This window comes from Oncorhynchus gorbuscha, linkage group LG16 (genome assembly GCF_021184085.1).
Source record: "Oncorhynchus gorbuscha isolate QuinsamMale2020 ecotype Even-year linkage group LG16, OgorEven_v1.0, whole genome shotgun sequence".
Taxonomy (NCBI): domain Eukaryota; kingdom Metazoa; phylum Chordata; class Actinopteri; order Salmoniformes; family Salmonidae; genus Oncorhynchus; species Oncorhynchus gorbuscha.
The window spans coordinates 17,692,988-17,761,041 of NC_060188.1; the positions used below are offsets into that span (position 1 = coordinate 17,692,988).

The window sequence follows — 68,054 nt, forward strand, 5'->3', positions numbered from 1 at the left end:
ATCCTTCTTCTTCCTCCAAACACGGCGAGTGGAGTTTAGACCAAAAAGTTACATTTTTGTCTCATCAGACCACATGACCTTCTCCCATTCCTCCTCTGGATCATCCAGATGGTCATTGGCAAACTTCAGACGGGCCTGGACATGTGCTGGCTTGAGCAGGGGGACCTTGCGTGCATTGCAGGATTTTAATCCATGATGGCGTAGTGTGTTACTAATGGTTTTCTTTGAGACTGTGGTCCCAGCACTCTTCAGGTCATTGACCAGGTCCTGCCGTGTAGTTCTGGGCTGATCTCTCACCTTCCTCATGATCATTGATGCCCCACGAGGTGAGATCTTGCATGGAGCCCCAGACCGAGGGTGATTGACCGTCATCTTGAACTTCTTCCATTTTCTAATAATTGCACCAACAGTTGTTGCCTTCTCACCAAGCTGCTTGGCTATTGTCCTGTAGCCCATCCCAGCGTTGTGCAGGTCTACAATTCTTTCCCTGATGTCCTTACACAGCTCTCTGGTCTTGACCATTGTGGAGAGGTTGGAGTCTGTTTGATTGAGTGTATGGACAGATGTCTTTCATACAGGTAACGAGTTCAAACAGGTGCAGTTAATACAGGTAATGAGTGGAAAACAGGAGAGCTTCTTAACGAAAAACTAACAGGTCTGTGAGACACAGAATTCTTACTGGTTGGTAGGTGATCAAATACTTGTGTCATGCAATAAAATGCAAATTAATTACTTAAAAATCATACCTTGTGATTTTCTGGATTTTTGTTTTAGATTCCGTCTCTCACAGTTGAAGTGTACCTATGATCAAAATTACACACCTCTACATGCTTTGTATGTAGGAAAACCTGCAAAATCGGCAGTGTATCAAATACTTGTTCTCCCCACTGTATAGCCCAACCTTGTAACATTTCCTTAATCCACCACAACTGTCTCAATGTGTCGAACTAACACATATCTACTGGATGAGGTGGCCAAATATTCGGAGTCCTCTGTGTTCTCCTGCGTGTACTAAGAACTGTTTGTTCTTAGAATAGAGGATAAGGAGAAACTTTGTTCATACAAGTTTCAGAGTACAGAGGGTAGGAGTAAGAACATGAGATGTGCACAGCTGTGGTGAATTAGGTACAGAGTTATGTGAAAACAGCAACTTTCACAATCAGAGTAACAGGATTGTACACACCTATCATTTATTTAAACCTTAAAGTAATGCTAATGCTAATTTTACCCTTACAATAGCCATGGTTGTCAACTGTACCCCGGAAATCACAAAACATAGATGTGGTGGTAGCTGCAAAGAAATACTTTGATTTACAAGATTTTACTTTAGAAGAGATCCAAGGTGTGTTGAATGATAGACAGTGTCCTGTCCTCCTAGCTGCCGGCCTGGTGTAGGATCAAATGACATTGTATTTGTCACATGCTTCGTAAACAACCGGTGTGGACTAACAGTGAAATGCTTACTTACAGACCCTTCCTAACAATGCAGAGAGAAAGAAAATAGAGAAATAATAGAAAAGTAAAACAAGTAATAAAAGATGCACAATGAATACCAGTACTGAGTCAATGTGTAGGGGTATGAGGTAATTGAGGTAGATATGTGCAGTCGTAGCCAAAACTTTTGAGAATGACACAAATATTAAGTCTGCTGCCTCAGTTTGTATGATGGCAATTTGCATATACTCCAGAATGTTATGAAGAGTGATCAGATGAATTGCAAAGTCCCTCTTTGCCATGAATATGAACTGAATCCCCCAAAAACATTTCCACTGCATTTCAGCCCTGCCACAAAAGGACCAGCTGACATCATGTCAGTGATTCCCTCGTTAACACATTTGTGAGTGCTGACGAGGACAAGGCTGGAGATTACTTTGTTATGCTGATTGAGTTCGAATAACAGACTGGAAGCTTCAAAGGGAGGGTGGTGCTTGGAATCATTGTTCTTCCTCTGTCAACCATGGTTACCTGCAAGGAAACATGTGCCGTCCTCATTGCTTTGCACAAAAAGGGCTTCACAGGCAAGGATATTGCTGCCAGTAAGATTGCACCTAAATCAACCATTTATCAGATCATCAAGAACATTAAGGAGAGCGGTTCAAATGTTGTGAAGGCTTCAGGGCGCCCAAGAAAGTCCAGCAAGCGCCAGGACCGTCTCCTAAAGTTGATTCAGCTACGGGATCGGGGCACCACCAGTACAGAGCTTGCTCAGGTGCATCTGCACGCACAGTGTGGCAAAGACTTTTGGAGGATGGCCTGGTGCTAAGAAGCGCAACAAAGAAGCCACTTCTCTCCAGGAGAAACATCAGGGACAGACTGATATTCTGCTAAAGGTACAGGGATTGGACTGCTGAGGACTGGGGTAAAGTCATTTGATGAATCCCCTTTCCGATTGTTTGGGGCATCCTGAAAAAAGCTTGTCTGGAGAAGACAAGGTGAGCGCTACCATCAGTCCTGTGTCATGCCAACATTAAAGCATCCTGAGACCATTCCTGTTTGGCCCTGTCCGGGGGTGTCCTCGGATGGGGCCACAGTGTCTCCTGACCCCTCCTGTCTCAGCCTCCAGTATTTATGCTGCAGTAGTTTGTGTCGGGGGGCTAGGGTGAGTTTGTTATATCTGGAGTACTTCTCCTGTCCTATTCGGTGTCCTGTGTGAATCTAAGTGTGCGTTCTCTAATTCTCTCCTTGCTGTCCCCAGTCCACCTGACCGTGCTGCTGCTCCAGTTTCAACTGTTCTGCCTTATTATTATTCGACCATGCTGGTCATTTATGAACATTTGAACATCTTGGCCATGTTCTGTTATAATCTCCACCCGGCACAGCCAGAAGAGGACTGGCCACCCCATATAGCCTGGTTCCTCTCTAGGTTTCTTCCTAGGTTTTGTCCTTTCTAGAGAGTTTTTCCTAGCCACCGTGCTTCTACACCTGCATTGCTTGCTGTTTGGGGTTTTAGGCTGGGTTTCTGTACAGCACTTTGAGATATCAGCTGATGTACGAAGGGCTATATAAATACATTTGATTTGATTAATGTGTGGGGTTGCTTCTCAGCTAAGGGAGTGGGCTCACTCACAATTTTGCCTAAGAACACAGCCATGAATAAAGAATGGTACCAACACATCCTCCGTGAGCAACTTCTCCCAACCATCCAGGAACAGTTCAGTGGTGAACAATGCCTTTTTCAGCATGATGGAGCACCTTGCCATAAGGCAAAAGTGATAACTAAGTGGCTCGGGGAACAAAATATCGATATTTTGGGTCCATGGCCAGGAAACTCCCCAGACCTTAATCCCATTGAACAACTTGTGGTCAATCCTCAAGAGGTGGGTGGACAAACAAAAACCCACAAATTCTGACAAACTTCAAGCATTGATTATGCAAGAATGGGCTGCCATCAGTCAGGATGTGCCCCGAAGTTAATTGACAGCATCCCAGGGTAGATTGCAGAGGTCTTGAAAAAGAAGGGTCAACAGTGCAAATATTGACTCTTTGCATCAACTTCATGTAATTGTCAATAAAGGCCTTTGACACTTATGAAATACTTGTAATTATACTTCAGTATTCCATAGTAACATCTGACAAAAATATTTAAAGACACTGAAGCAGCAAACTTTGTCGAAATTAATATTTGTGTCATTCTCAAAACATTTGGCCACGAATGTACATGTTCAGGGTCCTGTTGGTTACAGACATGGTGCATCGGTACATCTTGCCTTGCGGCAGAGAGACCAGTCTATGACTTGGGTGGCGGTAGTCTTTCAACATTTTTAGGGCCTTCCTCTACCACCTTAGTTGTCTGCAAACATAATGATGGTGTTGAAATCTTGAGCGACCACGCAGTCGTGAGTGAACAAGGAGTACAGGACAGGACTAAGCACGCACCCCTGGGGGGCCCCCATGTTGAGGGTCAATGTGTCGGATGTGTTGTTGTCTTCCATCACCACCTGGGGGCATCCCGTCAGAAAGTCTAGGATCCAGTTTCAGAGGGAGGTGTTCAGTCCCAGGGTCCTTAGCTTAGTGATGAGCTTGGCGGGCACAATGTTGCTGAACGCTGAGCTGTAGTCAATGACCAGCATTCTCACGGAGGTGTTCCTTTTGTCCAAGTGGGAAAGGGCAGTGTGGAGTGCAATACAAATTGTGTTATCTGTTTAGGCTGTATGCAAATTGAAGGGGATCCAGGGTGTCTGGGATGATGGTGTTGATGTGAGTCATGACTAGCCTTTTTAAAGCATTCCATGGCTACAGTTGTGAGTGCTACGTAGCGATAGTCATTTAGATAGGTTACCTTGACGGTTGTGGTTACAGGGACTATGGTGGTCTGATTGAAACATATTGGCATTACAGACTCAGTCAGGGACAGGTTGAAAATTCCAGTGAAGACGCTTGCCAGTTGGTTAGCGCATCCTCGGAGTACACGTCATGGTAATCCGTATGGCCCTGCGGCCTGAATATTGACATGTTAAAGGTTTTAGTCACAGAGAGCGTAATCACACAGTCGTCCGGAACAGCTGATGCTCTCATGAATGGTGTTCTTCAGCTTGCAAGCCTCCCCCATACATAATGGGCCTCCCGGGTGGCGCAGTGGTTAACAGTTCTTTTTTGTTTCAGACAATTCTCCAAAAAGTACAATCTTTGTCCTCATGTGCAGTTGCAAACCGTAGTCTGGCTTTTTTATGGCGGGTTTTGGAGCAGTGGCTTCTTCCTTGCTGAGTGGCTTTTCAGGTTATGTCGATATAGGACTTGTTTTTACTGTGGATATAGATACGTTTGTACCTGTTTCCTCCAGCATCTTCACAAGGTCCTTAGATGTTCTGGGATTGATTTGCACTTTTCGCACCAAAGTATGTTAATCTCTAGGAGAAAAAATGCATCTCATTCCTAAGCGAATCCAACATTTTCGATTAACAAATAAGGTTTTATATGTAAGATGGTTAAATAAAGAGCAAAATGATTGGTTATTATTTTATTATTTTTGCGCTGGTCCTATAAGAGCTCTTTGTCACTTCCCACAAGCCACGTTGTTACAAAAACTCACACTCATTCTTATGTTTAATAAATGTATTGTATAGTGTGAGTGTGGCAGGCTTACAATGATGGCAACAACAAAACAAACATTTGAGAGTGCGCTGACCCTGGTGCTATGCTGCTGGAGGTTGAATGTTTGAAGAGGTATGGGACTATACAACGTTTGGGAACCACGGCTCTAAGGCAGTTCAGAAAGCTGACTGAGGACCTTATTACTGATGTTTGTTTTTTATGGCCGTGCCTTTTTTTCGTTTTTTTATTTTGTGTTAATATTTTGATGTCTGTAGTTTCTGTAATTCAGGGCTGCTCATCTGTAAAAGAGACCTTGGTCCCAGTATTCAAACCTTTATTTAACTAGGCAAGTCAGTTAAGAACGAATTCTTATTTACAATGACAACCTACACCAGCCAAACTCGGACAAAGTTGAGCCAATTGTGCACGCCGCCCAATCACAGCCAGTTATGAGACAGCCTGGATATGGACTAGGGTGTCTGTATTGACGCCTCAAGCACTGAGATGCAGTGTATTAGACCGCCGCGCCACTCGGGAGCCCTGAGTATGACTCCCTGATAAAATAAAGGTTAAATGTAATAGTAGTGAGGTTTTAATGGGTGAAGGATTAGTTCGTAGGGCAATTTCCCCTCACCTTTTTATTTCAAGAAGTGTATTGAATTCACACTCCAGAACATTAAACTGACACCGCCCACACAGTAGGTGGCGGCATGCACCTCTAACAAAGGTTTGCGGACCGCCATAATACCATAGAATATTGACATGCTGACGTAAATGATAAGCCGAAATTCAACATGGCCGATAACATGTGAAAGAAAACCACATCTGGACAAATGTAGCCAATATATCAGTAATATACTTAGCTTTGAGAGTCGTTTGAAATGTATTTTATATATATATATAATGTGGTTGATTTGTGTTTTGCACTAGTTTAGCTACTCATGACACAATTGTTTGGTCATTAGCTAGTTGACATTTTTCGAATAGCTAGCTAGATACAACGCTAACGTTAGCTAGCCACCAACAACAAGCCTGCGATTTTTTGCCGTGAGGACCTGTGCTAGCTCGCTGGGAGACGGACAAGTGTGGCTCCGATTAATTTATGGATTTCCACGTGTTTAATTAGACGGCTTCGTATGCTAGCTACTTTGCCTCGAAGTTTGTTGTTTTGTTTGGGGTTCGGGTGGAGTCTCTCACCGATAGCATTTTTTTGTCAAGTAGCTAGCCGGCTTTAGTTTACGTTGACACATAACGACTAGAGAGCACACCACTAGTTGCAGAACGGCCTAAAGGAACTGAGCCCTTCTACATAAAAAAGCTAACATGGATCCGAAGCGTGGATACAGCAGAAGACATCAAAACAGCAGCGATTCGAGCAGTAACAGCCCGGGGTCGCCAGCCAGTCCTGCACCGGGAGTCAGCAAAGCAGCGGCGGCCAATTCATTTGCTAATGATGGAAGCTTTATGGAGATGTTCAAGAAAAAAATGGAGGAAGAAAAAATGAAAAAAGAAATGGACCAAGGATGCGGTGATAACAGTACTGCTGACGGACAGTCGACACAGGAAAAGAAGACTCCAAGTGTGACCAGCTTTGTAAGGGGTTTGGCTGTTGTTAGCTATATATTGTAGCCAATGGCAATGTCTCAATTAACAAATTAAACTTTTTGAAATCCACCACACACAGCTCACGTTAGTGTATAGTTACATCACCATAGAGGGATACATTCACACGTGAAGAGGTGCACTGCAATGTCACCAAGTAACCTGAGATCCACATCAGGTCTAGACATTGGAAAGCATTCATTAGCTACTCGACTTCAGGAATGTTTTCGGTGATAACATAGGCTTTTTCTTTCTTCTCTCGTCTTGTGTAGTCTCCATCATTGGCAGTCCACCTGCAAGGGCTCGTATAACGGTTTCAGTCTTCTATCCCCTAACCCAGGTGGGGAAGCGCAGAGGTGGCTCTAAATTGGCCCTCAAGACTGGCATGGTTGCGAAGAAACAGAAAGTGGACCCTGAGGTTCAAGAAATATTTTTCCTGATAGTTTTGTCATGACATTGTCTTCATGAAATACCACTTGCCTTCTAAACCATTGTGTAATTATGTATTCTGTTTTCCAGATGGAGGGCAAGGGGGATGCCTGGACAAAATACATGGCAGAGGTGAAAAAGTATAAAGCCCACCAGTGTGGCGATGATGACAAAACCAGGCCTCTGGTCAAATAGACTCTGGAGGACCTTTTAGAAAGAAACCAAGTGATTGGGACAGCCATCAAACCTTCTGCATACTGCCAGACTCTCAGCTGTAGAAGCGATCACCTATTTTAATGTTTAATCTTGTTTTTCCTGTTTTCTTTTTGGGTTTAAATGAATGTTAGCTTGTGTGCTGTATGGGGCAATAGCATTTTGACGTAGAGTTAAAGGCTTTTGGGATTGTATTGGAGTACATTACTGGTCCTGCTTGATTATTTAAGGGTTATACTGTCAGGATTGTAGCTCCTGGAATAAGTTGAGTAATTTTTTGAGTTTGAGATGGCATTTGATGTCAGCTTAAGTTGAAATTATAAGCACCGCCCATTGACCTGTGTGTTGTGCCTTGGGTGTGTTGGCTTTGTCTGGACCCAGAACCCTAAAGAACCTCTGGTGGACGCACAGAAAGTTGTGCAGCCTTGTGTTGATTCATTTGACCTTTTGGGCTGCTTTGGATAAGCAACCGTCAGGTAGTGTCTCCGGTTAGATTGTTACCCGTCAAATAAACATTTGATTAATCAGACTCCAGGTAGCATGGTAAAGTGTTTCTTTGCAATGCTGACCATTTGTGGATTATAAGAGCTGATAGATTAACTTTTCACTGTGGATGTTATTGGTTTGTTTTCCATTTTTATAAGTTATGGAGTGTAGCACTTCATGAAAGCGAGTGAAGGCACAAGACATGAGGGAACAGAATTACCCATGCTGATGACCATAGAAAGTCACCAATATACCATTTTGTTATAGTCCTGCATAGATCATGGCTTGTTTTATTGAATTTGGTGGAGTTATGTACAGCAAAAAAATACAGCTCCGGTCCCTAAACAAATTCAACAACGTTCGCATTTAGTAGCATTTCTTACAGGTCTAGATAATTATATTGAGAAAAAAAGCACCAAATAGACACACTAACCCAGGTATCAGAGAGGGAGGGTTGCACACTGACGCTAAAGACTAGTGCATTCACACATACACACCAAGTAGACCTCTCATTCATTCTCCCTCCCTGACCACAGTGATAAAGGTCTGTTCTGTAAACATTGACAAAAACAAACTTGTCATTAAGCCTTAATGTACAATATTTAAACAATTATCAAATTGCTGTTTAAAAAATAAGTAACAGCCGGAAGATTATCGAGAGGGTCCAATTCCCCGTTTCAACCCCATCCTGTGTTTGGGCAGTTTCTGTTAGTCATTCAACGTCGTCCTAGTTCCTGATTTGTCCTGATAGCTGTCATATCATAGTGGATGTCCTCAGTGTTCCAAACAGGCGTGGTCAAAGAGACTTCCTCTTCACATCCCCTCCTTGGGTTTGATTGACATCTGGACAGGAAGAGTAGAGTTCTTGAAATATTGATAGGAAACAAAAACAAATATTTAAACTTAACACAAATGACAACCACCGACATGACGAAAGCGACAGGCATGCACAGAGACTACGGAGGGACAGACAGAGATGTCCCCAAGAAGGGAAAAAAATATTTTAAGTGACAGTGGGCTGAGAGGAAAGAGCGGGGTCACAGGGAAGGGCAGATTTTACCTGAGAAAGCGAGCTGTAAGTGAGGAGGCAGAGCAACCTGAGACCCTGACTGGAGACTCTTTAACAGATCTGAGGAGAGATGGGAGGGAGGAGGAGATGACACAGGAGAGTGTAGGTCAAGGGCATGGTGAGATAGGAAAGGCAGTGTAGACGAAACAAGAATGGGAAGCAAGACAAGAAACAGGTTGAAAGGAAAAGAGATGAGCCAGGTCAAATAGTAAATGGATGTAAGATCACAGGAGATTGATGGAAGAATAACATTTAAAAGAAGAGGCACAGAGAGTAAGGGGAGGAATGAACCAAAGAAACAACATGGGAGAATGTCAGACAATGGAGAAAAACATTGCAGGCTTTCAGACACAGCATGGGGATTTAACACAATGGTCCAACAACATAAAATACACAAAAACAAACTATACACATACCCAGACATCAACATACTAACGCACCATCTCGATCAGCTGTTATACATTCATCTTTTGCTACGTTACAGCCTTATTCTAAAATGGATTAAATCACCCCCTTCCCTATCAATCTACACACAATAACTTATGATAAAACAAAAAAAGGGTTTTGCGAATTTTTTGCAAAAAGAACTGAAACTTCACATTTAAATAAGTATTCAGACCCGTTACTCAGTATTTTGCTGAAGCACCTTTGCCAGCAATTACAGCTTCGAGTCTTCTTGGGTACGACGCTACAATCAGAGGTCCTGAGCACTCTGCAGTAGGTTTTCATTAAGGCTCTCTCTGTATTTTGCACCGTTCATCTTTCCCTTGATCCTGACTAGTCTCCCAGTCCCTGCCACTGAAAAACATCCCCACAGCATGATGCTGCCAAGACCATGATTCCCCATATTGATGGTATTGGCCAGGTGATGAGTGGTGCCTGGTTTCTCCAGATGTGACACTTGACATTCAGGCCAAAGAGTTCTTTAGGTGCCTTTTGGCAAAATCCAAGTGGGCTGTCGTGCCTTTTACTGAGGAGTGGCTTCTGTCTGGGCACTCTACCATAAAGGCCTGATTGGTAGAGTGCTGCAGAGATGGTTGTCCTTCTGGAAGGTTCTCCCATCTCCACAAAGCAACTCTGGAGCTCTGTCAGAGTGACCATCGGGTTCTTGGTCACCTCCCTGACCAAGGCCCTTCTCCCCCGACTGCTCAACAGTTATCAGCTCTAGCAAGAGTCTTAGTGGTTCCAAACTTCTTACATTTAACAATGATGGAGGCCACTGTGTTCTTGGGGACCTTCAATGCTGCAGACATTTTTGGTAGCCTTCCCCAGATCTGTGCCTCAAAACAATCTACAGACGATTCCTTCGACCTCATGGCTTGGTTTTGGCTCTAACATGCGCTGTCAACTGTGGGACCTTATATAGACAGGTTGGTGCCTTTTCAAATCATGTCCAATCAATTGAATTTACCACAGGTGGGCTCCAATCAAGTTGCAGAAACATCTCAAAGATGATCAATGAAAACAGGATGCACCTGAGATCAATTTCCAGTCTTATAGCAAAGGTTCTAAATACTTATGTAAATAAGTGAGTTTATTTTTAATACATTTGCAAACATTTCTAAAAACCTGTTTTCATTATGGGGTATTGTGTGTAGATTAAGGCTGTACTGTAACAAAATGTGGAAAAAGTGAAGGGGTCTGAATACTTTCCGAAAGCACTGTACATTTTAGTTTATTCATGTTTCTGTGGACGGGCTTTGTCACTCACTCTGGGTCAGGGAGAATGCTGAGCTGTTGCTGGTTGAGGAGCCGCTGGCCCCGGTGCTGGAGCCAGCTGTGCCCCCTAATGGGGGCAGGTTTAAGAGTGAAGGAAACTGGAAGGGCAGGGACACAGGAACCAGCCCCCCCAACATCCCAAAGCCCAGTGGGAGAGACGGAGCAGAGCCAAGAAGACTGCTGCTGGCTGAGGACACCTGGAGAACAAAGGCATATAATTAAGCAATAAGGCCAGAGGTGGTGTGGTATATGGCCAAAAATCCACAGCTAAGGGCTGTTCTTATGCACGACGCACTGCGGAGTGCCTGGATAAAGCCCTTAGCCGTGGTATATTGGCAATATACCATAACCCCCTAAGGTGCCTTTATTGCTATTATAAACGGGTTACCAACGTAATTAGAGCAGTAAAAATAAATGTTTTGTCATTCTAGTGGTATATGGTCTGATACACTACGGCTTTCAGCATTCAGGGCTCGAACCACCCAATTTTTAATTAGAAATATAGACCAACAGACAACATATACAAACAGAGATAAAATACATCAATATACAGACAACAGTAGACAAACTCATTTTGAACATTTGCTCCATCATGACCGTGTCCCACCCAGCTACCATCTTATTTCTCACTTACCTGTGGCAACTGAGAAGAGACAGACTGTGTGGATACAGATTTAATAGGCTTAGCCCCCTGAATGGTTCCACCTGCCGGCCTTTGTCGCTGATTGGCCGAGGTTGTGGTAGGGGAGGGACTGGATCCCGAATGCTTGCTGATGGATGAGGTGTTGGTAAGGCTGGTGTTGGCGCTGCTGCTGATGATCTGAGAGGGGGTCTTCTGCCCTCCTGGAGGGGTGTAGCTGCCCTGGACAAGTTTGGCTGGCCCTCCCGGAGCACCTGAGAATGGTGGGCGGAACCCTGCTGGGCTTTTGGAGGAGTACTGGTGCATACTGGAAGCTGCCTGAGGCCTGGGATTGGTGGAGGGTGAGAAGGTGGTGGGCGTTAAGGGGTTGGGGAGGCGAGGGGTGAGTTTGATGATGGGCGAGGTGCTGCTGTGGGAGGACTTGGTGAGAGTGGCCTGCATGGGGGTGATGAAGTTCGACTGCTGCTGAGCTTGGGCTCCTAAGAGAGAGTGGGAGAAGGAGGGAGAAGGGGATGAGAGGGGGGTGTCACCACTGTTGGCTTTAGTATTATTGCTGCCAAAGCCCTTCTGATTGGGGGGCGGCCGCGGCTTAAGCTGGGAGTGAGAGCCGGGAGCATTGGCTTTACTCGGTCCAGTCCCAGCAAGCCTCTGAGTGCTCTGCACTGATTGTCTGTGAGCCTGAGCCAGAGCACCTCCACCCTTCATCGACCCCAACCCCTCGCTCCTCGCTGAGGACAGAGAAGGGGAGACGGTGGGAGGCCGAGAGAGAGAGGAGGGGGAGGAGGAGGTAGAGACGAAGAGAGGTGTGTTGGAGCTGGGTGTGTTGATGGTGCTCTTCTTGTGCTTCTGGAGGAGAGGTGAGGCATGGAGGGAGGACGGGGCAGTCTTGGGCCTATCAGGGGAGGGGGGACTGTCCCCTTGGACCAGGCCCTTGGCTGCATTGCTGAGGAGGGCCAGGGCCTGGGAGATGGAATCCAGGGCGGGGGCGGTCAGCTCTTCATCCAGGGAGTCCAGCAGACAGATGGTCTCAGCGGGGGACTGGGAGGGCCGGCAGGCCACTGGGGCTGCAGGGGAGGGGGTCGCACCAACTGAGGGGGTGGATCTCTGGACCCAACTACCCTCCTGGGTCACCAAACAACATAGGGGATAGAAAGAGCAAACAATTAGTGTGATCTAAAACTATTCAAACAACAAATGGTATTGAAATGACAAGCATGCAAGCAATGCATCAGACTGCAAAGCACTAACTTTGGGTTTAGACTTGGGAGTAGGAACCATCTTTTTCTTGGCTCTGGATAACAGTGAAATCAAAAGGAAAAAGAGTGCATAATGAAGAACACCAGTGTTAACCTTCACTTTAATATAGTGATTTTTAAAATAATCAGAGTATATCAAAGTAATGACTCACGGATTGCCAGTGAGGTGACAATGAACCATGAGGCTCTCTTTGAATAGCATCCTGAGGAGAGGAGAGTGGAGAGATTTTTTTAAAACCTTTATTTAACTAGGCAAGTCAGTCAAATTCAGCCAACCAGGGAACAGTGGGTTAACTGTCTTGTTCAGGGATTTTTACCTTGTCAGTTCATGGATTTGATCCAGCAACCTTTTGGTTACTGGCCCAAAGCTATAACCACTAGGCTACCTGCAGCCCCATGTGGTGTGGTGAAATGCAAACTAGGTTAAATGGTCAAATTGTATTCTTTTATGCAAACATGCATACTGACCTGCCCTGCATCCAGCCCTTGGGCCACAGTGGTTTCACCTCAGTCTCCATGAAGGCCTTGAGATAGTCCTCTGGAGACTGGGAGCTCTGGCCCTCCAGCTCATAGCAGCCCAGCTTCACCCTCACCAAGTTACACAGCAACATCCTACAGACCAACACACGTTCCACCAACTATGCATTAGAATTTCAGCTCCACTGTTGGCAAATTATCTTTTTGGACAACTCTTCTCACTGACTTGAGAGTCATGATTCACTTTTCTGAGTGACACGTTCATTTTAGTCATTCATTTGACTTGCTGCATTTAATTCTACAGCAGAGTTAATACGCACTCCTTCAGTGACTCCGGAGATGTGCTCCGACCAACAACTGTTCGTCATGAGTGCAGGTAAAATAAATCATGCTGCAGGCAGCATAGAAGAAAAAAGACACGTTTAGAACTAATAAATTATTGCATGGTGCAAGAATGAATGCTATGATGGACACAGCTTTGTAGAACCAAAAGATACATGGCTTCTGTTCAACAAACTCAAATCGTCGTGAACTGCGAACGATATTGTGCTTATCACCCTCACGCCACTCAAGCAATGCATTCCGCCAAGAGTCGTTCATAACGCGTTTGCATTTACAAAATAGCCTCCAATACTCTACTCAGCAAATTGGATGCAGTCTATCACAGTTCCATCTGTTTTGTCACCAAAGCCCCATATACTACCCACCACTGCGACCTGTATGCTCTCCTTGGCTGGCCCTTGCTACATATTTTTTATTTTATTTATTTTTATTTTACCTTTATTTAACCAGGCAAGTCAGTTAAGAACAAATTCTTATTTTCAATGACGGCCTAGGAACAGCGGGTTAACTAGTTCAAACCCCCGAGTTAACAACGCTCTAACCACTAGGCTACCCTGTCGCCAAACCCACTGGCTCCAGGTCATCTATAAGTCTTTGCTAGGTAAAGCCCCGCCTTATCTCAGCTTACTGGTCACCATAGCAGCACCCATCCAGCAGGTATATTTCACTGGTCACCCCCAAGGCCAATTCCTACTTTGGCCGCCTTTCGTTACAGTTCTCTGCTGCCAATGACTGTAACGAACTGCAAATATCACTGAAGCCGGAGACTCATATCTCCCTCACTAGCTTTAAGCACCAGCTGCCAGAGCAGCTCACAGATCACTGCACCTGTACATAGCCCATCTGTAATTAGCCCATCCCCCATAATGTTATTTATTTGATCTATTTTGCTCCTTTGCACCCCACAGTATCTCTACTTGCACATTCATCTTCTGCACAACTACCAGTGTTTAATTGCTAAATTGTAATTATTTCGCCACTATGGCCTATTTGTTGCCTTAACTCCCTTAGGGAAGTTCAGGGAAGTCAGGAACCAATACACGCAGTCAGTCAGGAAAGCAAAGGCCAGCTTTTTCAAGCAGAAATTTCTCTAACTCCAAAAGGTTCTGTGACACTGTAAAGTCCATGGAGAACAAGAGCACCTCCTCCCAGCTGCCCACTGCACTGAGGCTAGGTAACACGGTCACCACTGATAAATCCATGATAATCGAAAACTTCAACAAGCATTTCTCGACGGCTGGCCATGCCTTCCTCCTGGCTACTCCAACCTCGGCCAACAGCCCCCCCCCCCCGCAGCTACTCGCCCAAGCCTCCCCAGCTTCTCCTTTACCCAAATCCATATAGCAGATGTTCTGAAAGAGCTGCAAAACCTGGACCCGTACAAATCAGCTGGTCTTGGAAATCTGGACCCTCTATTTCTGAAACTATCCGCCACCATTGTTGCAACCCCTATTTTACCAGCCTGTTCAACCTCTCTTTCATATCGTCTGAGATCCCCAAGGATTGGAAAGCTGCCGCAGTCATCCCCCTCTTCAAAGGGGGAGACACCCTGGACCATAACTGTTACAGACCTATATCCATCCTGCCCTGCCTATCTAAGGTCTTCGAAAGCCTAGTCAACAAACAGATCACTGACCATCTCGAATCCCACCGTACCTTCTCCGCTGTGCAATCAGGTATCCGAGCCGGCCACGGGTGCACCTTAGCTACGCTCAAGGTACTAAACGATATCATAACCGCCATCGATAAGACAGTACTGTGCAGCAGTCTTCATTGACCTGGCCAAGGCTTTCGACTCTGTCAGTCACCATATTCTTATCGGCAGACTCGGTAGCCTCGGTTTTTCTAATGACTGCCTTGCCTGGTTCACCAACTACTTTGCAAACAGAGTTCAGTGTGTCAAATCGGAGGACATGTTGTCCGGTCCTCTGGCAGTCTCTATGGGGGTGCCACAGGGTTCAGTTCTCGGGCCGACTCTTTTCTCTGTATATATCAATGATGTTGCTCTTGCTGCGGGCGATTCCCTGATCCACCTCTACGCAGACGACACCATTCTGTATACTTCTGGCCCTTCCTTGGACACTGTGCTATCTAACCTCCAAACGAGCTTCAATGCCATACAACACTCCTTCTTGTGGCCTCCAACTGCTCTTAAACGCTAGTAAAAACCAAATGCATGCTTTTCAACCGTTCGCTGCCTGCAACCGCACGCCCGACTAGCATCACCACCCTGGATGGTTCCAACCTAGAATATGTGGACATCTATAAGTACCTAGGTGTTTGGCTAGACTGTAAACTCTCCTTACAGACTCATATCAAACATCTCCAATCTAAAATCAAATCTAGAGTCGGCTTTCTATTCCGCAACAAAGCCTCCTTCACTCACGCCGCCAAACTTACCATAGTAAAACTGACCATCCTACCGATCCTAGACTATGTCATCTACAAAATAGCATCCAATACTCTACTCGGCAAACTGGATGCAGTTTATCACAGTGCCATCCGTTTTGTTACTAAAGCACCTTATACCACCCACCACTGCGACCTGTATGCTCTAGTCGGCTGGTCCTCGCTACATATTCGTCGCCAGACCCACTGGCTCCAGGTCATCTACAAGTCCATGCTAGGTAAAGCTCCACCTTATCTCAGTTCACTGGTCACGATGGCAACACCCACCCGTAGCACGCGCTCCAGCAGGTGTATCTCACTGATCATCCCTAAAGCCAACACCTCATTTGGCCACCTTTCCTTCCAGTTCTCTGCTGCCTGTGACTGGAACGAATTGCAAAAATCGCTGAAGTTGGAGACTTATCTCCTTCACCAACTTTAAACATCTGCTATCTTAGCAACTAACCGATCGCTGCAGCTGTACATAGTCCATCAGTAAGTAGCCCACCCAATCTACCTACCTCATCCCCATACTGTTTATTTGATTTACTTTTCTGCTCTTTTGCACACCAGTATCTACCTGCCCATGACCATATGATCATTTATAACTCCAGTGTTAATCTGCAAAATTGTAATTATTCTCCTACCTCCTCATGCCTTTTGCACACAATGTATATAGACTTTTTTTTTCTTTTTTTCTACTGTGTTATTCCATGTGTAACTCTGTGTTGTTGTCTGTTCACACTACTATGCTTTATCTTGGCCAGGTCGCAGTTGTAAATGAGAACTTGTTCTCAACTAGCCTACCTTGTTAAATAATGGTGAATTTTAAAAAAAGAATCTAGCCCGGTTGCGGTCACAACTAGACTTTGTTTCAAATGTACCAAGAAAAAAATCATATTTGTATACCTAGCAAATCAACAAATATACATTGTTTAAAGCACCATTTTACAAGTCTGTCACAAACGACATCTCCAATAAGCCCCTTATGGTGAATGACCTATGAACGAGAGGCTTTTGACTATTTCTAGTTTTTAGTTATCGTTCGCTGGGGTCCTGCATGCTCTGGGCATTACTGACTCAAATGAACAAAATTAGTCGAAAGATTCATTCATTTGACTGAATGAGTCGAAAAAAATCAGAGTCAGTAAAAGGAGTCAAACGTCCCATCACTACACTAAACCAAAACCCCTATATAAACATAATTGTATGACGTTAAATTCACAAATGAGAGCTCACCTGAGCTTCTCATCCCAGACAAACTTCTTGCGAGGTCCCATCACTCTCTTCCCAGGCTTCTCCTCATCCTCCTCTTCTGACCCGTTCTTTTCCCCCTCTTCTGACTGCTGCCTGTAAATACACAACCCAGTGATAATATTGACAAGGAGTGGAAAAATAGACAGCAAGGGACAAAGGGGGAGGTATGAGAAGAAATAAGAGGTGAACAGAATGCAAGAGAAGAAAGGAGAAGGCCTTACTTGGCCACTTTGGCGATGCAGTCCATATTGTATCTGGCAATCTGCTCTGGCATCACGCTGCACACAGCTAACTTCAGCTTCAGTAGTGGAGCACGCAGACGGTCATCCTGGATGACAAAAGATGGAAAAGGTTACAATCACAAACACCAGATGACACTGACACCACACACTCCGTTAACAAACAATCTACAATTAGATAGAAGAGAATAACAGGCATATTATGTGCACACACAAACATAAACATAAAATGTCAAACATTTTAGTGCATACACACACACACCTGGATATTGAGGCTGAGTTTCTTTAGGCGTTTGAGCAGAGCCTCCTTGTTGCAGGGCACAAAAGCCTCGAGATGGGAGTAGACTGAAGAGCGCACTGCTGCCGGCTGCTCCTGGACCTGCAACTCAATACTGACCAACACACAGAAGAAGAGGGTTAGACATTGAGATCAACACTGACTAACACATGCAGAGAGATGGTCAGGGAAGAGGGTTTGTTCTGTTGTAAAGAGCTCAGAGCAGAGACTCACTCCAGTAGGATGTTGTTCATGTCCAGCGTGAAGAACTTTTTCCTGCCCTCTTGATCAAACTGATGAGAAGCCTGTTAGTTGGAGAATAATTCAACTTCAGAGATTCTCTAAAACAAAATATAGTATGCTCAAAAGGACACAAATGTCATGCAAAGCAATCAATTGCCTGCCATTTCACTCCTCTAAGCCTCACCTTGTCCTCTAAGCCTTTATTTTTGACTTCATTACAGTACCTCTCGCTTGCTCTTGGCCTCCTCTCCTCTCCGCCTCCACTCCTCTACCTTTCTCTCCTCTTCCTGATATTCCCCTCTTGCCCATTCCCTTCACCCTCACCGTTCTGTCAGAGAGAGTTGGCACTTGTTTTCCCCTCATCTCCCTCAAAGAACATCCCTGCTCTCTTGTTGCCACAGCAACCTCTACTTCTCACTCCTACTTGTGCCTCTGAGAGAATGCATGTGTTACTCCGGTTTCATTATGGAATGAAATATCAGAATGGTGACTATCACTTTTTTTTAAAGGGGGGACAAAAATCAATGCATTCCATGTAATGTGCTTGAACGTTTTCAACGAGCAGCGAGGGTCTTTAGACCCTACAAATCAAATAAAGAAAGAAACTGACTGAAGACCTAAAATATCTCTAAATATGAAATATAACTGGATTTGATTGAAGATGTCAGTCACTTACCACACGGAGGTCCTCAATACGCTTACTGAGAGGGGCAGGCAGTCCATTAGGCAGAGGAGGAGGGGGCAGGAGACCTCCTTGTGCCCCCTGGACCCTACCCTGGACTCTACCCGGAGCACCGTTCTCCCCCTGCGCAGGACTGGGGGGCTGAGGAGAGTCCAGCAGCCCAAAGTCTAGGTCGCCCATCATGTCCTGCAGCATGTCGTTGTTATTGGCTGAGCCCAGCAGTGACATCATGGCAGGGTCGTCAGCCAGATCGGCCATGCTGATGTTGCTGGGTTTAGGGTGTGCGTCGAGCAGGGCACTGTTGGCATTGTGCTGGCCACGGGGCAGGCCGGGGTTCTTCTTGCGGTTCTCCTCCTTCTCCCGCGTGAAGCGGCGGAGCATGGCAGCCAGATTCAGAGAGTCCTTCATCAACTTCTTCCTTTTCTTCTTCTCTGGCCGGTGGACATTCAGGCCAGACACTCTGGAAGATAACATAGGACCGTTGAGTTGCTACACGGAGCTTGTTACAAGCCATAGACACATAGCATAACTATGAAGCACGGCTCAAGTCAAAGTCAGGCAATAAGTTCATACATCATATGAGCTTATACATCAGTTAACTTCAGAAGTGGCACAACAGATGTAGAACATTGCTCACCCTTGCTTTGGCATCCTGATCTTCCTGGGCTTTTTCTCATCCATGTTACTGCAATCTTGCTTTTTCATTCGCTTCTTTATCACACGCTCCTCACCATCTTTCAACTTCTACAGACAGGAGGAACAAAAACTGAACTTGTCACATGATATAGAAATAGAGTTTAATAATGAATAACATTTGTTCATTTATTGAAAAGGTGTGTGTGTGTGTAACCCACCTTGAAGTCCTCTCCCTCTGACTCAGAGGCTGCTCTGAACTGCAGGGTGCCAGTGTTGATGTAGAACCCTCCCAGCTTAGTGTTGAGGGAGGCTGGCACCAGCTCATCATACTGAGGGGAAGAAAGTAGCTAAGGGATCATCAACAAGGGGCTATGTATTCTCTGTAAAATAATAAACAACATGGAAGGTGTGTTCGACTACGCGCTAGTGGAGTGGGTCTAACCTTCCATGGAGTTGCATTATTTTCTGAGTTTTCCCTTTTATACCATGGCTATAATTTAACAAATTTACAGTTAGAAATTCATTCAACATCCACTGAAGTAGCTAGCAAGTTTTCTTGATATAGTAGCTGCAGTAGTTGCCTTGGTAACCAAACAAACAGCTTGCTATTATAAAAATCTAATTCAACAATGCCAATACTGTTCTCAACTCAACTTTTGCTTTCAAATGCAGCTCAAACATAGAACATGTAAAAATGAACTGTAGCTATTGAATTCTACCGTGCTGATATGCCGTGCATTATAGGGAAATAATGCACGCTCTAGAATGCCCTTCAAGCCAACCAGGAAATACTATTCAACAATGCCATGTCATAACCGGTTACAAACAGCAGAGAAACTAATAAGCAAGTATGGGAGAGAGGAATGCAATGTGCTAATGAAAAATGATCTATGATAGAGGGGCTAGGGGTAAAGTGCAAATATGTTAAAGCATATGTTGATGCTTGTTTACATGAGTCTTAAGTCTGTTCACAAAGGAAGGATTCTGCAGTATATGAGCAGACAGAGGGTACTTACAGCCTCAGAGTTATCAATGAATGGGTCAGTCTCATCATAGCCAAAACCAATGTCGATGAGATCCTGCACCCTGTCCTTCCGCTTCTTTTTCCCTGTATTGGCCTGTGACTAGAGGAAACAAACAACTACAGTTGATTAGGTGAAAATATGCAACGCAAATGAAACTAATTCAATCTATTTGATCTATGTGTAGACCTATTTGTTTCCCCCACAAAGTAAAGGGACCTACATATTTGCTCTCAAATTTCTTGGCGAGCACCTCTACTTCTTTTCTCTCCTTCTCGTTGTCTGCAAAGGGGTCGTTGGGGTCCAGGGCTGGCGTCAGGCCTTTAGGAGGTCCTGGAGCAGGAGGCTTCTTCACCTTCAAGAGACAACCAGGCATGTCAGGAAATAAGAGTAGGTAAAATGGGTTCAACAGTGGATTCTTAGTAGCTTAAAATGTCATCTTAAAAGTTGTACCTCTAAAAGATGGGAACTAGATGTGTCATTACCATATTATATGATTTATATAACGGTAATATAAACATTCATATCAAAATTAGACGAATATTATTGCCTACATGAAGTTGGCATGCTTACATCATATCTAAGAATACTGTAGCTACAGTTGGCCAACATCGCTCTTGTTGACAACAGCACCATAGCCACGAGAGCTTACACTTCAAGCTGCCTACGCGTTCACCGGCCCAGACTGCTGTTATCACTTGTAGCTTGACTGATTTCACGTCTTTACCTGAGTAGATTGAACAAGTTCACTGTAGTTGAATTCAGCAGATCCCCGTTCGCTGGGTTCGGGCAAGGAGAGGTTCAAGCGCACTGTTACACGTTTTGTTTCCGCTGAATCCCCGTCACCGGCTTTCACGATACCGAATGGACTAGCACCAGTACCACCTCCTGGCCTGGTTGCTGCACTTCCACCCCCTCCATCTTCCCCCAAACTGATTTCGGCCTCATCTTCCCGGCGGCGTTTCTTTGAATCCGAAGGCGGTGCATTGTTGTTAAAGGAAGAGATTGTGACAAACGGTACTTTTCTCGGTTCGGCCATTTGATGCTGACCGTCACAGAGCCCCTCCGTAGGAAAACACAAGGGAGGATGAGACTTCACTGAACTAACGTTACTGTAGCTTGCTATCTAAAATTGGGAATGTTCGACAACTAACGTTAGCTAGCTAGATGGTAAACTATGTCAGGTAATAAAATGCCTTAAACCACACAGTGGTATCTTCTGCACCTCCCAGGTTAGCTCAGGGGGCTTTAAATCACGAGGAAGAGTAGTTTTAGTTGTTTCCATTAAATTGTTCGGTAGCTACCGCAAGGAGGCATCTGAAGTAGCCATCTTGACCATTATTATCATTATTCAGTGAGAGTAGTAACTGGGCGTGCGTACGAAAAGAAAGCGGAAACAGAACAGTCAGGGAGCAGTCTTTGACCAATCATAGGGCGAGAACGCCCTTCAAGAACCGCCCACTTTGCATACTAGCGCGAATATGCAGAATCGATTGTTCCCTGACTCTGGCACGCGGGATGTTTTGACGAGGTTCCTTTTGAACACTTCTCCCTGGACTGAACGCACTAACAAACACAGGACTACCATTCATTAGAAAATATGCATTGAAACCAACAAATTCTCCTGTTTTATATTTCTGTATGCATGATAAGCACTGGTCTTTATGTGCTCTAAAACGTGATGTCAAGGCCAGAGATAGTAAAAGCACAGATGTGGTATAAGATTTAAATATTTATTCACATAGGCAAATATGTACAAAATAAATGTGCAAAAAAACGAAACCAATACAATGTACTAACAAAATAACAAACAGGAAAGAGATGAATGTATAATGAACAAACTGGCACTTTTGATGAATTTTTGCATTTGACTGTCAGTTTGCCCAAAGGACCCTTTTCTTCATATAGGCTATGCATTCTTAAGTACGGAATGATAACATCACAGAGAAACCCTGTTGTCCTTGGCCCATTTCTTCAGAATCCTGATGATGTATTCCACTTGAGGATTCCCAGTGTGCCTCAGCAAGGGCAGCACCTCCCTCAAAGCCTCCCTGTAAAATACACACAATTGAACACATTATGGAAACAAACACTCACATTGACAGACTTCAGCAATGCAAAATACAGCCCATCATGTCAAAAAAAAGTGTAGGTCACTGACCTGAGGACAGATTATTTTAACGCTATACAAAGTGGTGACATTCATGATCCTATATCAATCCAGTAGATTGCTAAGGTAGACATGGTACCTACCTGGGTTCTCTGCTGGCCAAAATTAGCTGAAAGATACCCACACAGGCCCCCCTTTTGCCCTCCCAGTACTCAGGGTTGGGGTCCAATCTCTCCAAGACATCAAATGCCTTTGCTGAGTAGTAGAACTGGCCCATCTGCAGATGAGAGAAGAGTTACACATGGTGCAAATCAGTGGTGTAAAAAAAACACTACTTAAGTAGTTTTTGGGGTATTTTTGACAACTTTTACTTTATTACATTCCTAAAGAAAATGATGTACTTTTTACTCCATACATTCTCTGACACCCAAAAGTACTCGTTACATTTTGAATTCATATACTTATCAAGAGAACATCTCTGGTCATGCCTACTGCCTCTGATCTGGCGGACTCAATAAACACATGCTTCATTTGTAAATGATGTCTGAATGTTGGAGTGTCTGGAAATTTAAAAAAACTAGAATAATTGTCCATCTGCTTTGCTTAATATTAGGAATTTGAAATTCTTTATACTAATATACTAGTATTTTTTTTAGCAATTACATTTACTTTTAATACTTAAGTATATTTCAAACCAAATACTTTTAGACATTTAATCAAGTAGTATTTTACTGGGTGACTTTTACTTGAGTCATTTTCTATTAAGGTATCTTTACTTTTACTCAAGTATGACAATTGGGTACTTTTTCCCCCGCTGGTGCAAGCGCTCTCAGAATGAAATAACTTCTGTCCTGATGGGGAAATTAAACATTTAGGAAGTTGAGTGATTTTGGAATTAATAAAGGAGAGTAACCTTGTAGCAATCGTTGGCAATGAGCTGCAGGAGGCTGAAGGACTCTGCTGAGGTCTCCATCTTCATGTAGAGCTCCCAGGCCAGACGGGCCTTCTGGTTCATAATGTCTAAATAGGACAACAGGGTTCATTGACAACAATAGAGCAACCACACAGTGTTATACCAGCAAATGTTTACATCGTTTAATGAGAAGGAGAACATACAGCAGCGTGCCAGCCAGCTCAGGTACACATAGTCACTCTTGTTCTTGTCATTCTGAATCAACAGGAAGATCTGGGAGACAAACAGAAAGCACACACTTTTAACAGACAATAAAACACATACAAAAAGTTAATAAAATGTCATCAAATAATCCCAAAAGGACATGTCAAGGTTTTACTTCCTCTGCCTCCCTGTAGTTGCCAACAGCAGCTTTGGCCTGTGCATAGTTGAAGTTGAAGGCATCATCGTTGTAGAAGTAACTCTGTGAGCAATGAGAGTTCAGAGTATTTAGAATCCATTGAAGAATGATAATTATAGAACATCAATATTCTATGTGGACACAAATATGTGTCGGGGTATTATGCTGTGCTTACCTTGACAGAGTTGAGGTAGATGAGCACATCCTCAAACTGCCTGAGTAGAAAGAAACAAGAAGCCATGCACTGTCTGCCAGGGATGGTGTCTAAGACACAGGGAAATTAATTGTTGATGAAAGCATCAGTGTAAAAACATATTTACCATTGAATTAGTGCAGTACAAAAATGTCATTCTAGTCAGTATTTTAAATATCTGGAGGAGCACTCACCACATTCGCTAGCTGAGCCACCAACCAGCTGGAAAAACTGCTGAGCAATCTTCAGATGATCTCTCTGTAATGGAAAAATTACATGATCATGTCACACAAACAAAATCAGGTGGGTATCAAGGCAGAACTATATACAGTGGGGAGAACAAGTATTTGATACACTGCCGATTTTGCAGGTTTTCCTACTTACAAAGCATGTAGAGGTCTGTAATGTTTTATCATAGGTACACTTCAACTATGAGAGACGGAATCTAAAACAAAAATCCAGAAAAATCACATTGTATGATTTTTAAGTAATTGATTTGCACCTTTGTTTGCAATTACAGAGATCATACGTTTCCTGTAGTCCTTGACCAGGTTTGCACACACTGCAGCAGGGATTTCTCCATACAGACCTTCTCCAGATCCTTCAGGTTTGGGGTCTGTCGCTGGGCAATACGGACTTTCAGCTCCCTCCAAAGATTTTCTATTGGGTTCAGGTCTGGAGACTGGCTAGGCCACTCCAGGACCTTGAGATGCTTCTTACGGAGCCACTCCTCGTTGTCATGCTGGAAGACCCAGCCACGACCCATCTTCAATGCTATTACTGAGGGAAGGAAGTTGTTGGCCAAGATCTTGCGATACATGGCCCCATCCATCCTCCCCTCAATACAGTGCAGTCGTCCTGTCCCCTTTGCAGAAAAGCATCCCCAAAGAATGATGTTTCCACCTCCATGCTTCACGGTTGGGATGAGGTTCTTGGGATTGTACTCATCCTTTTTCCTCCAAACACGGCGAGTGGAGTTTAGACCAAAAAGCTCTATTTTTGTCTCATCTGACCACATGACCTTCTCCCATTCCTCCTCTGGATCATCCAGATTGTCATTGGCAAACTTCAGATGGGCCTGGACATGCGCTGGCTTGAGCAGGGGGACCTTGCGTGCGCTGCAGGATTTTAATCCATGACGGCGTAGTGTGTTACTAATGGTATTCTTTGAGACTGTGGTCCCAGCACTCTTCAGGTCATTGACCAGGTCCTGACGTGTAGTTCTGAGCTGATCCCTCACCTTCCTCATGATCATTGATGCCCCACGAGGTGAGATCTTGCATGGAGCCCCAGACCGAGGGTGATTAACCGTCATCTTGAACTTCTTCCATTTTCTAATAATTGCGCCAACAGTTGTTGACTTTTCACCAAGCTGCTTGCCTATTGTCCTGTAGCCCATCCCAGCTTTGTGCAGGTCTACAATTTTATCCCTGATGTCCTTACACAGCTCACTGCTCTTGGCCATTGCGGAGAGGTTGGAGTCTGTTTGATTGAGTGTGTGGAAAGGTGTCTTTTATACAGGTAACGAGTTCAAACATTTATCATTTATCGCCCTCCAGGTTCCCTCTGAGAGTTCATCAATGAGCTTGATGCCTTGATAAGCTCCTTTCCTGAGACGGCTCACCTCTCACAGTTCTGGGCGACTTGAACCTCCCCACGTCTACCTTTGACTCATTCCTCTCTGCCTCCTTCTTTCCACTCCTCTCCTCTTTTGACCTCACCCTCTCACCTTCCCCCCCTACTCACAAGGCAGGCAATACGCTCAACCTCATCTTTACTAGATGCTGTTCTTCCACTAACCCCATTGCAACTCCCCTCCAAGTCTCCGACCACTACCTTGTATCCTTTTCCCTCTCGCTCTCATCCAACACCTCCCACACTGCCCCTACTCGGATGGTATCGCGCCGTCCCAACCTTCGCTCTCTCTCCCCCGCTACTCTCTCCTCTTCCATCCTATCATCTCTTCCCTCTGCTCAAACCTTCTCCAACCTATCTCCTGATTCTGCCTCCTCAACCCTCCTCTCCTCCCTTTCTGCATCCTTTGACTCTCTATGTCCCCTATCCTCCAGGCCGGCTCGGTCCTCCCCTCCCGCTCCGTGGCTCGACGACTCATTGCGAGCTCACAGAACAGGGCTCCGGGCAGCCGAGCGGAAATGGAGGAAAACTCGCCTCCCTGCGGACCTGGCATCCTTTCACTCCCTCCTCTCTACATTTTCCTCCTCTGTCTCTGCTGCTAAAGCCACTTTCTACCACTCTAAATTCCAAGCATCTGCTTCTAACCCTAGGAAGCTCTTTGCCACCTTCTCCTCCTTCCTGAATCCCCCCCCCCCTCCTCCATCTCTGCAGATGACTTCGTCAACCATTTTGAAAAGAAGGTCGACGACATCCGATCCTCGTTTGCTAAGTCAAACGACACCGCTGGTTCTGCTCACACTGCCCTACCCTGTGCTCTGACCTCTTTCTCCCCTCTCTCCAGATGAAATCTCGCGTCTTGTGACGGCCGGCTGCCCAACAACCTGCCCGCTTGACCCTATCCCCTCCTCTCTTCTCCAGACCATTTCCGGAGACCTTCTCCCTTACCTCACCTCGCTCATCAACTCATCCCTGACCGCTGGCTACGTCCCTTCCATCTTCAAGAGAGCGAGAGTTGCACCCCTTCTGAAAAAACCTACACTCGATCCCTCCGATGTCAACAACTACAGACCAGTATCCCTTCTTTCTTTTCTCTCCAAAACTCTTGAACGTGCCGTCCTTGGCCAGCTCTCCCGCTATCTCTCTCTGAATGACCTTCTTGATCCAAATCAGTCAGGTTTCAAGACTAGTCATTCAACTGAGACTGCTCTTCTCTGTATCACGGAGGCGCTCTGCACTGCTAAAGCTAACTCTCTCTCCTCTGCTCTCATCCTTCTAGACCTATCGGCTGCCTTCGATACTGTGAACCATCAGATCCTCCTCTCCACCCTCTCCGAGTTGGGCATCTCCGGCGCGGCCCACGGTTGGATTGCGTCCTACCTAACAGGTCGCTCCTACCAGGTGGCGTGGCGAGAATCTGTCTCCTCACAACGCGCTCTCACCACTGGTGTCCCCCAGGGCTCTGTTCTAGGCCCTCTCCTATTCTCGTTATACACCAAGTCACTTGGCTCTGTCATAACCTCACATGGTCTCTCCTATCATTGCTATGCAGACGACACACAATTAATCTTCTCCTTTCCCCCTTCTGATGACCAGGTGGCGAATCGCATCTCTGCATGTCTTGCAGACATATCAGTGTGGATGACGGATCACCACCTCAAGCTGAACCTCGGCAAGACGGAGCTGCTCTTCCTCCCGGGGAAGGACTGACCGTTCCATGATCTCGCCATCACGGTTGACAACTCCATTGTGTCCTCCTCCCAGAGCGCTAAGAACCTTGGCGTGATCCTGGACAACACCCTGTCGTTCTCAACTAACATCAAGGCGGTGGCCCGTTCCTGTAGGTTCATGCTCTACAACATCCGCAGAGTACGACCCTGCCTCACACAGGAAGCGGCGCAGGTCCTAATCCAGGCACTTGTCATCTCCCGTCTGGATTACTGCAACTCGCTGTTGGCTGGGCTCCCTGCCTGTGCCATTAAACCCCTACAACTCATGCAGAACGCCGCAGCCCGTCTGGTGTTCAACCTTCCCAAGTTCTCTCACGTCACCCCGCTCCTCCGCTCTCTCCACTGGCTTCCAGTTGAAGCTCGCATCCGCTACAAGCCCATGGTGCTTGCCTACGGAGCTATGAGGGGAACGGCACCTCAGTACCTCCAGGCTCTGATCAGGCCCTACACCCAAACAAGGGCACTGCGTTCATCCACCTCTGGCATGCTCGCCTCCCTACCACTGAGGAAGTACAGTTCCCGCTCAGCCCAGTCAAAACTGTTCGCTGCTCTGGCCCCCCCAATGGTGGAACAAACTCCCTCACGACGCCAGGACAGCGGAGTCAATCACCACCTTCCGGAGACACCTGAAACCCCACCTCTTTAAGGAATACCTAGGATAGGATAAGTAATCCTTCTCACCCCCCCCCCCCCCCCTTTAAGATTTAGATGCACTATTGTAAAGTGACTGTTCCACTGGATGTCATAAGGTGAATGCACCAATTTGTAAGTCGCTCCGAAAAACTAACAGGTCTGTAAGAGCCGGAATTCTTACTGGTTGGTAGGTGATCAAATACTTATGTCTTGCAATAAAATGCAAATGAATTACTTAAAAATCATACAATGTGATTTTCTGGATTTTTGTTTTAGAGTCCGTCTCTCACAGTTGAAGTGTACCTATGATTTTAAAAAATGACAGACCTCTACATGCTTTGTAAGTAGGGAAACCTGCTAAATTGGCAGTGTATCAAATACTTGTTCTCCCCACTGTATATACACTGTACATGAATCTATAGTTATATATTTACACTGAACAAAAATATAAAACCCAACAATTTCAAAGATTTGACTGAGTTACAGTTCATATAAGGAAATCAGTCAATTGAAATAAATGCATTAGGTCCTAATCTATGGAATTCACATGACTGGCAATACAGATATGCATCTGTTGGTCACAGGTACCTTCAAAAAAGGTTGGTTCATGGATCAGAAAACCAGTCATTATCTGGTGTGACCACTATTTGCCTCATGTAGCAAAACACATCTCGTTCGCATAGAGTTGATCAGGCTGTTGATTGTGGCCTGTGGAATGTTATCTCACTCATCTTCAATGGCTGTGTGAAGTTGCTGGATCTTGGTGGGAACTTGAACATGCTGTCCAACACAGGCCACATAAATTCAGAGCATCCCAAACATGCTCAAGGGGTGACATGTCTGGTGACTATGCAGACCATGGAAGAACTGGGACATTTTCAGCTTCCAGGGATTGTGCACAGGTACTTAGGACATGGGGCTGTGCATTATCATGCTGAAACATGAGGTGATGGAGGCCGATGAAAGGTATGCCAATGGGCCTCAGGATCTCGTCATGTTATCTCTGTGCATTCAAATTACCATTGATAAAATGCAATCCCTTACCATAACCCCACCGCCACCATGGGGCACTCTGTTCACAACGTTGACATCAGCAAACCATTCGTCCACATGACGCCATAGACGTGGTCTGCAGTTGTGAGGCCAGTTGGACGTACTGCCAAATTCTCTAAAACAACGTTGGCAGCGGTTTATGATAGAGAAATCAACATTCAATTCTTTGGCAACAACTCGTGGACATTTCTGCAGTCAGCATGCCAATTGCACGCTCCCTCAAAACTTGAGACATGTATGGCATTATATTGTGTGACAAAACTGCACATTTTTAAAGTGGACTTTTTTGTGTGTCCCCAGCACAAGGTGCACCTGTGTCATTGATCATGCTGTTTAAATTAATCAGCTTCTTGATATTCCACACCTGTCAGGTAGATGGATTATCTTGGCAAAAGAGAAATGCTCACTAAAATGTAATCAAATTTGTGCACAGAAAGCTCATGAAACAAGGGAACAACACTTTACATGTTGTGCTTATATTTTTGTTCAGTGTAGTATCTAAATGTATCTCTGGTACTCACCGACCTCATCTCCTGTCCAAGTGCAGCATTCACAACCCCCTTCAAGATGTACTCCTGAAAAAATGTCAGGGAGAGGTTACAGCACATATGCACTTACCATATACCACAATCCATTGAGTTTATGGCTGCACTAACCCTGGCAAAGAGAGGAGGATAGGGAAAGAGGGGGAGATGGCGAGAGAAAGCTGGCTGCACACACACACTTACTGTACGCTGATGTACATTAAGACTAACACTGCCCTGAACCTGAGAAAGAGAGAGAGAGAGAGAGAGAGAGAAAGAGAGAGAGAGAGAGAGAGAGAGAGAGAGAGAGAGAGAGAGAGAGAGAGAGAGAGAGAGAGAGAGAGAGAGAGAGAGAGAGAGAGAGAGAGAGAGAGAGAGAAAGAGAGAGAGAGACAGAGAGAGAGAGAGAGAGAGAGAGAGAGAGAGAGACAGAGAAAGGCGGAGGTTAATACACAAACGCCTATCACAAATGACTACTCTGGAAACGTAGAACTACACCGCAAACTACACTATCCTTGTAGAAGGAGGAAGAAGAAAATGGAGAGCAGGGAAGAGAGGGTAAGATTACTGGTCCCTAAAATAGCTGAGAGGCAGGAGACGATTGATAGGCGGGTTGAAAAAATAAAAAGGGAGGGAGAGAAATCTGGAAATGGTGAATGGAAATAGAGGAATGAACCTGTGGTGTGGTGGGTTCTAAGTCTTTGATGAGCTGGTAGGACTCCTGGACATCATCTGAGAGAGATAGAAAAATACAATTACTATCCATATATTAACAGTAAAAAAAACACACTTAGTTATCAATCAGCTATCATTAGATTGGCTAGTCAGTAATAAAAGTGGCAGCCCACCTTGTCTGAGGTAGTAGATGACCAGATTGAGACGAGCCTCAGTAATGACATCAATCAGTGCAGGCAGCACTTGCAAGGCCCCCTCCCCGCTACGAAACACCACCTGAACACCAGAGGAAGAATCAAAAGTAATTTGCTTGCATGCTGTTACACACGTGAGGTGCAAAACTGCTATGTTCTAGGCTGATAAATCTTGACTCTCACCAGGTTGTGTCGGATTAACTCCTTGGCAAATTCAAAGGAGCTGGAGGAGTTTTCTATCAGGTTTTTCAGCTCTGTCTGAGAGAAGGAAAATGTGATTTTAGTTGTTTAATACTACAATGTACATTGCTGAGTCACTGACTGAAGCCTTACAAACAATAACAAAGCAACATTCAGACAAACAAGGTTACATTTTGAGAATGATTTGCTCAGGACTCTCTTGTCAAGTTGCGTTACCTCTGCTGCTTTTCCATTGTAGAGCCTGAAGTGATTGCAGGCCTTGAGGTTGAGAGCGATGGTGGAGTCTGGGACGCTCTGCAGGTAAACAGCCAGCACCTCCTGGGACACATCGTAGTAGTCCAACTTGTAGTAGCACAGAGCCACATACACATTCAGGGCCAGGAAGTCTCTGTAGCAGACACAGTATGAACAGAGCATGAGCTCCGCCAACTCACAGTAGGTACAATGAATCTCTCTTTCCCACCCTCTCACCTGCACAAGCAGTCACTATCCTCCTCTCCAGTCTCCGTTATCTTCCCTCTGTCTCAACACAGGGAAACTATCACTCTCCCTCCCTCCACTCACTCTCTACCTCCCCCTTTCATAGTCTGTGCCGCTACTCCCATGTGTCAGGATTACATTTGGAGTGTTTCCCGGTGTCTCTGTCACTCTGTGGTGCATTCTGTTGCCTGTCACCTGTTCTGCAGCAGGATGCGTTTGTAGATGTCGATGGCCTCCTGGTAGTGGGAGCGCATGTAGTGGATGGAGGCCAGGCTGAGCTGGTCCTCTGTCACATCCTCCAACTCCTGGTGGAAACCCATCAGCTGCTTCTCATCATTGAACTGAAAAAATAAAATAGACCAGAAATAAGGGTATAATAGAACAAATTCTGTTATATAATTTGTTTGGTACCATAGCACTGAATGAATAAGTTAGCGATAAGGGCGAAAGCTGACCTTGTGAGCCAAGTGGAACAGTAGTCGATTCTGCAGCTGGCATTTAGGGGCTGAAAGAGGTAGAGGAAGCACATATGGTCAGGGAGAAAAGGTCTTTAATTTTCCATATCACCTTTTGTAATAAAGCAACAAAATGTGAGAATGGGGAACAAGGTGGATGAGGTACCCTTGCGTGAAGCCTCCTCTGCTTCTTTGTAAAGCCCCAGGAAGAAGAGAGTACAGGCCAGGTAGACCCACACATCTGGGCGGCAGTCTGGTTTGTCTGTCAGGGCCTTGTATTCCTGAAGAAGGAATAGACACATAGGTATTAGTTCATGTCTCACGCAATCAAAAACAGGAAAATACTTTCACACATCCAAACCAATGTTACTGAATTCAATAAAGGTTTTCAAACCTCCATGGCTCTCTTGTAGTCACCAAGGTGGAAAGCACAGTAGGCCAACCACAGGTCTGCATCCTCCCCTCGTTCGCCAACATTGCGCTGAAACTGAGAAAATTCAACCATATTGATAGGATGAGCATCTTATTTTGCAGACAGTAATGTAAGCACTGCATTGTTCAAAGATATAACAGCTCTATAAACCTATATGTCACACTTCAGGAGCCATGCAGCCAGAGTGGCATTTACCTCCAACAATGTAATGGCCCCCAGATAGTCTCTTTGAACTAGGAAGTCTTCAACAAGTGGTGACTTTTTTTCTTTTGCCTTCTTATTTACTGGGATCTCCCCACCAACAGCTGCTGGCTTTACTCTGGACAGAATCTGAGAGAATGAAAATTAGAATTAGAATTATATAGAACTCCACAGCCGGTGATGTCCACAACAGAGCCAGCCATAATTACTAAGGACCCATCCAACTAGTTACTTGTCTCACACCTGTGGCTGGGCTGCAACCTGGTCTCAAAGCATTTTGCATTATTCTCTATGTAAATCTGAGACACTCCATTTAGAATGATCTGTTATATTTCGTATGAAATGTATTAATTTGTGGAGTTCCATCGCCCATTTCGTATGATATGTTATGAATTTGCTAAACATACACTTTGTAACCATACAACCTAAGTAACCATCTTTCATGTAACCATACCAAACATACTAATTTCAGTATCCCGGATTTAAGTGTACTGTTACATATGTTACGGTCTAGTCTATGAGACCAGGCTGGCATGCTAGGTAAAGTTAGATTTCTGCAACCAAAAAATATAAAAATAATCATCCAGCACGGCAATGTTTACAAACTTCTTTGTGTGGTAGCTAACCTAACATTAATGCTAAATTGCATAGACTACTAAGCAAAGTTTCAATAGCTAGCTAGCTAACTGGGACATGCTTAACACCCCGGCCGTCCTACAATCTAAACTAGATGCCCTCAATTTCACACAAATTATCAATGAACCTACCAGGTACAACCCCAAATCCCTAAACACGGGCACCCTCATAGATATCATCCTAACCAACCTGCCCTCCAAATATACATCTGCTGTCTTCAACCAGGATCTCAGCGATCACTGCCTAATTGCCTGCGTCCGTAATGGGTCCGTAATGGGTCTGCGGTCAAACGACCACCCCTCAGAATTGTCAAACGCTTCCTAAAACACTTCAGCGAGCAGGCCTTTCTAATCGACCTGGCCCGGGTATCCTGGAAGGCTATTGACCTCATTCTGTCAGTAGAGGATGCCTGATTGTTCTTTAAAAGTGTTTTCCTCACCATCTTAAATAAGCATGCCCCATTCAAAAAAAAAAAAATTGAACCAGGAACAGATAAAGCCCTTAGTTCACCTCAGACCTGACTGCCCTTGACCAGCACAAAAACATCCTGTGGCGTACTGCAATAGCATCGAATAGCCCCCACGATATGCAACTTTCAGAAATTAGGAACCAATATACACAGGCAGTTAGGAAAGCAAAGGATAGCTTTTTCAAACAGAAATTTGCATCCTGTATCACAAACTCCCCAAAATTATGTGACATTAAAGTCCATGGAGAATAAGAGCACCTCCTCCTCCACCTCTGTCACCGCCGATAAATCCACAATAATTGAGAATTTCAATAAGCATTTTTCTACGGCTGGCCATGCTTTCCACCTAGCTACCCCTACCCCGGTCAACAGCCCTGCACCCCCCACAGCAACTTGCCCAAGCCTCCCCTATTTCTCCTTCACCCAAATCCAGATAGCCGATGTTCTGAAAGAGCGGCAAAATCTGGCCCCCAACAAATCAGCCGGGCTAGACAATCTGGACCCTCTCTTTCTAAAATTATCTGCCACAATTGCTGCAACCCCTATTACTAGCCTGTTCAACCTCTCTTTCGTATCGTCTGAGATCCCCAAAGATTGGAAAGCTGCCACAGTCATCCCCCTCTTCAAAGGGGGAAACACTCTATTCCCAAACTGTTACAGACCTATATCTATCCTACCCTGCCTTTCTAAGGTCTTCGAAGGTAAAGTTAACAAACAGATCACCGACCATTTCGAATCCCACCGTACCTTCTCCGCTATGCAATCTGGTTTCCGAGCTGGTCATGGGTGCACCTCAGCCACGCACAAGGTCCTAAACAATATCATAACTGCCATTGATGAGACAATACTGTGCAGCTGTATTCATCGACCTGGCCAAGGCATTCGACTCTGTCAATCACCACATTCTTATCGGCAGTCTCAACATCCTTGGTTTCTCAAATGACTGCCTCGCCTGTTTCACCAACTACTACTCAGAGTTCAATGTGTCAGATCGGAGGGCCTGTTGTCTGGCCTTGGGCAGTCTGGTGATTCTCTGATCCACCTCTATGCAGACGACACCATTCTGTATACTTCTGGCCCTTCTTTGGACACTGTGTTAACTAACCTCCAGACGAGCTTCAATGCCATACAACTCTCCTTCCGTGGCCTCCAACTGCTCTTAAATACAAGTACAACTAAATGCATGCTCTTCAACCGATCGCTGCCCGCACCTGCCCGCCCGTTCAGCATCACTACTCTGGACGGTTCTGACTTAGAATATGCGGAAATATCTAGGTGTCTGGTTAGATTGTAAACTCTCCTTCCAGGCTCACATGAAGTATATCCAATCCAAAATTAAATATAGAATCGGCTTTCTATTTCGCAACAAAGCATCCTTCACTCATGCTGCCAAACATACCCTCGTAAAACTGACTATCCTACAGATCCTTGACTTCGGCGATGTCATTTACAAAATAACCTTCAACACTCTACTCAGCAAATTGGATGCAGTCTATTACAGTGCCATCCGTTTTGTCACCAAAGACCCATATACACTACCCACCACAGCTACCTGTATGCTCTTGTTGGCTGGACCTCGCTACATATTCATCGCCAAACCCACTGGCTCCAGGTCATCTATAAGTCTTCACTAGGTAAAGTCCCTCCTTATCTCAGCTCACTGGTCACCATAGCAGCACCCACCCGTAGCACGCGCTCCAGCAGGTATATTTCACTGGTCATCCCCAAAGCCAATTCCTCCATTGGCTGCCTTTCCTTCCAGTTCTCTGCTGCCAATGACTGGAAGGAATTGCAAAAATCACTGAAGCTGGAGACTCATATCGCCCTCTCTAAATTTACGCACCAGCTGTCAGAGCAGCTCACAGATCACTGCACCTGTACATAGCCCATCTGTAAATAACCTATGCAACTACCTCATCCCCATACTGTTATTTTTTGTTGTTGCTCCTTTGCACCCCAGTATCTCTACTTGCACATTCCTCTTCTGCACATCTATCACTTTAGTGTTTAATTGCTAAATTGTCATTATTTCGCCACTATGGCCTATTTATTGCCTTTACCACCCTTATCTTACCTCATTTGCACACACTGTATATAGACTTTTCTATTGTGTTATTGACTGCATGTTTGTTTATTCCATGTGTAACTTTGTGTTGTTGTTTGAGTCGCACTGCTTTGCTTTATCTTGGCCAGGTCGCAGTTGTAAATGAGATCTTGTTCTCAACTGGCCTACCTGGTTAAATAAAGGTGAAATAAAATAAAATAAAAACAGTACGTTAATCTTAGCGAAAGTTATGTTAGCGTAGCTGCATTCAGTAAAGCAAACACTTACCATGGCCAATGGAGTTAGTCGTCACGAAAGCACAGTAACAGCGCTCAGATAATCAGACAAGATAAATGTTTTTCTAATCAAGAAACATGTGCTAACCCAGCTAGCTAGTGTAACCGATAGCTGTTGACAAACATGGGAGCTCTTGTCGCCAAGCAACGTCTACACCAGTCTTTGCCCCTCCCTAGCATACTGGTTCATCACTGTGTTAAGAGCTGGGGTTGTAGAAAGTGAATTATAGACGCATGGCGAGTATGCCAAAAAACAGGTTTTATACTGCTAACACTATTACACACGCTTGTCTTATAAATGGACATAAAGTCTCATATCCATTCATCATCACAGCAGATGAGGAATAGCAGATTCCTCAGTGGTTGAAAATCGTACCACTTCTCCCAATATGATGTAACAGGGTGATACTGCAGCTACGGGCACTATGTCCTCAAGGGCAATTTTGGGGGATTTTATTAATACATGTTTTATTCTTTATATGTTATGTTCACATTACAATCACCCCTGATTTTTTAACACATCTTTATCAAGTATTTTAGCTACTTTTGAGATTCATTTTATACCTACATTTCACTGTTCTGCCTTCTATGAGAAAACATGAATAACTGCACATTATAAACTGGGTGGGTCAAGCCCTGAATGCTGATTGTCTGACAGCGGTGGAATATCAGACAGGTATGACAAAACATTAATTTTTACTGCTCTAATTATGTTGGTAATCAGTTCATAATAGCAATAAGGCCCCTCATGTGGTTTGTGGTATATGGCCAATGTGTCCAGGCACTCCACAATGCGTTGTGCATAAGAACAGCCCTTACTTAGCCTGGTATATTGGCCACACCCCCCATGCCTTATTGCTTAATTATATAATGTTATCTAGTATAGAAAGAGTCAATTAAATAAGTATGCCCTTTATATTTACACAAAATCAGTGGTATAAAGTACTTTAAGTAAAAATAATTTCAAGTACTAAAGTAATTTTTTGGGGGGTCTCTGTACTTTCCTATTTATATTTTTGACAACTTTTAATTTTACCTCACTACATTACTAAAGAAAACAATGTAATTTTTACTCCATACATTTTCCCTGACACCCAAAAGTACTCGTTACATTTCGAATGCTTAGCAGGACATGAAAATGGTCCAATTCACACATTTATCAAGAGAACATCCCTGGTTATCCCTACTGCCTCTGATCTGGCAGACACTTAACACACATGCTTAAGTTTAATTATGGCTTAGCGTTGGAGTTGTACTTTTTACTTATACTCGAGTCATTTTAAAACTTTTACTCAAGATTAACAATTGCGTACTTTTCCCACCACTGCACAAAATACACCTGTCCTTTGGTAGTGGTGTCATTTCCACCACTGAGGGTAAAATAAAAAAAGTTGTCGAGAATGTTAATTTGGTTACCATGGAAACGTAGTGAAGCTGAAGCATATGGCTGCAGTGGACAGTTGTTCCACGTGTCATGTCCAGAAGTTGAAGAAAAATCTAGGTAAATATTGCTGGTGTAGAGAATATTTTTTATTATCAGTCATTTCCAAACAAGCTATAATTTATTTATTTTGTGGTCGAATTTTAAGAAGGAAATCTGAGTTTACAAAAGTGAGAACAAAGAAGCAAGGAAAGGCCATGGAAATGCAACCAACAGAATAGCAGATGTTAAAGACAAGTTGAAATTGGAGACCTACCTATCAGGGAACACAGACACCAGATGACTTGCAGCCAGAGGGCAAAATACCTGCCCCTGATGCACACCCTGATACCCTTCCTCATTGTCTGCAACAGGGAGAAGTTGAATACTTGCTGGAAGGAAAAAAGGTTGGAAGAGGTCGCTCAAAAACATTGGGCTCTTTGCATGACAAATGTCCAACTTAATAAAGCTTCACTGAAAACTGAGAAATACACAAAAAAAGTATAAATCAACTGATGAAAATGGAGACAATATTCCAAATACAAAACCACAAATGAAGGGAACTCTGAATAACTTGAGGATTTGGTTTCAAAATGCCATGATTGCAGAGTTTAAGCAAAAGTACCAAAACATGTGCAGTGCCGAGGACAAACAAGTGGCTTCAAAAATGCTTAGAAGCAACATCCTGAAAAAGGATGGCCACGGAAAAGCTGCAAACAGTGAATTTGGATTGTCAGCAAAAGCAATGAGGGCAAATGAACAGGCCAACAAGTCTTCAATACTCCAGGAAAAAGCAATTTAACAGAATTAGAACAGCTACAGAAGAGAAAAATCACTAGATTCTATGAACAGTAGAAGCAACAAGGACAGAGGATACAAGGAACCAGCAGAAGCTCTTAAATGGCACAATTCAGAACAGTCATCAGAATTTTAAGAGTGACTATTCAGAGATTAAAATGTCCTAGTAATTCTGCAAAATACTTCCTTTTTGGGTTGTCAAGCCAACAGTCCATGATAAGGACACATCTCTGCAAAACCCACACCAGCCTCTAGTTCATGGTGGAAAAACTACAATAAAGTGATCAGCTGCAGCTTGAGTCTTTGTGCTGTGAGAACCTGAAGAGTGCATGTACAGAGTGCTCCCTTTGCCAACCAAATAAAATATCTGCCTTTAATGCTGGTGAAAAGACATGGTGGTTTGAGTGGAAAACAAAGATGGGGGGAAAAAATAATAAAAAAGTCACTGTGCATTTGTCAGTAAAAGAAAAGGTGGCACACTGCACTCTACTGAAAAGAAGGTCGACGACATCCGATCCTCGTTTGCTAAGTCAAACGACACAGCTGGTTCTGCTCACACTGCCCTACCCTGTGCTCTGACCTCTTTCTCCCCTCTCTCTCCAGATGAAATCTCGTGTCTTGTGACGGCCGGCCGCCCAACAACCTGCCCGCTTGACCCTATCCCCTCCTCTCTTCTCCAGACCATTTCCGGAGACCTTCTCCCTTACCTCACCTCGCTCATCAACTCATCCCTGACCGTTGGCTAAAGAGAGCGAGAGTTGCACCCCTTCTGAAAAAACCTACACTCGATCCCTCCGATGTCAACAATTACAGACCAGTATCCCTTCTTTCTTTTCTCTCCAAAACTCTTGAACGTGCCGTCCTTGGCCAGCTCTCCCGCTATCTCTCTCTGAATGACCTTCTGATCCAAATCAGTCAGGTTTCAAGACTAGTCATTCAACTGAGACTGCTCTCCTCTGTATCACGGAGGCGCTCCGCACTGCTAAAGCTAACTCTCTCTCCTCTGCTCTCATCCTTCTAGATCTATCGGCTGCCTTCGATACTGTGAACCATCAGATCCTCCTCTCCACCCTCTCCGAGTTGGGCATCTCCGGCGCGGCCCACGCTTGGATTGCGTCCTACCTGACAGGTCGCTCCTACCAGGTGGCGTGGCGAGAATCTGTCTCCTCACCACGCGCTCTCACCACTGGTGTCCCCCAGGGCTCTGTTCTTGGCCCTCTCCTATTCTCGCTATACACCAAGTCACTTGGCTCTGTCATAACCTCACATGGTCTCTCTTATCATTGCTATGCAGACGACACACAATTAATCTTCTCCTTTCCCCCTTCTGATGACCAGGTGGCGAATCGCATCTCTGCATGTCTGGCAGACATATCAGTGTGGATGACGGATCACCACCTCAAGCTGAACCTCGGCAAGACGGAGCTGCTCTTCCTCCCGGGGAAGGACTGCCCGTTCCATGATCTCGCCATCACGGTTGACAACTCCATTGTGTCCTCCTCCCAGAGCGCCAAGAACCTTGGCGTGATCCTGGACAACACCCTGTCGTTCTCAACTAACATCAAGGCGGTGGCCCGTTCCTGTAGGTTCATGCTCTACAACATCCGCAGAGTACGACCCTGCCTCACACAGGAAGCGGCGCAGGTCCTAATCCAGGCACTTGTCATCTCCCGTCTGGATTACTGCAACTCGCTGTTGGCTGGGCTCCCTGCCTGTGCCATTAAACCCCTTCAACTCATCCAGAACGCCGCAGCCCGTCTGGTGTTCAACCTTCCCAAGTTCTCTCACGTCACCCCGCTCCTCCGTTCTCTCCACTGGCTTCCAGTTGAAGCTCGCATCCGCTACAAGACCATGGTGCTTGCCTACGGAGCTGTGAGGGGAACGGCACCTCAGTACCTCCAGGCTCTGATCAGGCCCTACACCCAAACAAGGGCACTGCGTTCATCCACCTCTGGCCTGCTCGCCTCCCTACCACTGAGGAAGTACAGCTCCCGCTCAGCCCAGTCAAAACTGTTCGCTGCTCTGGCCCCCCAATGGTGGAACAAACTCCCTCACGACGCCAGGACAGCGGAGTCAATCACCACCTTCCGGAGACACCTGAAACCCCACCTCTTTAAGGAATACCTAGGATAGGTTAAGTAATCCCTCTCACCCCACCCCCCTAAGTTTTAGATGCACTATTGTTAAGTGACTGTCCCACTGGATGTCATAAGGTGAATGCACCAATTTGTAAGTCGCTCTGGATAAGAGCGTCTGCTAAATGACTTAAATGTAAATGTACTGGATAACTTCTTCAAAGGATTGACAAATGTTGGGGAAACAAGTGTACAACATTTGACACCAATACTCAGAGATTTAAAAACACAACTGCAGAAAGAGGCGATCGTGCATATTGACTTTGCAGAGAATTACCTGTGTAAATTCAATGAAATCCAGGCATTTCACTTTGGTGATGCTGCTTTACTTTGCTCACTGAGCTCTATGTGAATGACCCCTCTGCAATCTGGGCCCATCTCTCAAAAACACTGACCTACTTCGTTGAGCATGGCCCATCAGCTCCTTTGTTTAACAGTGTGATGTCATATCCACCTCACCTATATGATGTAATTGAGTAGAATTTGTTTTAGATTGGAAAATCAATTATGTTGGGCGGAAATATCTTACTTCTCATCGTTTTCAGCTGTCACAAAGGCAAGTTTATACATTCAGGCATGTTGAGTTATGAAAACCCTAAAAACAACTTAATACACAAGTTCATGTACAAATGTATAAGTATTTTAAATTGCATTTAATTTGCAACTAAAATTGATGTTTAATGACATGGAAATTACATTTGTCTACAGTGGTCTGAGAAATATATTCCTGAATAGTACAATCACAGCCAGAGATTATTACTTGACAAATCAGACAACTGGTAAATGGTGTTTCAGTAAGTTTTAATTTCAGAACGCGTACAGGGCCAAAGTGCCCAAAGTTGCTAAATCACCCAACAGTGTAATTAAAGAGCCTTACCCCTTTTGTCAGCATTAAGAGGGCTCAACATATAACAGTCTAATTAAATGTTTGTAAGTTCTTTCAATGTGAAGTGTAAGCATAACAGTTGTGCTAATATTCATGTAGTATTGCTGTTCTGGTCACTTGCCTACTACACTGTAGTGTTTAAATTGTCAGGGGTCAGTTTGTACACCAAAAAAGCTATTTAGTGTACTGTCAAACATTAGGCCACCATTGCTTAGGACCAAGTAGCAGTGTCCCCACCCCATTCAGAGACCTGGGCAGTAGGGGCAGCTGACCAATCCTCAGTGGCTGGCTGGGAACTCCAGTCCTCTGCAAGAGAGAAAATGTTAGATGTGCAAATACATTTACCAACAATCACTAATTTGATATATTTGAGTAGGTTAATCAAGCAAGCCGACAGATGACAATTATGGCGAATCAATTAGAGGGAGGCTGATGTTTAGCTCACAACACTCACCAGTGAACCCCTCAGCAGCTGGCTTGGCAAGAGCAGCAGCTGAAAGTCAAGCGGAAACTCAATTAGGATTACAATTAAACATGAGACCTTTCAGACAAACACATTTGATAGGTACCAAGAGTAATTTACATCCAACTCAATTAGACTTTGAAAATGCTGCCAAGTGCATCAATCAAGAACCTAAAACCAAGTCGCAGCATAGTGGAACCAGAAACCACATCTTCACTATCCTTACCCGCAGAGAACTGCTGGATGGGGACTGAGGGCACAGCCACTCCCTCAGACCAGTCAGCCACCTCAGGCTGGGTGAACTCAGCTGCTGGAGCAGTCCACTCTCCCTGGAACTCCTCCTTTCCCATAGCTTTCTCAGCCTCAGCCTGCTCCTCCTTCTCAATCTGCCAGGGAAAACAATGAGTTGTTAGGCTAACACAAACAGAACATACAAGGTCCATTACTGTTGAGAAGGTAGGTAAGCTTGCCGTACTAGTAAATTTGGTGTATAATGGTTTAAATAGGTGTCTAAAAGGCCTGCTTCTTACCTCCTCAGGGTCCCTGTAGAAATAGAGATCAGGCATGACCTCCCAGGGGTGCTCCCTGGAGATGGTGCCCCGCATCCTCAGCACCTCCCTGGACAGCATCCACCACATCAGACCCACAGAGTGGTGACCCTGGAGCACAGATCAGACCATGACCAACTGCACCAGTGAGACTAGAACACCTGTCTTTTACAGAAATATGTAGCAAGGCCTCTACCAAATTCCCCCTCCCTCTTACACACGGATGGAGCAAGGGGAGAAAAGAGGCACTGCGTTTCTGTAGCACACATCCTACACCCAGCACCGCACTGACAGGACTGCGCCGGGCTCTAACGGTGTGCAAGACAAACAACCAGTAAACTCACGTAGGTGTTAAGTGTATGAGGGCAAAGCAGTCTAACCTTGTTGTTGCAGGGGATGGCGATGTCAACATATCGGAGTGGGGAGTCAGTGTTGCACAGGGCAATGGTGGGGATGTTGACGTAAGAGGCTTCAGTCAGGGGCTGGTGGTCAGCACGAGGGTCTGTTACAATTAGGAGGCGGGGCTCCCTGAAGGCAGCCTGGATCTGATTGGTGAAGGTTCCGGGGGTGAAACGACCGTGGAAGGTGGTGGCACCAGTGGCCGAGGCAAACTTCAGCACAGCTCTCTACAAAAATGTATATGAAAGGTTATTAGCGACCAAGCTGCAGACAGCATGTGTAACACCCATCACTGCCCTTGGACTCGAAAGGCAAGTAGCACGAGACAGCATGCAGAATTGAAACGGCTCAGGTAACTCAAACGAAAATCATTGTGCGGAAGCCCTACCAATGTTACATCGAGAGCATCCCGACTGGTTGAGTCACTGCCTGGTACGGCAACTGCTCAGCCTCTGACCCACAAGGCACTACAGAGGGTACTGCGCACGGCCCAGTACATCACTGGGGCCAAGCTTCCCGCCATCCAGGACCTCTATACCAGGTGGTGTCAGAGGAAGACCCCACCTACCCCAGTCAGACTGTTCACTACTGCAAGCGGTACCTGAGCACCAAGTCTAGGAACAAAAGGCTTCGCAACAGCTTTTAACCCCAAAGCCATAAGACTCCTGAACAGGTAATCAAATGGTTACCTGGACTATTTGCAATCCGCCTGCCGAACCCCTCTTTCACACTGCTGCTACTCCGTTTATCATATATGCATAGTCACTTTAAACCATACCTACATGTACATACTACCTCAACTAACCAGACTAACCGGTGCCCCCACACATTGGCAACCCGGACAATCTGCATTCTTTCCAGCCACCCACCAACCCCTCTTACACTACTCTTGTTAATCATAAACTCATCAAAAAAGACACATCGCTTTTTCAGGGCCCTGTCTTTCAAAGAATTCATAAAATCCAAATAACTTCACAGATCTTCAATGTAAAAGGTTTAAAGACTGTTTCCCATGCTTGTTCAATGAACCATAAACAATTAATGAACATGCCCCTGCAGAGCGGTCATTAAGACACTAACAGTTTACAGACATTAGGCAATTAAGGACAGTTATGAAAACCTGGGACACTTAAGAGGCCATTCCGACATTCTGATGCCCAGGGTCCCTGCGTGAATGTGCCTTAAGCATGCTGCAAGGAGGCATGAGGACTGCATATGTGACCAGGGCAATAAATTGCAATGACCGTACTGAGAGACACCTAAGACAGCGCTACAGGGAGACCGCACGGACAGCTGATCATCCTCACAGTGGCAGACCATGTGTAACACCTGCACAGGATCTGTACATCCCACCTGTGGGACAGGTACAGGATAGCAACAACTGCCTGAGTTACACCAAGAACACACAATCCCTCCATCAAGGCTCAGACTGTCCGCAATAGGCTGAGGCTGGACTGAGGGCTTGTAGGCCTGTTGTAAAGGCAGGGCCTCACCAGACATCACCGGCAACGACGTCGCCTATGGGCACAAACCCACCGTCGCTGGACCAGACAGGACTGGCAAAGAGTGCAGGATCGATTTGGAGGGTCCGTCATGGTCTGGGGCAGTGTGTCACAGCATTATCGGACTGAGCTTGTCATCATTGCAGACAATCTCAGTGCTGTGCGTTACAGGGAAGACATCCTCCTCCCTCATGTGGTACCCTTCCTGCAGGCTCATCCTGACATGACCCTCCAGCATGACAATGCCACCAGCCATCCTGTCTTGCAGGAAATCACACACAGAACGAGCAGTAATGTCAGTGTTCTGCCATGGCCAGCATAGAGCCCAGATCTCAATCCCATTGAGCACATCTGGAACCTGTTGGATTAGAAGTTGGGGGCTAAGGTCATTCCCCCTAGAAATGTCCAGGAACTCACAGAGGCCTTGGTGGAAGAGTGGGGTAGCATCTCACAGCAAGAACTGGAAAATCTGGTGTAGTCCATGAGGAGGAGATGCACTGCAGTACTTAATGTATCTGGTGGCCACCAGCTGCTGACGGTTACTTAAGCCCCCCACCCCTTTGTTCAGGGACACATTATTCCATTTGTTAGTCACAAGTCTGTGGAACCTGTTCAGTTTAGGTCTCAGTTGTTGAATCGAATGTTCATACAAACATTGTACGCATGTTAAGTTTATATGCATCTTCACTTTAACCATACCTACTACCTCAATTAGCACAACTAACCAGTGCCTGTATATAGCCTCGCTACTGTTATTATTCAGTCTTTTTAGTTCCTTAACTTATTTATTGTGCACCTATATTTTTTACTTAAATTGCACTGTTGGTTAGGGCCTCTAAGCAAGCATTTCACTGTAAGGCCTAATGAACCGGCTGTATTCGGCTCACATGACAGATAACCTTTTATTTGATTTGTTGACATAAACCGGGCCCAATCATCTAGCAAACTTCCAACACCTGCACACAGACATCGGTGCAAGGCTTTGTGTGCATGCATGCAGCCACATCTACAGAAACATGGCTAATTGATGGGTAAACACATATGGCAAGTATTCAGTTCCATTAATTATTCACCATGTCCACTACGCTGCTAGTTGGAGCTGTACCTGTCCAGTGTTCCTGGAGGAGATGACGCAGACGTCAGCTGGGTTCTCAATGGCAACAATGGCACGGGCTGCCAGCAGTAGCTTCTCCCAGGTCTTCCTCAGGTTGATGATGTACACACCTGAGGACAAGGGGCAGTCAGTACACCCAGATCTGTGTCCAGTTTACCCTGCCCAAATGTGCTCCATCTAGTGAGAGAAAGAATCAGTGATCAACTCTAGTTATGTGAGCTGAAGGGGACAGAAGCATTTGTTGTTACAGCCCAGCATTGAAACAGACATCCATTTCAACTATTCATCAAGACCTTGAATATCAATCAAATGTATTTATAAAGCCCTTTAGACATAAGCCGACATCAAAGTGCTATACAGAAACCCAGCCCAAAAATCCAAATCAGGCATGCTTGTGCTAGAACAGCAGCCTGCATAGACAGTATCCCTCCACAACCAGGGTGGGTTGACCACTGGCTTATACAACTACAAGTAGTTTTGTTCCAAAGAGTGTTTTGGGTGTTCAGGACCACCAACCACTCACCGTCACTCTTTCTCTTGTAGGTGTAGTGCTCCATCTGAAAGTCTGTGTTAGTTCCTCCCAGATGGGTTCCTGCAGCCAGGAACTTAAGCACATCCTCCTCCTTCATTTGAAGGACATCTAGATTTCCGGACATCTTGACCACTTTCCCTGCCTTGAGTGCCGGAAAAAAAAAGAGGAACCAGGAGTCAAGAGAGATATATATAGTATTCAACAATTATTCCAGTCCCAGACATTGTAGTTGATAGGTCCATCTACGCGTTGCGCTTATGCGCCAGTGGCCCATTTGCTAGAATTAAATGGCCTGGCAAGTGTACTTGGCAGGACACAGTGCGCTAAACAGCATGTCAGGCACGTGTCTAATCGACATGTTAGTGTTAGCTTTCAAGTCATATAAAGCCTTCAAATTCAAACATCTAGATAGACTAATGTGAGACATTCTGGACATAGTCACTGATTACTTCGTCTATTTAAGTGATGTTTTACATCTAAAAAAAAAGCGTGAAAAGTAACTTAAAACTCACCACGAAACAACGCAAAACATGTACCACGCGCGCCAAAGAGGAAGACTAAAGGAAATTACGCCAAATATATACTCAAATTTCAAAGCACACGATTGGTTGTTTCGCTGACTGGAACTATAACTGTCTAATTGGATATTTCATTCACTAGATGGCGCAAACACTCCAGCGCACTAGCAGCACAGAGTAGCAGCGTATGGGTTGGGTGAAACCGGTAACTAGAGGTCGGACGAGGAGCCCATATTAAGACAATGCGATGGAAAGACCATATTAAGACAATTGGGAGACGTTGACTTCTCGGTTAGAGTGGCCTGTGTTGCAACTTTATTTGCTAGAGATACGGAGTTCCAGGTGAAGGTATCACAATATGTACATAGTGATTTTGCAATAAGTTTTCAAATTATTTTTGTTGTTGTATAAGAATAGATCAATTTCAAAAATGCCAACTTGCCTCAGGACCTCTTGGGATGGGTGCTGGAAAATATAATTTCAATGTTTTGACCAATGTCAAGGTCATGGGGTAATTACAGGGGTATGGGGTATGGGTATGACATGTTATTGCGGGAAGTGGGGTTATGTGACTGAGTGAATAAAAAATAAGCTTTTATGACTTATTGAATAGGCCACTTAAAAAGGATAAGTTAATGGGTTGTTCTCAAAGTCCTTTCAGTGGCTCAATCTTAATGTATTTGCGGTGCATCTATTTTTTCAATTTTATTTAACCTTTATTTAACCAGGAAAAGCCCACTGAGACCCAGAGCCTCTTTTTCAATGGAAACCTGGCCAGGGACGCAGCAAAACAATCAATACATTACATAATTAAAACATACAGCAATACAATACATGAACCAGCCTTAAAAAAAGCATTTACACTCCTCTGTAACAAGTCTCCCATATTTTAAATTCATTCAGTGGCACTAACATATCTAGATGAAGCATGGATTTTAGATTATTCCATGCGTCTGGTGCACAAGAAAAGGCAGTCTTGCCTAATACTGTGAATGTCCTGGGGACTTTAAGTAGCAACCACCTAGGTATTCTCCACAGCAAGTTTACACACATATGTCATCTACGACCTCAATAAACTCCTAATCTGTGTCAAACTCACTTCATATGTCAGTGAACCCTATCTAACTTTGAAAGCAAAGGCCACTGTGACACATGCACACTGCAGTCCTTGATATAAGGTTCCTGATGAGAATAGCTGATTGCGTTGGAACTGGGTGTCATGTCATTAAGATAAAAAAATAACCACAAAGTTGCACAAGTTTCCAATAGGTTAACAGTGTTTGTTTTACATAATGTGTTAGACATGTAATGCACAAACAATTAAATATGACTCATACTTGGCTAATAACAAAATATGGCATACTAAGCTAATAACATGGTGTTAATGTACAAAGTGTCTAGATGGAAAAAAGAATCAAATCGACATTGTCAAGAAGAAAACTGGTTTAGATCAGTATAGCCGAATGCCTTACTTTGACTTGGCTCTTGCCCTTCACTCTCCTTATCATTAACTATCCCTTTGATGTCACAACCCTGCCCCCTTCTCCCAGTCTTATGTCTGACAGCTCTGTGATAAGCATATTATCATCATGCACTGCTATTACTGTTGGTAGGTATAATGGCTGTGTATAAGGTGAAATGAAAATAAAAGCAACCTCCAGTAATGCCGTACTAATGTTGATACTGAGAATGGCCCATGTACTAGAAACATTCGCTGCTCTCAAGTACTGTGTGGGGTTTTTATATGACCTCGTTGAATAACGAGGTCAATGTTGGGTTGTAGGTGTACTTATTAACGCTCAGAGACCAACTGTCATGGGATTTATGGGCCATATAAGTAGGGGATTGGTGGAACATGTATCTGGACTAAGCTGAGCTGCCTGTCTGTCTCTCACAGTGACCCCCTAACCACCGCCTCAGCCAGGATTCAGTATATCAGGTGTCATTTCATTTCCTTCTGAGGACGCATGGGTTGCAGTGGTGGAAAGGTTTGCCAAGGCACTAATGTCATGTCACTTTGTTGTTTCACAGTGTGGAGAGAGAAAGGGAAGAGAACATGGAGAAAAAGAGGTGTAAAGGGATACATGACAGACAAAGCAAATGCCTTATATAATGAATATTAGCAGACTCATGTTGTATTCTTATATAATTTGATGTTTTTTTAATACATTTTTTACATTAAAAAAAACATGGAAAATGTTCTCTTCAACACACCTGCAAAATTATTCACCATTACAATAAACAGTAATAAATTATATCAAATATGAAAACATGAACAATTATAATACCCTTCTAAGGTAAATCAAATGTACAGCTCAAATGGACAGCAAGCAAAGCTTATTATATGTTACAGCATCTCTCCCAGAATAATATCTTAGAACAGTGGCATTAGTTTGGCACAAAGGGAGGCAGGCAGACTCACTGCGGCATGAGACACTCCAGGGTTTTAGATTAACCAAGTGGTTAAAGTGCATTTCCAGCTAAGGATCAGTATGTTAAGCAATTAGTGTTCTTTACCTTCAATTTAAAGACAAGCAGATACAAGTTGTGCTAAAGTCTAGAGAAAACAGGTACCTAACATTGTAGAATTCTACAGTGGGATATATATTTAAAGTAGCTTAAACAGTAGCTTAAACAGTCAGTGTGGCTGGGAGTACAGTGGCTAGTTAGGGACCAACAATATCTTACGACTTATAGTGCAATATGGAATTTTGAAAGCAGCCCAGTAGAATAATAAATGAAAGTCTTGTTTGGTGTAGCCTCACATACAATGACGACAGACAATATTGTGCAATGCAAAACTATTGCAATCCATTCAAATATACAGACATTTTAATAACACTACTAGTCCTCATCTTTCTGTCAAAGTATGGATACTAGTCCTTGAGGTATCATATCTTTGCAATGTGTTAATAATGTTATGGCAGAATACTGTATGTCAGTGAAGAAGTCTATTGGCACACTCAACTAGGCAGTCTTAAGACACAAACACAGCAGTGCCTTCCAGGGCACTCCTCACTGTACTGGTTTGTCCTCGGTGACTTGACTTTCACTTTCTTCCTCGGTCCACATTTCATTCTCCCTCTTCAGGACTTGTCATCCCTTGTTCTTGTCATCCCTCTTTTTTGTCATCCCTCCTCAGGACTTGAGCCCCATGCGGGCCATCATCTGTTCATACACCGTCCATGCCATGGCAGCAATCATGGTCCTCCTCAGAGAACGTGGCACCCCACCCCGGAAGAACCCTTGAAACCCGTGCTCCTGAGAGACGGAGAGAAAGAATGGCACATGTCAACTACTATAAATCAACCCTGATGTTTTATTACATAGTGTGACACTGTTTGCAGGCTAGAGGTCAGCATATAAGGTCAGCATATAAACACATAAAGACAACAGTTTAGCCTGACCCATATAAGAACAACATCAGTATATTATAACAGTGCTATTGCCCTAAGCATAGTAACACCACTGTATTCAATAAAACACCCAGAGAGATAGTTACATTGTAAATGTATCGCACAGCATCTGCAGTCCTCCTGTACAGATGTGGGCTGACTTGGACATGGGTTTTGACCACGTCAGCTGGCTGGGTGACTAGGGAAGCCAGGACCCCGGCCAGAATCCCACAGCTGAAGTTAGCCAGGGCCGCGTAGGGAGACGTGCTTATCTCTAGGAGGAAGAAACAGAGAGACACTATAAATTCCACTCCACACCAAACAATTCACATTGAGACAGATACGTCAAAGTTATCAACTGTGGCTTCTAGTGTAACCAATACTACTGCTCCATGTTTATGTCATCGGCGTCCCCATACTGACACTTCAAAGTGATCGCACACTAGTGAAACAAATACTAGTGTTGAGCATTAGTGTGGTGTTCTGATACTGACCCTGTGGCAGAGTGTTCTTGCCCTGGCTGTAGAACATGACATAGAGGCCTGAGAAGGGAGCATCTCTGAGGATGGTGGCGGTCAGCCCTGAGAACAGAGCTCTGGGTCCCTCTGTTTGACACACACTGCGCAAAGCCCCCGCCATGCTCACGTAGTTATACCTGCCACTCTGAAACAACAACAGACAATACAGTAAACACCAACACATTGGGGCGTCAGGGTAGCCTAGTGGTTAGAGAGTTGGACTAGGAACCGGAAGGTTGCAAGTTCAAACCCCCGAGCTGACAAGGTACTAATCTGTTGTTCTGCCCCTGAACACTGTTCCTAGGCCATCATTGAAAATAAGAATTTTTCTTAACTGACTTGCCTGGTTAAATAAAGGTAAAATAAAAATAAAAATTAACATTAAACAGTACTCACGTAGTTACTGTAATCATACAGTATATAGAAAAGTATTTATATTTTCCTTCCTTCCTGCCCCTCCATCGCTCTACCTGAACATACCTCAAAGCGAGTCTTAAGGACAGTGACAGGCAGCATGCAGACCCCTGCCACAGTCCTGGCCCCAGCTCCCAGCAGCACAGACTCCATGGCCCCGGGGCCCTGCTCCAGGAAGTAGTGCTGCTTCAGAGAGTAGTAGGTGCTGAAATAGATCCCTACACCAGGGATGGTCCTCACAAACGACTGGAGGAGGAAGCAGAGCAGACATACTGTCAGAGTCATATACTCAACCCACAGATTCAACACAATTGACGTGTTTCTATTTATATTACTGATCATAAAGAGAGGCCAACTTACTGGTGAGACCCCTTTCCAAAGTCCTATGAGCTTCTCTGTCCGTACAACACTTAAGAACACAGTCACCATCCCCACTCTTGCTGAACTGAAAGAGCGTAAGAGAGAGAGAAAGCCATATTAACACGTCCTATGAAACAACCTAAAAGTTATATTTAAGTGTGGAACCAGCATGAGTTTTATGACTCTTTGGACTCAATGTTCAGATCTACAATATTGCTTAGTCAATGAGGCAAGTCAATAGAGTAATGCAATGCTAGTTGGTCTCATGGTCTAGGACAAGACTGTAATCTAGAGCCAGAAATCTTACTACAAACGTAACCTCACCTGATTACTATGTGGAAGTGTGGACTATGCTGTAGAGGTGTTGACTGAGCCAGCTGAAGGCTACTCACCCAGGCTGCATGTTGCTGTGAAGGGTCTGCAGGCGGGTCTTGACCAGGTCCAGAGGCTGGAAGAGCAGGGTGGAGCATGTTCCACTGAGAGAGCCACACATAAAGGCTTTGAGAGCCGGGTGACCCTGAAGGGAGAGACAAGCAGAGAGGGGAGGAAGGGAGAGTGATAACACCGATCACACACCAGTCATGGTAGAGTGCTCTTCAGCGAGAGCCCAAAGCATGATGGGACTTATGATTGTTTACGATGGAAAGCACCAGGCAGAGTGGGTCCTGGGAAATAATGTCACCCTATATCAAGTATGTGTTATAATGCATTATCATAATTGGCATGCTTAGTTCTTTAAACAATCTGCCAACACAAATCAACAAAGAACTGGATGGCTGCAGAAAAAGCATCATATACACCATACCCAGTCCCTCCAATTTTCACATGCTGTCATTACAGACAAAAAAATAAGACGCCACACACAGAACATACAAAACAACACACACATCCCTCCTACAGTCCACATCCCTACCTTCCCCGGGCTACTTTTCAGTGGCTGATCCTGTTTTTCCTGCATTTGTCCGTTTCCTTCCCCTCTCTGGCTAAGCTGTTATGAACTGTGGTGGGTTGTCAGGGCAAAAGCCTCCATCCCTCTCTTCACTTCTCTATAAGCTTTCCTCGGTTTCCCTTCACAAAGCAGCTTAATCCACTGCCGTATGTTTCCACTCTCTCTCACACACAACCTCTCAATGCTGCTTCTCCTACTCTACCCCTCATCTTTCGGCTTCCAGCGAATGCACATCTCTGCAAAATGCCATGCGTCATACATTGTAAATGTCAGTGTATGTGTATGAGCGCATGCGCATGTTTTTTGTATGTTCTGGCTTCCATAAAACTTATCACGGTTTACATTCTAGAGTGTATGTTCTTAGGGTATGTGCTGCTCTAGAACTAGTGTAAAAGTGCTTTTATTTCCTTATCACTGGGCATGAATTCTAGTACATTTCAATGTCCTCAGCTCTGGTAAATGAATGGTAGTTCCTGTACTGTGATGTAACATTGACAACCTGTACTCTTTCACTGGGACTTGAAACCCACACTTTCTCAACATGTCCCTGCCCCTCCCTTAATGAGGGTGCTATGGCAACAGCCCACCAACAGTGCTTGCTGACCAATGGCAGTGTCGGCACAGGGGAGGCTTGGCAAATCCTTGCTCACTTGTTTGGCATGTCTATGAAGATTTAAGGTGGCACACCGGAGTTTGACCTAATTCAGGGCAGAGGACAATACTGAACTTGAAAACATTGAATATTATAGAACAGCCTGAGAAAGTGCATAGTATTAAAGTGTACTGAAACTCCCATCAGGTTAGAGGGGTAAGGACAACTGGGTCAATCAACTATGTCACAGAATGGTAATGTGATTAACATAGGGGCTGGATTGAGAAAGTAGTCCTGGGTGACCCTGATCCAAAATCACAGCCTGACATAAAATGCATGTGAAATCTTAACTGAGATATTAAATATTATAACCCAATTAAATATTATAACCACATCAAGAAAACATACTCAGCTATTCACAGTACATGTACAACCGTCACTGAAGTTACTCTAGAATTTGTCCTTCAGACTTTCATTATGGATCAAATACTAAATTATCTATAAAAAAACCCACTCACCAGAGACAGTTCCATGGTTATTTTGAAAGTTGAGAATAAATTCCAATCCAATGATGTTGTCCTTGTATGATCAAAATCCTCTCGTCTTTTCCTCTTTTTGAATCACTTTCTCAGTCCTTACTCTGCCCCTGTCCATTCAACTTTTCCAAACGCTCCTGCACTAGAGATTACAAGTGAAGATCTCAAGAATGGGCATTTCAGCTGCACAATCCATTACATAAGACAGAATAACCTTTCAAAACTGATATAGAATGTTACAGGCTGTAACTTAAAGCACGGGTGTTTTGCAATGTTGGTACAATGTGTCCCTTACAGCAGATACTGGAGAGCTGCACTGCCTCTGATTGATCCGAGGGGTTGGGGCACTCACCACAGCACAAACCCAATGTAGGAATCACCTGACACACACTATGGTTCCCATTTAAGACACACAGTTACTTATTAACTAATCAAAAGATCACCACCCAGCACATTAGCATTACATACACCCTGATCACGCTGCACATGTTTCTCATGAGTGTGTGTGTGCACATCTGTGTGAGTATGTGTATATGTCTGTGTGTGTGTGTGGTGTGAACATGTGTGTATATGTGGAGGGTGGCCCTGAAGCCTCATGCTCTCAATTTGAGGCACAGGAGGACAAATAAAGTTTGAAAGTGCTTTTTAGTCCAGGACTGTTTTTAATGTGTCCAGACTCCAGACCCTTAAATCTTGATCTACATTTATGGAATATGTTCTGTCATTTCAAAACATTACTTTAAATGGGTACAGACAGACATGTCAATCGGCATACATCTGACTGATTTTGTGATCGAGTCAAGTGACTCAGCACACATTATATACATTTAAACAGATTAATACAATGAATGACTATTGTTAATGTAACACAGACGTCGCCAAATGACTAGGTGCACACTCATTCAGCCAAAACTTAGCATGGAACTGGAATAGGAGTGATGATGATCCGGGGTTATAGAACTGTTGCAGAATCAGGACAGTACAGGAAAGACTGACAGGAATGAATTTGCACTCCCATGTCAACCTTTAATGCACATGTCGACTAACATTCAAGGTAATTAAAAAATATTGATATTAATTTTAACAAATATGAGCAACATGTCACAGTTCTCACACTACATAATTTTCAATCATGTTAAACAGAGGCCTACAGTGATCTTTGTAACTATATGCATCTCAGGATTCCCACGCAGTTTAGGCGTTTATGCCTGTTCTCGTGCTTGTCGGCACTAGGAATCTGACTTGGAAACATGAGCTCTGAATTTCCAATTTGAAAGTACCAGAATCAACGAATAGTAAGCTCTAATACAAAACCCTAACAATCATGAACAGGATAGTTGTCAGAAGCGTTTCCCAGTCCAACAAAACATTTACCGAAAATCGTACCTCTAATACTATTTCAATTAATTAGAATGAGAACAAAACCCGAAGACAAGTTGATTACAAAACGTGCACTTTTTTATTCATTTCACCTTTATTTAACCTGGTAGGCTAGTTGAGAACAAGTTCTCATTTGCAACTGCGACCTGGCCAAAATAAAGCATAGCAGTGTGAGCAGAGTTACACATGGAGTAAACAATGAACAAGTCAATAACACAATAAGAAAAACGTGGAGTCTATATACATTGTGTGCAAAAGGCACGAGGTAGGCGAATAATTACAATTTTGCAGATTTACACTGGAGTGAAATGATCAGATGGTCATGTACAGGTAGAGATATTGGTGTGCAAAAGAGCAGAAAAGTAAATAAATAAATAAAGTATGGGGATGAGGTAGGTAAAAATGGGTGGGCTATTTGCCGATAGACTGTACTGCAGCGGTCGGTTAGCTGCTCAGATAGCAGATGTTTGAAGTTGGTGAGGGAGATAAATGAGAACGAACTCACATTTATAAATGTATAGAGCAAAGCATTGAACTGGATAATGGACAAAAAGATGTAAACAGAAACAGGTATCTGTAATTATTTGATTAAACAATAAGGGCCATTCGCTGAAATAGTGTAGTTTACAATAGGCCGTTTATTAACACAATATACAAACGACATTCAGTTCTCACCCAAATCTGTCCATCCGTGTGCAATATTCTGTTTAAACCGGTTGAGACTTGCTTCGTTATGTAGTTTGTCCTGGGGAACCATTGCAACTGGGATAGTCAAGACTATCCTCTTGTGGTCATGTCTGAGATCACGTTACCTAAAAATAAAGACTACAGGACAATATTAGATCAGATAGTCTAGTGGATTGCCAGTTTAAAGCGGCAATCAGCAGTAGACACATTAACTCGAAATCCCAGCCTGTTTCAGTAAACAGATGAGGGGTGGGGCCGGAGGAATGTAACCACTCAAATTCATAGACAAAGCTATGGATGCAAGGACTAACCATCCATGATAACATTTTTAACCATGTTTCGAGGCCATTCGTTAACATTTACTTTGAACTAACCTCATAAGGAAAAGGGGGGGGGGGGTAGTAACTGCCCCTTTATGGACATAAAAATTCTCAAGAGTCAATGGTTGCAGTTTAGAAAGCCATCTTTATTGCAATTACTATCAACAATACACAACTCAAGATTTCATTTCAGAGCTGCAGAGAAAATGACGGTACAAAATTGAGATTTATTTTCTCTTTTCTTTTTTGCTTCCAAGTGCGAGAGAAAGAGAGTGATCCTTTGTCTGTTATCCATCATTAATAACAAATTCCTCTCACTTCCCAGCAGTGTGAGCAAAAAAGGCAACCCTGAGCACAGCCTGCAGGGGTCAGTTCACCCAGACCTAAAGCACATTCACTCATCTACGTCACCCCATCCCTTAAATACATGGGATAAACACCTGGCCAGGCATTTCAACAGGGAGTCATCTTCCCAATCTTTCTGTCAGAGTAAAGATGCCATCAGGATATCATGTGATGTGTTAAGACTACAGCGCTGCAGAATGTAACGTTCCACTCAGCCAAACATGCTTTATTCTGTTCAACTACCCCTATACCCTGCAAAGCAATAAAGTACCCCACCACCCCTATATCCTGCAAAGCAGTGCTCTGAGAATACAGCGTTCGTGAGTAAAGTACCCCACCACCCCTATACCCTGCAAAGCAGAGCTCTGAAAATACAGCGTTCGTGAGTAAAGTACCCCACCACCCCTATACCCTGCAAAGCAGAGCTCTGAGAATACAGCGTTCGTGAGTAATAAAGTACCCCACCACCCCGTAACTGTCGCCCTGCGCATCAATAAAAACATTGATAGTAAAGAAATGCAAAAAAAAAGCAATACCTGGATCCAGAAAAAAAACAACCTTGAACAGTAGAATTTGACTGAGAGGCTTTAGTGTGTTGGCATGAATACAGAGCCTGCAGTTTCTCAGAATTAGTCTTTTCTTGTTTGAGGTGCATCTGCTGTCTATCAATGTCTTCATTTAATGCACAAATGCAGTTGACTATCATTTCTAATCCAGTCTTAAATCTCAGTGCAAAAATAAGACAATTTGGCACAAATCAAATTCTCCAATTCTGTGTGCTTCGTGTGTGTCTATAGTTGTATCGTTTTCTTAAGCCCAAAAGCATATTCGTGTTTTAAGTACTATACGCAGCTAAATTAATACGGTACAATTGAGCACATAAACCTCCATTATAAACTGAGGTGAGAGCGAGCAAGAGCCATAGACGTGTAGTACTTTCATACTTAACCATTATAAAAACTATAGCATAAAATACAAATCTATAGATTGCGATATTACTTTGGTCCCCTTGAGTAATCCTTCATTTATATTTCTTTCGTTCGTTCTTGCTTCAGTTAGAAAAAGATCCCCAAAATAGGATTATTTCTAATGGAATGTTTCCTTACAAAAATATCATTCATTTTTTTTTTCCCAGAGAATGAAGCAAGAGAAAATAAATGTGGCCCACAAGTTCATAGGAGTTATGTCAGTATGGCAATTGTCTGAAGTACTGTTGTATTGGCTTATATGGAATACAAGTGTACAGAGATTGTCAAGTCTCTTATTAAAGAGAGACTGAGGTCTGGCTGTGAAGTATATTTACTGCCTCTAAATCATACAGTATCATGATGTTTGTGTCCCTCTAAGTGTACTTTATGTGGTATGTGTGGGTTTGTGTGTGTTGTGTATGACTGTTGCAGGTCCATCCTATGGACAGCAGGGAACACTGGCTGTTCATTCAGTCTTGGGCTCGGGGGTCTCGCTCTTGGGCTCGCTCTCCTCGTCGCTCTCAATGCCTGCGCGGCTGACAATGCGGCGCATGGTGAAGGGGAGGTCCCCACGCCTGGAACAGAGGCGTAGAGATCAGTGATTAGGGCAGAGAGATCGTGACAGAGGCACATACCATGGAGGCCCTCTGAGGATACATGATCAGTAATGTAGCAGAGGGAATTAGTTTGATACATACATTGTAAATGCAAGTATGCTGTGTAGGGTGCTAGTACAGACGGCTTCATTTACAATAGAGTTCAGTGCGTCAGCATTTAGTCCGGTTGGGTGATGGAGGTGTACGTACCTGAGCTTGCTCTTGAGGGTGCTGACCTCACGGTTCATGGCGTCGGCTGACTCAGTGGCGTCCTCCAGCTCCCTTTGCAGTTTCCTGCGGTTGGCGTTGGCTCTCTGGGCCTCCTCCTCAGACTCCTCAAGCTGCCTCTTCAACTGCTTCATACGAGAGTTCAGCTTGTCCGACTGTGTACACACACAAGCATTAGCAACAAGTACCAAGGTGGATGCTACATATAGCATTGTTTGCTGTTTGGGGTTTTAGGCTGGGTTTCTGTACAGCACTTTGAGATCTCAGCTGATGTACGAAGGGCTATATAAATAAATTTGATTTGATTTGATTTGATATAGGTGGTGGATAGGGTGAGATCCAAGACAATGTAAAGTACAAAGAAATCTAGTGTGAAAGCTTTATATAAATGTACTACATTAAAATCATTCACATACATTCAAAATAGAATCACGCAGGGGAAAATAGAAACCAAGTTTACTGGTGTAAAGCTGTTGGGCTTGTGTTGAAACTTGTTTGAGTCCTGACCTGGTCTTTGTACTGCTCTGTGTTGCGTCTCTCATCGTCCACCGCGAGGACGACCTCCTTTAGCTTCTTCTCTGTGCGGCGCACCAGCTTGGACGCCTGCTGCCTCTCCCTGTGGAAACATACATTTGGGTCACATGGACAGGCTGAAACATCTACTTAACTTCTCCATGGCTTGTGGGATTTTCACCATATGATCTCACCCATGCTGCAATTTCGGTAATTTTATGCATTATGGAGAGCACATGAGATGTGGGTTCTGAATGAGGATGCAGGTGGTCTAAGGTCAGGCTCAGACCCACTCACCTGGTCTCGATGTCCACCTGCTCCTCCAGCTGGGCGATCTTGGCCTCCAGGGCGGCAATAGTGGCCTTGTACTTTGACTTCACTGTTCCCTCCAGCTCCTGCAGCTTCAGCTTCAGCTCCTTGTTCTGGCGCTCCAGCTGGGAGCGGGCCCCCTCCAGGCGCTGGGAGGTACTGCGCTCTGCCGTCAGCTCCACAGTCATCTGGTCAGTCTGACAGAGACAGGGGGTTAAACTGCCTGACTCACCTTATCATTAGAAGTACACTATCCCAGTCTGTACACATGGGGCATGAAAGTCACTTGCCGTCCTTGGCTGTCCTACCTGCAGCAGAGCTCTCTTCAGCCTATCGTTTACCAGCTCAGTGTTACACTGCTCCTCCTCCAGCTCCTCCTCTAGCTGTGCAATACGAGCCTCCAGTCTCCTTTTCTCCTCCGCAATCAGAGCACTGAGGGGAAGAGGAAAGGTGGGAAAGAAAGATGGGGAGAGAAGAACAAGGGATAGACATTTGGGTCATTAGAAGCAGAGATAAACAGTAGGTTATGAAAGCTTTTGAAAATGGTTCCTACTTCTTGGCGGCCTGGTTGTTGATCTCATCCTGCAGCTCGTCTCGCTCTTGCTGGGCCTGTCTCTTCACACGCTCTGCAGAAGCCAGCTCCTGGGGGGATAGAGTGTGGCAGAACCAAAGTGTGTGCGTGGGAGTGGGACAAATCCTAACTTGAGATAAGTTCTCATAACTTTCCACATTAATCATGATTTCAGTGGAGGATTTGTGCAAAAGTTTGAGTTAAGTGCAAATACAGTTTCACAGTAAAATGTATAAAGACCTAGTAGTAGGTTTTGCATTGTTTGGGAGGACGAGGTGTTAGTTGAGAATAAAACGACTAGTGTGAGATGCTTAGGTGAGGGGCAGCAGCGCAGACTGACCTCGGTCATCTGGATCATGTCGGCCTCCATGCTCTTGAGTTTCTTCTCGTTCTCCTTGGCCTGGGCCATGATCTCATCTCTGGACATACGAGTGTCCTCCAGCTCCCTCAGAAGCTCCTTCATCTGGGCCTGGTGGAGAGGGAGAGGGTCAAAGCATATTTCAAGCAAACTATTCACCATCTGCATGCATCTTGATTAGAGTAGAATGTGGTCATGGTATAAAAACTATAGTCAGAAGCTGGTGATAATGTAATTGGTTGTTACCTGGAGCTTCTTAAGCTGTTTGAGGGCCTCATCACGGTTCTTGTTGGCCATGTCGATGGCTGCTTCCAGCTCCTTCAGGTCCAGCTCCAGCTTCTTACGGGCTGCCACAGCAACAGAGCGCTGCTTCCTCTCATCCTCCAACTCCAACTCCATCTCCCGCACCTGAGGACCAGAGCGATTCAAGCTTTCAATCACTGGACTACATGTCCCATCATGCAATGGACATAACACAGTAAGAAACCACTACCTACAAAGTTACACCTGTAGCTACTAGTGTACCTGTTTGACCAGTTGTCTCTTCTTCTCCTCGCCCATCTCATCTCGTCCTGCCAGGTCTCTCTCGTACTGGGCCTTCATGGCCTGCATGTTGACTTCCAGACGCAGCTTGGCGTCCTCCGTGGCCTGCAGCTCGTCCTCCAGCTCCTCCAGCTGAGTTCTCATCTCCTCCAGCTGCTGATCCATGCCACGCTTGGACTTCTCCAGCTCATGTACCTGAAGGCGAACAGTGGAGATTATGAGAAATAGGACCCGTATGAAAATAGAGGATTTGAATTGATTTCTACCTAGAACAACCCCCCCCCAAAAAAAAATTGACACTAGGATGTCTTACACTCTTGCCAACGTCATCCTTGGAGGAGACCAGGTCCTCCATCTCAGCACGGAGAAGCTTGTTGGCGCGGTCCATCTCGTCCTTCATGTCAATGAGGGATTCCAGCTCGCGGGTCAGAGCCAGGGCCCGGGTCTCCTTTTCCCTGGCCTCAGCCTCAGCCTTGTCCCTCTCCTCAGCATAGCGGCATGAGATGGTCTTCTCCTCAGCCAGCATCTAGAAGTAAAATGGAGGAATGTGAGAAATGGTGAAATGCCTTTATGCACAAATATTGATAAAGTAACCATCATATCAAAGTAACTTGGAGTAACGCGATGACGTGTGGTCCTCCCACTACAACTTAGGAAAGCATTTTACTAGGTTAGATGAAGTAAGTTGGGATGAATTTCACAGGGTGGTGAAAGTACACAGTAATGAGCTTGATGCTCCTTTCCAATAAATATTGAGGGCCTTATTCTGGTGACATGGTCGATGCTTGGCTGCCGTTTAACAAATAAAAATCTTAACTCTGTCCATAAAAACCTTTTGTAGGTAGCTTACCTGCACTGTATCGGCGAGCTGTTGGCTAAAGCGCCCATATCAAGGCCAGAGCGGGCACATTCGTTGTAGAAAATCCCCCCCAAAAATGAGGAAAACCCATTTAACATATCTTTCTTTTTTCCCCCTCGGTACATGGGAATTCACCCACAAAAGATATTTTTATGTGCACTAGGTCGTCACGTACAGCCTTTGATTCACAACAAGTCAATTTGATGGAAACATCTCTGCTGGTAAAATGCATATATTGTTTTTAAGCAGAATTTTGAATATTTGCATGAAAAACTGTCACAAATTGGATGGAAACCTAGCTAGTGTTACAACTAACCTGGTCAAACTTCTTCTGCTTCTTCTCCAGGTTGGTTACGATCTGTCTGAGGTGGTCCTGGTCCACCACCATGTCGTCCAGCTCCTGTTGCAGACGAGTCTTGGTCTTATCCAGTTTCTCAAAGGCACTGCACTTCTCCTCCATCCGCTGGCCGAGCCCCTCCAGGTCCCTCTGCAGCCTCTTCTTCCCCTCCTCCGCGCTCTCCAGACAGCCCGCCTCCTGCTCAGACTTCTTCTTAATCTCTGCCAGCTATAGGGGGACACCACTTGTCACTCAAACATTCTGTGGTGCGGTTTATGGTTCTAGTGATGTGTTGAACAAAAACGTTCTAATAGCACATTTGCATCAATCCAATTTTAAGGTGTATGTTGCTGTAAGTGTATACCTGAGCCTGCACGGTGAGCAGCTGCTTCTCCACATTCCTCTTGCCCTCCTCCTCCTCCTCCAGCTGTTCTCTCAGAGTGTTCTGTTCATCCTCCAGCTGACGCAGACGAGTGCCCATGGACAGCTTCTGACGAGTCTCCTCCTGGAGCAGCTCCTGTAGGTAGAAGAGAAAGACCGGCACAGTTATAGCAGCTTAATGACTGAGCTTTTACAACCATGACAAAACTACTGCAATATTGAATACATGGATCTGTTGTCGTCTATGGAGTACTATACCTGCACATCCTGCAGCTGAGACTCCACAGAAGAGCAGTCCTTGGACGCTTTGATGGACTTACCCTCCACCTCACTGAGCAAGCCATTGACAGTCTCCAACTCAGCCTGGGGAGGAACACAAGAACCAAAATAGTCATCAACATTGGCCTTCCAGCTAGTGTACAGGCCAGGCCATATGCTCCAAATCGTACCCGAAAGGAGATTAATAGTACTGTACCTGCATCTTGGCCACTTTCTCTGCCAGCTCAATCCTCTGGCGCTCGCTCTCTCCGTGTTTGACCTGTAGCTCTTGGACCTGGCCCTCAGCCTTCTTCCTGCGGTGCTCAGAGTCTCCCTTCCCCTGCATCAGGGTCTGCAGCTCAATGGCCAGCTCGTTACGCTCACTCTCCAGGGCCTGCTTAGTCTTGTCCACCGACACCTTGTTCTGTTAGGGGACAGAACACCAGGGGTCAGTGCATGTACAGATGCTGTAATACACAGGAATTCTTGAGGGTGTGTGTATGTATAAATAACTCACTCGCTTGGCCTGCTCCAGTTGCTCGTTGAGCTCGTCGAAGGCCTGGCTATGTTTCAGTCTCATCTCCACCACCTGCTGCTCGTGGACCTTGGCTTCATCCTCTAGAACCTTCTTCAGCTGGTTCACCTCAGTCTCACGCTTTGTCCTGACAGACAGAAGTAGAGAAACGAAGGAAAGAGGGAATTAGAAATTGTCAGATTGTGCACTAAGCTAAATACTGGGAAACAAGGAAAATAAAGCAATTTGAGAGTATGAGAACTGTCATCAATTCATGAAATAATTTTTCTAGAAGGTCAACATGAAGGCATCTAAATAGCATCTTATTTCACAATAAACCAGTTTCATTGAAACACAGTAGCCAACTACGTAACTGATCTCCTCTGGGTGTCAGTACCTGAGCTCTTGCTGGGCAGCGGTGGAGTCCAGTGTGTCCTCCAGCTCAGTCTTGAGGGCCTCCAGCTCCTCTCCCAGGTCCCTGCGGTTCTTCTCAGCCTTGGTGCGTGCGGCCCTCTCTAGCTCCAGGTCCTCCTGCAGCTCAGAGAGCTGGGCTTCCATCTCCCGGATCTTCTTTTGGGCCAAGTTCTTCTGGGCTGCCTCCTCCTCAATCCTGAGGAGAGGGAAAATGGAGGGAGTTATAACATTCCTTATGCCACGAAAATAAAATTTACAGAGTGATCACACTAAAGCCACTATGTATGTATGCGATTGCAGAGATCTTGTAGAGATCCACCTGGCCAGGGCTGCCTGCAGCTCCTCCTCCTTCTTGGCCAGCTGGGCGCGGAGCTCAGCGATCTGGGCCTGCAGCTCAGCTATCTGGTCAAGGAGATCAGTAGAATCTCCCTCCAGCTTACGCCGGTTCTTCTCCAGCTCCTGACGGCCCTTCTCCTCCCTGCGCAGGCGGTCTAATAGAGAAGGAGAACATGTTGAGGAAATAAGACCAACTTGGTCAACATGGTGTGTGTGCTCCACCTACCCTCTAGGTCAGTGATCATGGCCTCGTGTTTGTTCTTGAGTTTCTGAAGGCTCTTGGACTTCTCCTCCTCCTCAGTCAGGTTAGAGGTGAACTCAGAGATACGCTCCTCCATTAGCTTTTTCTCCTGTGGGACACACATAACCAGGAGTTCACAACATAATTGTATCCATCCACACACCCGTCTGCCCATTGGTTGTATACGGACCTTCATGAGTTTGTTGTTCTGGTCTTCAAGAACCATGACGTCCTCCTCAATCTTCTTCAGCTTGGAGTCTGTGGTCACCTTCTCCAGCTGCAGCCTCTGCCTGGCAGCCTCCTCCTCATCCAACTGCTGCTCCAGGTCCTACACACACACACACAGGAGGGGAAAGAGTTAGTACAGTGTGTACCTGCCATGCTGCACACAAAATGTGTGTTGGTTTGTGTGTGTCCTCACTGTGATGTTCTGCTGCATCTTCTTCTTCTCTGTCTGCAGATGTGTGGCTCTCTCCTCCTCCTCCTCCACTCTGGCCTCCAGGTCATGAAGGATCTCCTCCAGCTCCTGCTTCTTAGCGGCCAGACGGGCTCTCATCTCCTCAGCCTCGGCACACAACTCTGTCTCAGCCTGCAGCTGCTCCTGCAGAGCCTGCTTCTCGGCACTCAACTGGGGGAGACCGAAACAATATGGTGTTACGGGTTCATGAATGCATTTTCAAATTAGCTTGAGCAATTATTGTTTCATTATAAAATCAACATGTCACTTCAGGGCTGTTTCAGTGATGAGGGCCTCCATCTTACCTGGTGCTGTTTGACCTCCATCTCCTGCAGCTGTATCTCAGCATACTCCTGCCTCTCCTTCACCTTGCTCAACTCATCATCCTTGGCCTGCATCTCCTCCTCCTGCCTGCTCACCTGCAGCAGGGGCTTCACCTGGGGAGGGGGACAGTTCAGAGGAGAAGAGAAAGGCAGTTATACGCCAGTATTCCCTGGGGGTTTAGCTGAGTCAAGTACCATTGTATAGGAACAACATTAGCATAAGTATAATGTGTACCTTGGTGAAGAGTCTCCACCACTGCCAGTTCCTGAGTTTGAGGTAGGCAGAACAGTTCCTCTGGATCACCTTCATGGCGGTCAGCTGCTGCTGTCTCCTGGCAAAGGCCCTGCAGAGCAAGCAGAGAGAGCGAGAAACACTTTGGTATCGTCCAAATACAGTTAAGACATCAGAACATTTCCACTGCAGCCATATGATAGACACTTGAAGTCAGGGGGTCTCCTTACTTGCGGGCCACGTAGCCTCTGCACCAGGCCTGGAAGCTGATGATGACATCAGTGATCTTCATGTCTCTCTCCTCCTCCAGGTGGGCCAGCACTCCAGCCCTGAAGAACACCTTACTCTGACCAATCCTGAACAGGTTGGGATCCAGCTCCAGGCTTTTGATCTGACAGGAGGGTGAGGTATACAATCAGCTAAACTGACAACATTCATCTCTTCATTCTAAATGAGTGACAATGTTCTAGAACAAGATATAATGCCCTTCTCTTACCATGAGCACACAGGCCTGTTTGCCATCCATGAAGCCCTTGGGGATGGAGTTGGGAGTGAGGATCTCATACCTTATAGAGAGAGAAAAGGTATATGCATGGGATCATCAGTTGGACTCAACTCACTAAAAGCAACATACACAGCATGATGCAACAACAATATGAGGTTAAGTTGGGCAACTGGTGAAAATAGACATTTGTATACAGCCACAATGAGAGTGTTCACAGTACCTCTGTCTGAACTCCTGGAAGACGATACGGTTGGGGAAGCCCTGTCTGCAGATACGGATCCCCTCCAGAACACCATTACACCTCAGCTGGTCCAGAACCAGGTGGGGGTCTAGCTTACCAGCCTGTAGGGGAGGAAAGAACAGGAACATGTTTAGATATGTAAATAAAAAAGCTGCCAACACCACTAACATAAGCTGTGGGTGTCCATGTTGCGTACTGTGTTCGATGGCATCTTGAGAGAAACTATTGTTTGAATGTTTTCACTGGTGGAGTTGATCTACTGGTACCTTCTTCTCGTGGTTGGGGATGATGCAGCGGACAAAGTTGGGATTGGTGTTCCTCAGAGTGGCCATGAGCTTGGACAGCTGCTCCTTGTAAAGCTGGCCCACCGTGCGGAACATGCCCTTACGGGTCTTAAAGGCACCAGGCATCTCAGACATCCCTGCAACCTTATCCAGGCCCACGATACGATCCACTGAGAGGGAAGATCGAAGAAAAAGAGGAGGAGAAAGGGTGACGTGAGATAAGAGGCTTTCACATTTGAGGATATCTAACCAGGTGAACTCTACACAGTGAAAACAAACCACAACATAAAACACATAAAGCAGAGTATAATGGTGATGGGGGGGGGGGGGGGATCCCATCTCTACATGGGGGATGGTGAGAGATGGTGACTGACGGGTTCAAAACCAGTGACACCACAACACTGGGTGAATGCAGAGAGGATAAATACAGTAGGAAGGGGGATTTGGGGAATAAGAGGGGTCACAAAATGCCAGTGAAGCGTGGGGGGGAGGAGGGAATCACACTAGAACGGGACGCAACTCGATGCAGTGAGTGAAGTGTGTGTGTCTATACACTTAACTGCTTACACTATGCGACCAGCTTAATATGTCAAATGTGTGGTGCGAACCAACATACTATGTGGAAATCAATGTTGTGACAAACTGTGCATTTGTGGGCATGTTTTTATTGGTGACGACGGAACCAAACCCATGCAGTATATACCCATTGCTGCAGTACCCATGAGCAACACCAGGGGTCCCAAACCACACTATTACACAGAGGGAGAGAGGAGAGTCCAATGAAAGAGCAACAAGTAGTAGATCTCACTGCACACAGCTGGGGGGGGGGCAGTCATTATAACCCCTTGTAAAAAAAATTTGATCTGATAAATCAACATTGAGCCACATGGAAAACAGGGTATGAGCACAGGATAAAAACATAGGCAGTTGATGCTGAGAAGAGGGAAAGGTTCATGTTAGTGTGAACAGAAGGATGAGCAGAATTGGAGTAAATAAAGGAGACTGAAAATATATGAAAAAAACCAGTCACCTGAATCTGAGTGGAGAAAAGGAAAACGCTGATAAAAATAAGCTCTCTGAGACCTCTGTACCTCTGAGACCCAGTAAGAGGGAGAATAACAGACGAAAATGGGTCGTACAGAGGAGCAGATGGATAGAAACCAAAACAGAGAGTGAACAGGTAAGAACAAAGGTCCAGACACCAGACATTGGATACGAGACGAGAGAGAAAAGTGGATATGAGACAGGAAGAGACCCTTCACTGAAAACATAGCAGCAATTCCCAGCATGAAGGTTAATCCACTGAAGTCTGTTCTTCTTACTGGTTGCCAACTCATCATTGGCTGCACTCACCATCCTTCCACAGTTCAGACACAAACTTGTCAGTGGACTGGTTGAGCAGCGTGGCCACGTTGTCGTTCAGAGGGTCCATGTTCTTCATCAGCCACTCGTCAGCCTTGTAGTCCACCTGAGGAGACGGCACAACATATATAGACAATAGTATTACACAAGGTTTGCCTGGGACATGATGTCCAAGTGCACACAGTTTAAGCAGAGTCTAAACGTCGCCTTCATTACTGGTCCGTTTACCTTCCCGGCGTAGTGAATGATGCAGAAGTCAGCCTCATCTTTCAGTTTCTTGGGCTTGTGGAACTTGGAGTGGGTGCCCTGCTCCTGCAGGACCTTCTCCACAAAGCTCTTGTCAGTGGCTTTGGGGAACCAGCACTCCTCATCCAAAAGGGCCAGGATACCCGGTGGGCTAGCCTGAGGGAGAGCAGAGAACAAGGCTTACAGAGAGACCAGGGAGCCTGGAGGTGCAGCATAGCATGGGACTGAACTGAAAGAAATAGAGGGAGGAGGAGAGAGAAAGGGAGGTAGCAGGTGGAGAGATATGGGAGAAAGGGATGAGACTGTAGGAAGTGAGAGGTTAACAGGGAGTTACATACAGGGAAGGGTGGAGTGAGAAAGGGAGGTAGCAGGTGGAGAGATATGGGAGAAAGGGATGAGACTGTAGGAAGTGAGAGGTTAACAGGGAGTTACATACAGGGAAGGGTGGAGTGAGAAAGGGAGTATACAGTACATGATTAAAGGTAGGGAGATACAAAGGGTCAGAGGGGTAGACTCACAGGCTTCTCAATCAGGTCGATGCAGGGCTGCAGGTCCAGGCCGAAGTCGATGAAGCTCCACTCGATGCCCTCCCTCTGGTACTCCTCCTGCTCCAGGATGAACATGGTGTGGTTGAACAGCTGCTGCAGCTTCTCGTTGGTGTAGTTGATGCACAGCTGCTCAAATGAGTTCAGCTAGAGGAGAAAGAGAAATTGTCAGAAAGTGCATTCACCATCATGAACAAAAACTAGGAGGCTCAAGTGTCTATTTGTCCCCTTTTCCTAATTTGCAGTGATGTGAACGAACTAGACAGGTGAAAACAGATTCCCTGTAGGCATCCACCCCCATTCTGTCTCTGTAAATAAGTGGAAATGGCAAGAGAAGAGGAAATCACTTTAAACAAATATACCCTCTGGGTCTTACTCAAGACATTGTAATCTCGTTGGTCTTCCCCCACTCCAGTTTACCTCAAAGATCTCAAACCCAGCGATGTCCAGGATGCCGATGAAGGAGGCTCCCTGTCTCTTGGTCTTGTCCAGGGCCTTGTTGATCCTCATCACCAGCCAGCGGAACATCCTCTCGTAGGTGGCCTTGGCCAGGGCCTCCACTGCAAACTCAGCCTGTTCCTGGGTCTGGGCCTTCTGCACGTAGTCCCTGCCCACCTTGATACGAGGGGACAGGATGGCACGGGTGAAGTCTGTCACGCTCATGCCCATCAGGTGGCACACCTTCTGAGCAGCTGTGATAAGGAGGGACGGGGAACAGAAAGATGAGACATAGGGTTGAGAGGGAGGGATCCCCAGGGAATAACAGTTTGATGCCTACAGCAGTGTATGGAACTAGACTTTGAAACTAGAAATAAATCACTTCTAAGCTCGCTTCGAGGTAAGCAACACTGAGGTATGCATGAGAGCATCAGCTGTTCCGGGCGACTGTGTGATCACGCTCTCCGTAGCCGACGTGAGTAAGACCTTTAAACAGGTCAACATACACAAGGCTGCGGGCCCAGACGGATTACCATGGCGTGTGCTCCGGGCATGTGCTGACCAACTGGCAGGTGTCTTCACTGAAACTAACATCATGTCCCTAATAGAGTCTGTTATACCAACATGTTTCAAGCAGACCACCATAGTCCCTGTGCCCAAGAACATGGAAGGCAACCTGCCTAAATGACTACAGACCCGTAGCACTCACGTCCGTAACCATGAAGTGCTTTGAAAGGCTGGTCATGGCTCACATCAACACCATTGTCCCAGAAACCCTAGACCCACTCCAATTTGCATACCACCCAAACAGATCCACAGCTGATGCAATCTCTATTTCACTCCACACTGCCCTTCCCCACCTGGACAAAAGGAACGCCTATGTGAGAAAGCTATTAATTGACTA

At 45.1% G+C, this 68,054-nt stretch overlaps 6 protein-coding genes across 16 annotated transcripts in view; 1 reads left to right on the plus strand and 5 right to left on the minus strand.

Moving 5' to 3' along the window:
• Positions 1-5,792: 5,792 nt before the first annotated feature.
• On the plus strand, positions 5,793-7,804 carry LOC123999311 (telomerase RNA component interacting RNase-like). Its single transcript, XM_046304932.1, has 3 exons — positions 5,793-6,624; positions 6,974-7,051; positions 7,153-7,804. The coding sequence occupies exons 1-3, from the start codon at positions 6,355-6,357 to the stop codon at positions 7,255-7,257; spliced, it is 453 nt and encodes a 150-aa protein (XP_046160888.1). The 5' UTR covers positions 5,793-6,354; the 3' UTR covers positions 7,258-7,804.
• Positions 7,805-8,035: 231 nt separating this feature from the next.
• On the minus strand, positions 8,036-21,372 carry LOC123999310 (ubinuclein-2-like). 4 transcript variants are annotated; one of them, XM_046304928.1, is made up of 17 exons: positions 20,736-21,372; positions 20,232-20,363; positions 20,003-20,110; positions 19,205-19,315; positions 18,988-19,094; positions 18,345-18,810; positions 17,660-17,730; positions 17,411-17,540; positions 17,131-17,237; positions 16,892-17,002; positions 12,914-13,057; positions 12,598-12,648; positions 12,438-12,480; positions 11,184-12,311; positions 10,542-10,746; positions 8,822-8,890; positions 8,036-8,604 (listed from the first exon to the last, which is right to left on the minus strand). In XM_046304928.1, exons 1-17 carry the CDS (start codon positions 21,045-21,047, stop codon positions 8,558-8,560), a joined length of 3,342 nt encoding a protein of 1,113 aa, XP_046160884.1. In that variant the 5' UTR covers positions 21,048-21,372; the 3' UTR covers positions 8,036-8,557. The 4 variants fall into 4 exon arrangements, with proteins under 4 accessions (XP_046160884.1, XP_046160883.1, XP_046160886.1 ...); XM_046304927.1 differs by having other exon boundaries at positions 8,036-8,625; XM_046304930.1 differs by lacking the exon at positions 8,822-8,890.
• A 355-nt stretch (positions 21,373-21,727) lies between these two features.
• Positions 21,728-35,507, minus strand: LOC124000248 (intraflagellar transport protein 56-like). Of its 4 annotated transcripts, XM_046306489.1 has the most exons (20): positions 35,273-35,507; positions 31,830-31,964; positions 31,596-31,688; positions 31,368-31,482; positions 31,202-31,251; positions 30,942-31,087; positions 30,738-30,785; positions 30,483-30,654; positions 30,249-30,323; positions 30,045-30,147; positions 29,873-29,928; positions 29,401-29,439; positions 29,194-29,247; positions 23,819-23,882; positions 23,607-23,695; positions 23,411-23,494; positions 23,235-23,304; positions 23,032-23,138; positions 22,262-22,395; positions 21,728-22,059 (listed from the first exon to the last, which is right to left on the minus strand). In XM_046306489.1, the coding sequence occupies exons 1-20, from the start codon at positions 35,273-35,275 to the stop codon at positions 21,948-21,950; spliced, it is 1,749 nt and encodes a 582-aa protein (XP_046162445.1). In that variant the 5' UTR covers positions 35,276-35,507; the 3' UTR covers positions 21,728-21,947. The 4 variants fall into 4 exon arrangements, with proteins under 4 accessions (XP_046162445.1, XP_046162446.1, XP_046162447.1 ...); XM_046306490.1 differs by lacking the exon at positions 29,401-29,439 and having other exon boundaries at positions 35,273-35,506; XM_046306491.1 differs by lacking the exon at positions 30,738-30,785 and having other exon boundaries at positions 35,273-35,504.
• Positions 35,508-40,417: 4,910 nt separating this feature from the next.
• Positions 40,418-45,692, minus strand: LOC123999982 (40S ribosomal protein SA-like). Its single transcript, XM_046306045.1, has 8 exons — positions 45,590-45,692; positions 45,069-45,219; positions 44,537-44,655; positions 41,911-42,156; positions 41,513-41,641; positions 41,209-41,368; positions 40,974-41,012; positions 40,418-40,825 (listed from the first exon to the last, which is right to left on the minus strand). The coding sequence occupies exons 2-8, from the start codon at positions 45,199-45,201 to the stop codon at positions 40,731-40,733; spliced, it is 921 nt and encodes a 306-aa protein (XP_046162001.1). The 5' UTR covers positions 45,202-45,219; positions 45,590-45,692; the 3' UTR covers positions 40,418-40,730.
• A 2,039-nt stretch (positions 45,693-47,731) lies between these two features.
• LOC124000828 (mitochondrial glycine transporter B-like) lies at positions 47,732-52,790 on the minus strand. Of its 4 annotated transcripts, none has more exons than XM_046307466.1 (8): positions 52,655-52,790; positions 52,342-52,496; positions 50,675-50,799; positions 50,283-50,367; positions 49,989-50,168; positions 49,485-49,653; positions 49,098-49,264; positions 47,732-48,856 (listed from the first exon to the last, which is right to left on the minus strand). In XM_046307466.1, exons 2-8 carry the CDS (start codon positions 52,354-52,356, stop codon positions 48,734-48,736), a joined length of 864 nt encoding a protein of 287 aa, XP_046163422.1. In that variant the 5' UTR covers positions 52,357-52,496; positions 52,655-52,790; the 3' UTR covers positions 47,732-48,733. The 4 variants fall into 4 exon arrangements, with proteins under 4 accessions (XP_046163422.1, XP_046163421.1, XP_046163420.1 ...); XM_046307465.1 differs by having other exon boundaries at positions 52,342-52,501; positions 52,655-52,746; XM_046307464.1 differs by having other exon boundaries at positions 52,342-52,737.
• A 2,081-nt stretch (positions 52,791-54,871) lies between these two features.
• Positions 54,872-68,054, minus strand: part of LOC124000315 (myosin-9-like) — a 32,779-nt gene continuing 19,596 nt past the window's right edge. For both annotated transcript variants that reach the window (XM_046306591.1, XM_046306590.1), the window contains 30 exons: positions 67,133-67,404; positions 66,686-66,859; positions 66,150-66,323; positions 65,913-66,027; positions 64,542-64,729; positions 64,255-64,376; positions 64,026-64,095; positions 63,760-63,920; positions 63,533-63,641; positions 63,280-63,411; positions 62,939-63,145; positions 62,708-62,845; positions 62,503-62,626; positions 62,260-62,431; positions 61,924-62,136; positions 61,530-61,674; positions 61,230-61,436; positions 61,013-61,117; positions 60,738-60,890; positions 60,353-60,601; positions 59,491-59,703; positions 59,160-59,372; positions 58,881-59,042; positions 58,617-58,745; positions 58,259-58,347; positions 58,014-58,137; positions 57,694-57,902; positions 57,391-57,499; positions 56,866-57,038; positions 54,872-56,634 (listed from right to left, as the gene is read on the minus strand). In XM_046306591.1, coding sequence (XP_046162547.1) covers positions 56,526-56,634; positions 56,866-57,038; positions 57,391-57,499; positions 57,694-57,902; positions 58,014-58,137; positions 58,259-58,347; positions 58,617-58,745; positions 58,881-59,042; positions 59,160-59,372; positions 59,491-59,703; positions 60,353-60,601; positions 60,738-60,890; positions 61,013-61,117; positions 61,230-61,436; positions 61,530-61,674; positions 61,924-62,136; positions 62,260-62,431; positions 62,503-62,626; positions 62,708-62,845; positions 62,939-63,145; positions 63,280-63,411; positions 63,533-63,641; positions 63,760-63,920; positions 64,026-64,095; positions 64,255-64,376; positions 64,542-64,729; positions 65,913-66,027; positions 66,150-66,323; positions 66,686-66,859; positions 67,133-67,404 — 4,760 coding nt within the window. In that variant the 3' untranslated portion in view covers positions 54,872-56,525. The remainder of the gene's footprint in view (positions 56,635-56,865; positions 57,039-57,390; positions 57,500-57,693; positions 57,903-58,013; positions 58,138-58,258; positions 58,348-58,616; positions 58,746-58,880; positions 59,043-59,159; positions 59,373-59,490; positions 59,704-60,352; positions 60,602-60,737; positions 60,891-61,012; positions 61,118-61,229; positions 61,437-61,529; positions 61,675-61,923; positions 62,137-62,259; positions 62,432-62,502; positions 62,627-62,707; positions 62,846-62,938; positions 63,146-63,279; positions 63,412-63,532; positions 63,642-63,759; positions 63,921-64,025; positions 64,096-64,254; positions 64,377-64,541; positions 64,730-65,912; positions 66,028-66,149; positions 66,324-66,685; positions 66,860-67,132; positions 67,405-68,054) is intronic.

Excerpts from the sequence above, each read along its gene's own strand:
- LOC123999311 (XM_046304932.1), top strand. The coding sequence starts at position 6,355 with ATGGATCCGAAGCGTGGATACAGCAGAAGACATCAAAACAGCAGCGAT. Across the intron at positions 6,625-6,973 it reads CTCCAAGTGTGACCAGCTTT|GTGGGGAAGCGCAGAGGTGG; the intron begins GTAAGGGGTTTG and ends CCCCTAACCCAG. Across the intron at positions 7,052-7,152 it reads AACAGAAAGTGGACCCTGAG|ATGGAGGGCAAGGGGGATGC; the intron begins GTTCAAGAAATA and ends TCTGTTTTCCAG.
- LOC123999982 (XM_046306045.1), bottom strand. The coding sequence starts at position 45,201 with ATGTCCGGAAATCTAGATGTCCTTCAAATGAAGGAGGAGGATGTGCTT. Across the intron at positions 42,157-44,536 it reads CCTCCAGGAACACTGGACAG|AGAGCTGTGCTGAAGTTTGC; the intron begins GTACAGCTCCAA and ends ACATTTTTGTAG. Across the intron at positions 41,369-41,512 it reads TCTACAGGGACCCTGAGGAG|ATTGAGAAGGAGGAGCAGGC; the intron begins GTAAGAAGCAGG and ends TTTCCCTGGCAG.
- LOC123999310 (XM_046304927.1), bottom strand. The coding sequence starts at position 21,047 with ATGGCCGAACCGAGAAAAGTACCGTTTGTCACAATCTCTTCCTTTAAC. Across the intron at positions 18,811-18,987 it reads ATCAGGATGCCAAAGCAAGG|AGTGTCTGGCCTGAATGTCC; the intron begins GTGAGCAATGTT and ends GTTATCTTCCAG. Across the intron at positions 12,649-12,913 it reads AAGGGCTGGATGCAGGGCAG|GATGCTATTCAAAGAGAGCC; the intron begins GTCAGTATGCAT and ends TCCTCTCCTCAG.
- LOC124000248 (XM_046306489.1), bottom strand. Across the intron at positions 31,088-31,201 it reads TGTTCCACTTGGCTCACAAG|TTCAATGATGAGAAGCAGCT; the intron begins GTCAGCTTTCGC and ends TTATTTTTTCAG. Across the intron at positions 23,883-29,193 it reads TTGGACAGGAGATGAGGTCG|AGAGATCATCTGAAGATTGC; the intron begins GTGAGTACCAGA and ends TTTCCATTACAG.
- LOC124000828 (XM_046307463.1), bottom strand. The coding sequence starts at position 51,240 with ATGCAGGAAAAACAGGATCAGCCACTGAAAAGTAGCCCGGGGAAG. Across the intron at positions 49,654-49,988 it reads TCCTTAAGACTCGCTTTGAG|AGTGGCAGGTATAACTACGT; the intron begins GTATGTTCAGGT and ends TTGTTGTTTCAG. Across the intron at positions 48,857-49,097 it reads CTGTGCGATACATTTACAAT|GAGCACGGGTTTCAAGGGTT; the intron begins GTAACTATCTCT and ends TCCGTCTCTCAG.